This window comes from Vigna umbellata, chromosome 3 (assembly GCF_029865625.1).
Source record: "Vigna umbellata cultivar VRB3 chromosome 3, Vumbellata_1.0, whole genome shotgun sequence".
Classification (NCBI taxonomy): Eukaryota; Viridiplantae; Streptophyta; class Magnoliopsida; order Fabales; family Fabaceae; genus Vigna; species Vigna umbellata.
In genome coordinates this window covers 26,478,291-26,550,379 of record NC_142167.1, presented here as the reverse complement: position 1 = coordinate 26,550,379, position 72,089 = coordinate 26,478,291, and the positions used below count along the sequence as shown (strand labels likewise).

At 34.8% G+C, this 72,089-nt stretch overlaps 1 protein-coding gene and 1 pseudogene across 3 annotated transcripts; both read right to left on the bottom strand.

Annotated features, from left to right (window-relative positions):
- The window catches only part of LOC148202126 (uncharacterized), a 780-nt pseudogene extending 286 nt beyond the window's left edge, over window positions 1-494 (bottom strand).
- A 38,009-nt stretch (window positions 495-38,503) lies between these two features.
- On the bottom strand, window positions 38,504-44,820 carry LOC124819919 (auxin transporter-like protein 2). Of its 3 annotated transcripts, none has more exons than XM_047291525.2 (10): window positions 44,226-44,820; window positions 43,985-44,099; window positions 43,514-43,722; window positions 43,243-43,428; window positions 42,867-42,979; window positions 42,573-42,756; window positions 42,265-42,362; window positions 41,150-41,357; window positions 39,843-40,100; window positions 38,504-39,008 (listed from the first exon to the last, which is right to left on the bottom strand). In XM_047291525.2, the coding sequence occupies exons 3-10, from the start codon at window positions 43,703-43,705 to the stop codon at window positions 38,772-38,774; spliced, it is 1,476 nt and encodes a 491-aa protein (XP_047147481.1). In that variant the 5' UTR covers window positions 43,706-43,722; window positions 43,985-44,099; window positions 44,226-44,820; the 3' UTR covers window positions 38,504-38,771. The 3 variants fall into 3 exon arrangements, with proteins under 3 accessions (XP_047147481.1, XP_087965461.1, XP_087965462.1); XM_088109335.1 differs by having other exon boundaries at window positions 43,990-44,099; XM_088109336.1 differs by lacking the exons at window positions 43,985-44,099; window positions 44,226-44,820 and adding an exon at window positions 43,814-43,833.
- Between the last annotated feature and the right edge of the window lie 27,269 nt (window positions 44,821-72,089).

The following is a 72,089-nucleotide window of genomic DNA, read 5'->3' as shown; positions in this document are numbered from 1 at the left end:
TTCCTTATGATAGCGTTCTCAGGGAAAATTAGGAGAGACAGCAGGCAAAATCTGGATGGAAGGCCTAGCAGGTTGAAATCATCCGAAGTCCACCTCTTCTTCTCATGGGGATGCACCAACTGTTGTGATGAGTGAGATATTTTGTCACCCCTATGATCCACCTCCTTATATGAGTCACCAAAAACATCCTTTGAAAGCAAATTGTGAGCAGAATCTTTGATTCTCTTGCAAATGCCCTCCATGTCTTCATCTAGCATCCTGCGGTCTAACTTGCGAAGATGGCCATACACCTCTGCTAATGTGTCAAGCAGTTTTTCTTAATTCTTCTTCACTTCCACAAACACATCCTTTATATTGTTCAGAACCAACCACAACTTCTCCAACTCCCCATCTAATGATTCATCTCTTCCCCTTTCATGGAATTTCTCCCTTGATGTCGTTAACTGCTTCATCAACACAGCTACCGCTTTCATTTTGTTTGTTCGAATTGACATTTTACAACAAACACACAAACATACACAATGTCATCCAATTTTTCCTACTTCCAAAATTCTTTTTTGCCGACAGGACTACAATTTTGATTTATATGGAGTTATAACCCTCATTTGAAGCATTATATAAAAGTTTACTATTTCTAATTAATATCAATAACAAAATGGAGTTGAACCTTTGAAATAATCGGGACAAAAGAAGCTAGATTAAGAATGTATTCAGTCCAACAGCTAACCTCGTCCAACTCTTTCTGTTACACCTTGCTACCGACAAAAATATGATTCCACGAAATAGCACAATCGAAGTTAAACTAGACGTTAACAAATTATGATAATCAATTTCAGAAAAGAAACAGACGCACGTATACACATAAACATATATATTATGAAAAGCAACAAAAGGGAACTTAAGGTACATCTTACCAAACAAACACCAGAAGGAATTTCAAGAGAAAGAAAACGTTAACAAAATATTGTGGAAGATAATCCTCTTGTGGATAAAACAATCTCAAATAGTTAAGGTGCTTTAAACGAGTAGAAAACAATCTCATATAGTTAAGGATAGTTTTGAAGCAAAGTATACTTGATATGCAGGGAAGCCAAATCATGGCATCATACTTTCCTGTTTTAGTATGACTTGAACGAAGGAATTACACCACAAAAAGTTTCACGTAATTCTTTGATTACCTTCGACTTTAATGATCCCAAAAAGTTTGATTTTCCCTTCAAAGAGAATCTGTAAATTTGTTCTTATGCTCTAAAATACAAGGATTTTGTCAGTGACTCCTGGATACCTTATCCCAAGAATAATGTTAAAAGAATATGAAGAGTACAGTTAAAACCACATCACACACTCTGGATTTACATAATCACTTCCCATATTTGTTCATCAAGACAAACTACTACAGTCATCAATTGCAAATTTAATATAAACTTTCAAGATTTTAAATATAATTATCCCATGATTGTCTCATCATTATCGTTATGATTGTTATTTGCATAAAATTTTATTGCCTTAACAGCTCTTAAGAGGCATTACCTTCAAAATTTTTTAGTATAATTTATATATATATATATATATATATATATATATATATATATATATGGGTTTGCTAACGCGCGTACGCCTGTTTTTCAGTTGGTACATTTTAGCAATGTGTACCGGGTTTTAGTAGACAAAAATATCCTTATATATCATGGATTCTAAGTTTTAAGGTTAAGGGTATTTTAATAATTTTCATTCTCAAAACTAAAAAAAAAAAAAAGAAACCCCCCAAACCCTTACTCACCTCTCTCATTCCTCTCAACCCTTTCTCTTTCCTCTTTCTTACTCCAATCTTTTCTCTGTCATCCCTACTGTAGCCTCAATTGAAAAAATCAGAAACACGTTAAACAATCTTACAAAAAAATGATTTTATAATGAGTTTTCATCTTATAATTTTTGTCTAATTTTATCCAATTTTCACAAGATAAAGGAATTGGTAATTGACCTGGAAAAAATTCAGAAATACTAGCTGTTAAACAATTTCTTACAAAAAATGATTTTATAATGAGTTTTTATTTTATAATTTTTGTCTTATCTAATTTTATCTAATTTTCACAAGCATAATGACATCAAAGGAATTGGTAATTGGCCTGGAAAAAAAATCAGAAAGACTCAGTTGTTAAACAATTTCTTACAAAAAAATGACTTTATAATGAGTTTTCATTTTATAATTTTTGTCGTATATAATTTTATCTAATTTTCACAAGCATAATGACATCAGAAAGAATTGGTAATTGGCCTGGAGGGTTTTTTTAGAGATGATGATTCAACAAATACAAATGATGAAATTAGAGAGGTTAGTGAAGATGGTGAAATTGAAGAGATCTTGAATGAACCTTTGCCTTGAAGGTGAATATGTCAATGACTCAACTCTTTACAAAGGAAAATTTTTTAAAGGCATGTGTTTCTGATTTTTTTCAATTGGGACTACAGTAGGGATGACAGAGAAAAGCTTCGAGTGAGAGAGATGAAAGAGAAAGGATTGAGAGGAATGAGAGAGGTGAGTAAGGGTTTGGGGGGTTTCTTTTTTTTTTTTTAGTTTTGAGAATGAAAATTATTAAAATACCCTTAACCTTAAAACTTAGAATCCATGGTATATAAGGATATTTTTGTCTACTAAAACCCGGTACACATTGCTAAAATGTACCAACTGAAAAACAGACGTACGCGCGTTAGCAAACCCCTATATATATATATATATATATATATATATATATATATATATATATATATATATATATATATATATATATTAGATAATTATTTTAATTTAAACGTTTAATTATATTATATGACATTAGTACAAAAAATATCGTATCACGTCGTTGTTTTTTGGCCTTTCACGTCGAATTCGAAGTCGACGTCATATCGAGAGACGTTAAATTGACATCGAATTTAAAAAATTCGACGTTAATCAAATTGACATCGAATTTTGTTAATATTCAACGTTAAGCAAGTTTTTTGTTTTTTTTAATTAATTGTAATCCTTTTTTACAACTCTACAAGACCTGAAAATTAGAAAAACAACAAATTTCAGTTTTTGGTATTTTATAAAGCAGGAACGATGAACGTATAATATAGTATCAACAACAAACAACAATAACAAACAAGAAACAAGTTCAATCAAACAATAACAACAACAACAAACAAGTTCAACCAAATAACAACAACAAACAAGTTCAACAAATAAGTTCTTCGAAACGAAAATGAAAACGAAAACGAAAACTAACCTTCAAAAGGTGGGTTCGTCGGAATAAAGTGTTTCCATCAGTGAGATAGAAAGCAGAATGTGCCTATGAAGGCAAGAACACGAACATAATCGGTCAAAACAAACGAAAATTATACATAAAGTAGTTAATTAACATGCATTTGTATCAAATGAAAGAAAAATTACATGTGATGGTAGTCAAACTTCGTTTGAAAAAAGTTTGAGAAGAAAAGAGGGTCTCACGCGCTAAGATAAAGTGAATGAATTTTCAATCTCCCGCTCAAATTAAAAAGGAGAAACTTTTGGCCGACAAATAATACGTCGAAGCTCCTCTACAAAATTCGACGTATTATACGTGGTTTAAAAGAAAAAAGAAAAAAAGAATTAAAAAGGGGTCACTTTTTGGCTTTTGGCTGACAAATATTACATCGAAGAGCTTACAGAATTCGACGTATTATTTATTGTTTAAAAGGAAAAAGAAAAAAGAATTAAAAAGGGTGACTCTTTGGCTTCTGACTGACAAATATTACGTCAAACCCCTACAGGATTCGATGTACTATTGGTGGTTTAAAAGAAAGAAGAAAGAGAATGACACGCTGATTTAAATAATTATCATCATAGAACGTCGAATTGAATGGGGACTTCGACGTATTGGCTATTCAGTGGTTGGACGTTGAACGCGTGACGTTATACGCTATTTTTGCACTAGTGTGAATAATATTTTTTATTTTTAATAAAAACATTATTTGAGTTTTTAGTGTATAGATATTGTTATTTGCTTCAATATAATAAAAGATTAGCATAACATTCATTTATTTTATTTTTAATTTGTTGTTGGTATTATTGTCACTATTATTACTTTAAAATTTATAAATAATAGTAGTTTGTAATACCATGTTAAGAAGTGGAGTTTAAACCTAACTCAGTCTCACAAAACCGGCTTGTAAGATGAGGTTTACACCCACTTATATATTCTCAATTGGTCTTATCTCTAGTTGATGTGGAACTTCCAACAAAGGGAATGAAAATCTAAAATCTAAAGTAACAACAACACGACTAACAAACACATAAAGGAAACCCAAACTGGACCCATATTTGTGTTATATTTTAAGGCCCATAAAACAATTTCCATATACATGACCAATAATCAGTAATAGTAACTGCAAAATTGAATTGTATAGCAGTCGACAAATATGTATAAGTTAAAATAATTATACATGGAAACATCTTGCTTCAAGAGATAAAAGTTGCTTTGAAAGGTTAAACTTTGATTTAGTAATTATTGAAATTAAAATACATTCAAAAAAGAGAGTACATGTGTGTTGCAAACAAAATTTTCACATCAACTTTCATTAGTTGGAAAGAAAATTTATTTACAGATATTTCTTTTTTATCTGTATTAGACAAACCTTATTAATAAATTACGAGAATAGGTAAATTTTAAAAAAAAATTACAAGAATAGACAAACTTTTAAAAAATTATGAAAATAAGCAAATCGTGTATGACATGTGCAACTTCAAATGAAGAAATCGTCTATTTTTAGCTGATTTTTGTTTTGCAAAGCTAGAAAGTGAAAATATATTTATACATTGTCGAACTGTTATCGATTACACTTCCTTATAATCGAATACCATATTGTTTTGGTTGTTATCATAAAATACCTCTTGTACTTGACGAAAATCACAATTGATTAAATGATTCTTGACATATATTAATGAAAATGAATTAAGAATAGAAGGTACAAGAGTAAATTAATAATACAAAACAATGAACAATACAAATATCTAAAAGTTATTCACAAAATTGACAAGTCCCCCTATGATGACCTTCATTGCGGCAGTAAGAACATTTTTTGGGTTTATTTGAAATTGGATGATATGTTTCGTTATGAATTCAAGTAGTAGTTGATCCTCCTGATGCCTTATGTGCATTTGAGGATTTAGTATGAAATTTGAACCAATATACGTAGACCAATAATCTCCATTTCATATGGGATAGAATTGAACTTGATAACCCTTATTAATGGTGTCGAGGCTGTAAATAGGATTCGTAAACTTTGCTAGCGGTATATGAAAATATGCACAAACAACTATGACATGATGACTAGGGAGGTGATTTGCATGAAAGTTACCATGATCACACCATCATTCTTTTAATATGATGTTATATGAAATTGGCTTAGGGCAATATTGGTGGGGGGTTGATATCTCCTACACATTGATAACAGTTGAAAAACTGTTATTTTCATGCTTAAAATTGACACAAAAAGCAACCTTTACACTTAGAAACTAGCTTGAAATCATGCTTTTATCCATATTTTCATAAATAAGAGAGCTGGAAAGGTTTATGCTTGATTCCAGTGTTTTTGTGCAGGTTTTAAGGTGAATTTAGTGAAAGAAGTGAAGAAGGAGAGAGATGGAATCAGAAAAGTCAACCAGAAACCAGAAAAGTCAACCAGTCAACCAAAAAAGTCAACCAGTCAACCAAAAAGTCAACCAGTCAACCAGAATACGGAAAAAGTCAACCATACGAGTTTTGGGCCAGTTTTCTGCGATTTTTATGATCTGTTTGGGCTTGGACCCGTTTTCTATTATTTTTATGTCCTATTTAAAGACCTAGATGTCTTAGGGTTTGGTATCTTTGGCTGGGAGGAAGCAGAAACACACTTTTCACCCCTTGGGGGTAGATTGGGAGATGGTGACAGCTCTCCTCTTCTCTTTCTCGGGTTTTTCTATCTCTTCCATTCTTCCATTATTATTCATCTAGTTTCACCATGAATATGGTGAACTAAACCTTGTATTGTTGTTGGGGAATCAATGTAGTCTTGTGAAACTCTCATATATGGAATTTGTGTTTAAACATCTTATTTGAGATACATGCTTTCTTTGATCATTAGTTAGGATTTTTCCTCTTTGCTCAATGCTTGCTTTGTTTAACTCATTCAATGCATGATTATTGATTAGGAATGCTAGGAATCGTATGAACTCGTAATTGGGGATAGGCCTTCTTGAAAGGTAATTTAGAGAGTGACATTAACAATGATGAAAATAATGATGAATTCCTAAAGTATATGAGAGTGAACAAGATGAAATTGATAACCCCAACAACATACTCATCCATATATTCCATTGAAGTGTTTGTATTTTGTTTTAGCCATTGATCAAATTCATGCATACATGTTTATTTTTTGTTTTGCATATTAAAGTCCACTTATTTCGTTCTTAAGTCTTAAATAATCAACGAATCACATAACTAAACTAGGCCGTGAGTCCTTTGGGAGAACGATACTTGGTCTTACCGAGTTTATTACTTGAAACGATTCGGTCACACTTGCTGATTGTTCAACAAGTTTGTGGCGCCGTATTTCGGTGTTCATAAATTTGTCATCACACATCGAATTTTGAATTTTCATAATCATACCGATGGATATGATAAACTGCCGATTGTTGTTGATTTTTTCGAAGAACATGTCTTCTTGATACTAATGGCCTTCTTTTAACGTGGACGAAACATTCAACCCTCATTCAACAAATCATGATTATGTCTTTCGAAATGTTGTTTTAATTAAAGCATAGATGGCCAATTAACGCACTCCCTTTAGCATTGAGTTCATGCATTCAATAAGATTTGTCGTCATGTGGTCGTACCTTCTACCTCCATGAAGTTCCTATGACCATCTTTGTAATGAAATTTTACCTCATGCTACTACTTAGGAAAATTGGGCTCTGAGTGCTGATAACAGTTGAAAGACTGTTATTTTTATACTTAATTTTGACCATAAAGACAACCTTTATGACTAAGAAATTAGCTTGAAATCATGTTTTTGCTTATGTTGTGGAAATAAGAGAGTTTGATAGGTTTTATGCTTGGTTTTCCTTGTTTTGGCAGGTTTTAAGATGAATTGAATGAAAGAAGTGAAGTAGCCAAGAGTTGGACTCAGAAAAGGAAGGAAAGGTGCACAAAAGAAGAGTCGTAGTTACCGCTCAGCGCCACTTTTACCGCTGAGCGGTACTCTGAAGTCTCACGGTCACCGCTGAGCGTCAAAATAGAAGAACCAAACTTATCGTTGAGCGCTAATTACCGTTGAGCGCCATTTAGTTTGGGCTTGGGCCTATTTTCTGTAATTTTTAGGAATCTATATAAGGTTTTAGTCGAATTAGTTTTGGTATCTTTGGACAGAAAGAGGCGAAATCACACTTTCTTCACCCCTTGGAGGAGGATTTTGGGTGCGGAAGCTCCTTTCTTCAAATTCTAGGGTTCTATCTTTCATTGTTTTTCATCTAGTTTCACCATGTCTATGGTAAACTAAACTTTCATTGTTGTTGGGGAACCAATGTAATCCTTTGAAACTTATTGAATTGATTCTTGAATTTATATGCTTTACTTCATTAATTGTTAGGGTTTTTCTTCTATAGTCTATGCATGTTTTGTTTAACTCATTCAATTGCATGATCATTGATGTTATTTATATGGACACATATAGATACATCTAGACCTGAGGAAATTCTCCCAAGAGCAATATTACATAGACATAGGGATAGAACAATTGATTGCCTTTAAGCTTCTGTGTGAATGTAATGCATGAATAATTGCTAGGGAGACAAGACATTGTAAACTATTGATTAAGAGTTGGCTTTCTTCACCGAGACATCGGGTTTAACGTAAATTAGAAAGTGACATTAACATTAATGAAGAAAGATGAATTCTTGAATACATGAGAGTGGATAGGATGAATCGGAAACCCCAACAACAACATCATTCCATATTTTACATTAATCACTTTTTCTTCTTTCGATCCAATTGATCAATACATGCATTCATATTTATTTTTCAGTATTTGCATCTAAACCTACAAGATTTCGTTTACAAGTTCAATTTATTCAACAAATCACATAACTGTTTAGGCCATGAGTCCTTTTGTAAACGATACTTGGTCTTACCATTTTATTATTACTTGATACGATTCGGTACACTTGCCGAGTGTTAACAAGTTTTTGGCGCCGTTGTCGGGGACTCGTGGTTTAACTATTCTATTTGTGTGATTATTGATTAGCTTTGACTTGATTTTTATCTTTTTATCTTTTTGTTTTATCTTTTTATCTTTTTATCTTTTTATTTATCTTTTTATCTTTCTATCTTTTTGTTTTTATCATTTTATCTTTTTATCTTTTTAGTTTACTTTTTGTGCTAACAATTGTTTCTAGGGTTTTGTGTTCTTGTGTATCCAAGATACAATTCGGACTACGAGCAAGAAAACTTTGAAACCTCTTCTTGAAGGATTGGATGAAAGTAGAACGAGAGGGAGGATCCAAACTTCTAGAGAATTATTTCCTTCTCCGAAAACACTTCTACAACCCTCACCAAAAGATCTAACCAGAGCACTGAAGAGATGGCCGAAGAGAACAATGTTAGATGTACTCTGGCGGATTACACAAATGTTGTTGGCCCTCATCACTTTAATAGCATTTTTAGGTCGAGGGTCAATGTTGCAAACATGGAGGTGAAACCGGCGTTGATACAATTGCTAAAACGCAACCAATTTAATGGGCTATCTCATGAAAGTCCATATGAACATCTAACCACATTCAACGAGATTTGCAACACTGTGAAGATCAATGGTGCGCTGGATGATCCAATAAAGCTTAGTTTGTTTCCTTTCTCATTGGGAGGCAATGCTAAGTTATGGTTGAATTCTTTTCCAGAGGAAAGCTTTACTGAATGGGAAGCTATGGTTTCAAAGTTCCTAAACAAGTACTTCCCACAATCTAAAATCAACAAAGGGATGGAGGAGACGCTAGATCAAGCTTGGGATAGATACAAGAGCTTGTTGAGAAAGACGCCCACTCATGGCTTTGATGAAGCAATAGTAGTCATTCTTTTCCTTGGAGGCCTTGGTTCACAAACCAAGTTGATGCTAGATGCCTCAGTTGGAGGTAATATTAAATGCAAGACTCCAGAGGAAGCCACTGAATTTATTGACAACATGGCTACTAATGATAATGAGACGCATAATGAGAGAGGGGCTCCAATTCAACAGAAGGGAGTTCTACAATTGCAATCAAATGACGCCTTGCTTGCGCAAAACAAAATCATAACTCAACAGTTGGAGAATTTGACAAAGACAGTTGCCCAGTTGCCAAAGGAGCTGAAGAATGTTTCACAAGATCAACAACAACACTGTGAATTATGTGGTGGTGACCATACAAATGGTCAATGTGCTTTTCCAGTGGAGGCCTTAGAAGATGTCAATTTCATGGCAAATCAATTTCCATACCGCCAAGGGAACAACAACCAAGGGTTGAAACCACACCCAAGTATGGGTCAAGGTCAGAATGGACAAGTTGGACAAGCAGGACAAGGAGGACAATTCAATAGACCACAACAGCAACCATCAATATGGCAACAAGTATCTACATTAAATGAGAAATCATCAAAGCTTGAAGAAACTCTTCAACAATTTATTCAGGTGACCATCTCCAACCATAAAAGCACTGAAGCTGCAATTAAAAATTTGAAGATACAGGTTGGCCAAATACCGAAGGATTTGAAGGATAAGCCTGACAAGAGTTTTGGAGCTAATACTGAGGTTAACCATAAGGAAGAGTGCAAAGTTATTGTGAGTGAGATGATGAGAGGGTGGATGAAGAAAAAAAGAGAGTTGAGTTAGAAATAAGAGAAGAAAAAGAAGAGAGAATAGGTGAGGTTGAGCAAAAAGAGAATGAAAAGAAGAGCGGAGAGAAAAAAATTGAGAATAATGATAAAATTCTTCCTTATCCTAAGGGGAGTGAAAAGACTGAAAAAGAGAGACAATATGAGCGCTTTAAAGATATCTGCAAGCAATTGGAGATTACAATACCTTTGAATGAAGCATTGCAACAAATTCCATCTTATGCAAAGCACACGAAGCAAGTCTCCATAAAGAAGAAATATCTAGACGAAAAGGGAGATTGTAGTGTTATTGAGAAGAAGCCACTTCCTCCAAAAGTGAAGGATCCAAGAAGTTTTATTATTCCTTGCGTCATAGGGAAGGAGAAAATAAGGAAAGCCCTAATTGATTTAGGGTCAAGCATTAATTTGATGCCTTTATCTCTACTTGAAAGGATTGGTTATCTTGAAGTCAAACCAACAAAGGTAACTTTGCTAATGACGGATGGATCTTCAAAGAAACCCTATGGTGTGGCGGAAGATGTGGTGGTTTGCATAGACAAACTAAAATTCCTTGTAGACTTTATGGTGATGGAGATGAAGGAGGATGAGAAGGTCCCAATCATTCTTGGAAGACCGTTTATGAAAACGACAAAGGTAATCATCAATGTGGATGATGGGATGATAGTGCTTCAAGACCGAGGAGAAAAGGTGATCTTTAATGTCTTCAAAGTGGAGCAGCAGATTCAAGGGAAGGAAGCTAGTCATAAAGCTGCATGTAAGGATGCACCCTTGACTAGTTCAAAAGTTGCAAAGCCGGTCTTCAAAGGTAAAAATTGTTTCTTGTTACAGGTTAGGGAAGAAGAAAAAGATGGCAAAAGAAAGAAGGTTCATGATGACTTGATGGAAGCACAACTCAAACTTGGCATACCGATAAGATTCAAGAACAAGTTGTGGGTTGTGAAAAACTATAAAGAGAATGGAGTGATAGAGATTGAAGCTCCATATTCAAGGAGAGTCAAAAAGGTGGACCGGAAACAACTGATGAGTTGGTGTGATGAAAGAAAGAGGAACACCAACGTTGAAGATGGAACTTGAGCTTTATTGGGTCAAGCTAATGACGTTAAAAGAGTGCTTACTAGGAGGCACCCCAATGATTTGAGAACATTAATTTCCTGAATTTTGTTATTTTGGTGATGTAATTTTATAAACTTTTGGACATTGATTTATGTTGTTTTGAGATTTTATGGTATAACATCTACTGATGGATGCTAGGTGTTTGAGTATCTACTGAAGGATACTAGGTTAGCAGGTGATGACAAATTTATGAACACCGAAAAACGGCGCCACAAACGTGTTTAACAATCGGCAAGTGTGACCGAATCGTATCAAGTAATAAAACAAGGTAAGACCAAGTATCGTTTTCCCAAAGGACTCACGGCCTAGTTTAGCTATGTGATTTGTTGATTATTTAAGACTTAAGAACAATTTAATTATAGGTTTCAATGCAAGAGACAGTAATTAAATATGTATGCATGAATTTGATCAATGGAGAAAAGCATAATACAAACACTTCAATGAATTAGATGGATGAGTATGTTGTTGGGGTTATCAATTTCATCTTATCCACTGATGGACAAATTTATGATCACCAAAATATGATGTCACAAACTTGTTTAACAATCGGCAAGTATGACCGAATCGTTTCAAGTAATAAACTCGGTAAGACCAAGTATCGTTCTCCCAAAGGACTCACGACCTAGTTTAGTTATGTGATTTGTTGATTAGCTAAGACTTAAGAACAAAATAATTGGAGTTTAATATGCAAAAGACGAAAATAAACATGTATGCATGAGGTTGATCAATGGCTAAAACAAAAGACAAGCACTTTCAATGAAATATATTGATGAATATGTTGTTGGGGGTCAATTTCATCTTATCCACTCTCATATATTTTAGGAATTCAACATTCAAGTCATCATTGTTAATGCCACTCTCTAAATTACCTTTCAAGAAGGCTTCTCCCTAATTACGAGTTCATACAATTCCTAGCATTCCTAATAATTAGTTTTTTTAGCACAGGAGCTTAAGGCAACCAATATACTATTGGGAGAAATTCCCCGGATCTAGACTTCCCCGTACGTTCCCGTATGGACAAAATCAATAATCATGCATTGAATGAGTTAAACAAAGCAAGCATTAAGCAAAGAGGAAAAACCCTAACTAATGATGAAAGAAAGCATAAATCTTAGATTAAGATGCAAGCACAAATTCCATATATGAGAGCTTCAAAAGATTACATTGATTCCCCAACAAACATACAAGGTTTAGTTCACCATATTCATGGTGAACCTAGATGAACAATAATGAAAGAATGAAAGATAAAACCCTAGAAAGGTGAAGAGGTAGCCTGAGCATCCAAGATCCTCCTTCAAAGGGGTGGAAGAGAGAGTGTTTGCTTCGTTTCTGCCAAAGATACCAACCCTAAGACATCTAGGTCTTTAAATAGGACATAAAAATAATAGAAAACGGGTCCAGGCCCAAACAGATCATAAAATCGCATAAAACTGGCCCAAAACTCGTCTGGTTGACTTTTTTCGTATTCTGGTTGACTGGTTGACTTTTCTGGTTGAGTGGTTGACTTTTCTGGTTTCTGGTTGAATTTTCTGATTCCATCTCTCTACTTCTTCACTTCTTTCACTAAATTCACCTTAAAACCTGCAAAAAAACACTGAAATCAAGCATAAACCTGTCCAGCTCTCTTATTTCTGAAAATATGGATAAAAGCATGATTTCAAGCTAGTTTCTAAGTGTAAAGGTTGCTTTTTGTGTCAATTTTAAGCATGAAAATAACAGTTTTTCAACTGTTATCATCCACTCTCATATACTTTTAGGAATTCATCATTCTTATCATCAATGCTATGCCACTCTCTAAATCACCTTGCAAGAAGGCCTATCATTAATTACGAATTCATACAATTCCTAGCATTCCTAGTAATTAGTTCTTAAAGTGCAGGAGCTTAAAGGCAACCAATATGTTATTGGGAGAAATTCCCCGGATCTAGACTTCCCCGTACGTTCCCGTATCAACAAAATCAATAATCATGGCAATGAATGAGTTAAACAAAGCAAGCAATAAGCAAAGAGGAAAAACCCTAGATAAAGATGAAAGAAAGCATATATCTTAATATAAGACATTAAATCAAATTCCATATATGAGAGTTTCACAAGACTACATTGATTCCCCAACAACAATACAAGGTTTAGTTCACCATATTCATGGTGAAACTAGATGAACAATAATGAAAGAATGAAAGATAAAACCCTAGAAAGAGGAGGAGGTAGCCTGAGCATCCAAGATCTTCCTTCAAGGGGTGGAAAAGAGAGTGTTTGTTTCGTCTCTGCCAAAGATACAAACCCTAGGACGTCCTAAAGCTTATATAATATTCTAAAAATACAGAAAATTAGGCCCAAGCCCAAAATAGTGCCGCTCAGCGGTAAACTACCGCTCAGCGGTAAGTGCGTGAGTTGTTTTTCTCCCCTCAGCGGCCTTTTCACCCCTCAGCGGAGCCAACGTGACTGCCTGAGTGCCGCTCAGCGGTAAACTGCCGCTGAGCGGTAACTTCGACTTCTCCTTTTGCACTTTTTGATGTCTTTTCTGATTCCATTTCTATCCTTCTTCACTTCTTTCACTAAATTCACCTTAAAACCTGCATAAAAACACTGAAATCAAGCATAAACCTGTCCAACTCTCTTATTTCTAAAAATATGACCAAAAGCATGATTTCAAGCTAGTTTCTAAGTGTTAAAGGTTGCTTTTAGTATCAATTTTAAGCATGAAAATAACAGTTTTTCAACTGTTATCACAACCCCAAACTTAGAACTTTGCTTGTTCTCAAGCAAACAAGATGTAACTCAATCTTCTACCAATCCTTATAATGGTTCACTCATTCAAAAATCTTCTTTTCAAGATAAGTAAAAACTTGAATCAAACTCATGACAAAGATTTCAATCAAGACGTGCACATGCTTTGGTGTTCACAAAGTCACTTATTATCCAACAAATGCTATTTTTCATGAATGATTAATCAACTAAACATGGATGTTCATGTGCTCAATGAATATTTCCTCACTAGGTAAAGTGTTTCACTCAAACACAAGTGTATAAGAGGTAATCACTCATTCACTCTACTATCACAATGTCACATGAATCATCTTTGCCTTTCATTTAACCACAATCAAATAAATTCACAAGCATGCATCATCACAAGGACTTTTTCAATGGCTTATAATGTGGCTGGGCTAACAAGAAAATTGGTTTTTCTGGATCACAAAACCCTTGAGTTAAGAGAATCATACCAACACAATCATTCTTATTTTTCCCAACTTTCCTTTGCATTGAGCTTTGCTTTTTCTTTTCTTTTCTTTCTCTTTTTTCTTTTCTTTTCATATTCTTATTTCTTATCTCTTAGCTCAATGCTTTCAATTTCCCTTTCTATTTTACAACAACCCCAAACTTGAACATTTATCAATACCACAAAATATTTTCTACTTAACTCAAGGTAAAGCTTTTCAACAAAGGTTTCCAAATCATGTTCAAGGCTAAGGGTTCAAAGGATAGAACACATAGTGTTCTCTTTTAGTGGCTAATCATGAAATTGGCTAATAAAAGGGTTATCAACAAATGGCCTTGATCATATGATGCAAACAAGCAAGTAATTCAATCATAGAAAACTTGGGCAAAGTCATTCATGCTTCCAAAGGAATAGCATTCAATCACAAAAACTCTAAAGCTCAAAACCTCACATATAAGTTCATTCATATTTGACATAAACATCCTGCTTAATATCACAATCACAATCATAATATCATGCATTTGTCCACAAAGCTTGTGAATCACCTGTATAAGCATATACTGTACATCTCAACATCAATCCATATCAAAGTATCATCAAGCATCACTTTTCAAACAATCACAATCATAAGCAAACCATCATACTAGACAAAGTTTCCAATTGAGTACATCAAACCCTATTCTAAAACAACAGTAATTAAGTTCAGAACACTGGGTTGCCTCCCAGTAAGCGCTTGTTTAACGTCACGAGCCTGACCCGAACTTTCAAGGATCAACCAACTACATCATTGTGGACAAATATTGCACTTCTCCTCCTAAGTAAGGCTTGAGGCGTTGACCATTCACCACCCAGCTTTATTGTGGATCATCAGCAGCTGGATTAAATATTTCAATTGCTCCATGTGGATGCACTCCTTTTACTACAAATGGTCCTGACCATTTTGTCTTCAATTTCCCAGGGAATATCTTCAATCTTGAATTGAATAATAGTACCTGTTGTCCTGGATTAAAAACTTTATTTACCAACTTCCTGTCATGATAGAATTTGATCTTATCTTTATAAGCCTTGGATGAATCATATGCATGTAATCGCATTTCTTCAAGCTCCAGGATCTGCCTTCTGCGTGTACCTTGAGTTTCATAAGGATCAAAATTCAAGAATTTCAAAGCCCACAACGCTTTATGCTCCAACTCTACTGGCAAATGACATGCTTTCCCATAGACTAATTGAAACGGTGATAGTCCCATAGAAGTCTTCATTGTCGTCCTATAAGCCCAAAGAGCATCATCCAGCTTTAGTGACTAATCCTTTCTTGATGAAGTCACTGTTTTTTCCAGGATCCTTTTTATTTCTCTGTTAGATACCTCAGCTTGTCCATTGGTTTGTGGATGATAAGGTGCAGCTACCTTATGTTTCACTCCATAATGTTTGAGTACTTTATCTAGCTGATAATTGCAAAAATGAGATCCTTCATCACTAATCAACACTCTTGGAGTGCCAAAACGTGAAAATATCTGCTTCTTCAAAAATTTAATTACTGTGATAGAATCATTTTTAGGACAAGCTAATGCTTCCACCCATTTACTCACATAATCCACTGCTACCAAAATATATTCATTGTTGAAAGATGGAGGAAAAGGTCCCACAAAGTCAATACCCCAACAATCAAAAACCTCAACCTCTAAAATGCCTTGTAATGGCATCTCATGACGTTTAGTGATTGTCCCAGCTCTTTGACACTTATCACAATTTCTAGCATGATTATGAGCATCTTTAAATAAAGTTGGCCAATAAAACCCTGATTGAAGAACTTTTGTTGTTGTTCTTTCTCCATTAAAATGTCCTCCATAAGGTGAATCATGACAATGCCAGAGAATTCCTTCTGCTTCTTCATTTGTCACACATCTCCTCAGAAGATTATCTGCTCCAATCTTGAACAAATAAGGATCATCCCAGACAAACTGCTTGGCATCATGCAAAAATTTCTTTCTTTGTTGCTAAGTTAAATCTTCTGGCATAACCCTTGCAGCTTTGAAATTAGCCATATCAGCAAACCATGGCCTCTGCTGAATATACATGAGTGCTTCATCTGAAAAAGATTCCCAGATCTCTGATTCCTTGCTAGTGACCTCCTTGTTGACTAACCGTGACAAATGATCAGCAATCAAGTTCTCACTTCCTTTCTTATCACGGATTTCCACATCAAATTCTTGCAAGAGTAGTACCCATCTAATCAATCGTGGCTTAGAATCTGGCTTTGTCAACAAATATTTGATAGCTGCATGATCTGTAAAGATAATCACCTTAGACCCAATAAGATAAGGTCTAAATTTTTCTAGAGCATACACTATAGCTAGAAATTCTTTCTCTGTGGTTGCATAATTCAACTGAGCATCATTCAGAACTTTGCTGGCATAATAAATTGGATGAAAAATTTGTTCTTTTTGCTAGCCAAGAACAACTCCTATTGCATAATCACTTGCGTCACACATTAATTCAAAATTTCTATTCCAATTTGGGGCTACAATTACTGGAGCTAACACTAATTTGCTCTTCAATATGTCAAAAGCTTTCAAACATTCTTCATTCATCACAAAAGGAGCATCCTTCATCAAAAGATTACTCAATGGTTTAGCAATTTTTGAGAAGTCTTTAATGAATCTTCTATAGAACCCAGCATGACCGAGAAAACTCCTAATCCCCCTTACATTTGTTGGTGGAGGCAGTTTCTCAATGACTTCTACTTTAGCTTTATCTACCTCAATTCCTTTAGCAGAAATTTTATGTCCCAGCACAATTCCTTCAGTTACCATGAAATGACATTTCTCCCAATTAAGAACAAGATTTGTCTGAACACATCTTTTAAGAACAGTGTTCAAATTAGCCAAACACCAATGAATACTTCATTGCATTTTTCTAAGAGATCTACAAAAATTACCTACATACACCTTTGAAATGTAGCTGGAGCATTACATAATCCAAACGGCATCTTTCTATAAGAAAAGATACCAAAAGGACAGGTAAAGACCGTCTTCTCTTGGTCTTTTGGATCTACCACAATTTGATTGTATCCAGAATATCCATCTAGAAAACAATAGAAAGCTTGACCTGATAATCTTTCTAACATCTGGTCCATGAAAGGAAGAGGAAAATGATCCTTCCTAGTGGCTTTATTTAGCTTCATGTAATCAATGCACATACGCCATCCAATAACTGTCCGAGTAGGAATAAGTTCATTCTTATCATTATGAATCACTGTCATCCCACCTTTCTTTGGAACCACCTGTACTGGACTCACCCATTCACTATCAGAGATTGGATAGATGATACCGGCTTCTAACAGTTTCAATACTTCTTTTCTAACTACCTCCTTCATTACAGGATTTAACCTTCTCTGAGGTTGAGCACTCGGTTTATAATCCTCTTCCATAAAGATCTTATGCATACAATAAGTTGGGCTAATACCTTTAAGATCTGAGATTGACCACCCAATTGCTTCTTTGTTAGCTTTCAGAATTTCTATCAGCTGTTCTTCTTCTTGTAGAGATAAAGAGTTACTGATGATGACTGGTTTTGTTCCGTCTTCTTCTAGAAAAACATACTTCAGATGTGCTGGTAATCTTTTTAATTCTAGCGTTTTTGTTTTGACTTCTTCTTCCTTATCAATTATTTCAAACATTGGATCTCCCACTGGACTCTTTTTCAATGTTTCCAAGTCCATCAGACATTCATCAATTAATTTCTCTTCTTCATCATCTAAATCTTCACAATCATCAATAAGAGTTTTCTCTAGTGGAGAAACATATCGCACCATCCTTTCTTGCACCATACAAACTTCATCAAGTTCATCAAATTGAAAACATGCTTTATCATCATTTGGATATGTCATGGCCTTAGATACGTCAAAAGTGACTTCTTCATCATCAACTCTCAATTTAAGCTTACCATTCTCTACATCAATTAAAACTCTAGCAGTCTTCATAAAAGGTCTCCCAAGAATGAGAGGTACATCACTATTCCCTTCCATCTCCATTACAATAAAATCTACTGGGAATACAAATTTGTCAACCTTCACTAAAACGTCTTCAACCACTCCATATGGATATTTAAGAGACCTGTCCGCCAGTTGAAGAGCCATTCTGGTTGGTTTGATTTCCGAACCCTTAATTGTTCTACACATGGATAACGACATTAAATTAATGCTAGCTCCCAAATCAATCAATGCTCTTCCAACTTCCAAGTCTCCTATGGTGCATGGAATAGTGAAACTTCCTGGATCTTTAAGCTTAGGAGGTAATTTCTGTATGATTGCACTGCAGTTACCCTGTACCTTGATAGTTTCCTTCTCAATGTATTTGTTTTTCCTTGTAAGCAATTCCTTCAAAGATTTTGCATATGATGGCATCTGTTGCAATGCTTCAGAGAATGGTATAGTGATCTCCAGCTTCTTAAACAGCTCCATGAATCTTTCCAATTGTTTTTCTTTCTCCTTCCTTGAATAACTCTTTGGATAAGGAAGTGGTTTTTCAAACTCTCTTTCTTTTTGTCTCTCATCTCTCTCTTCTCTCTCTTTTTTTTCTTTCTTCTCATCTTCTTCTTCTTTCTTTTTTTCTCTCTCAACTCTTTCTTTCCACTCACATGTTTCTTTTTCACTCTCATTTTCTTTCTCCTCTCCTTCTTTTTTTTCTCTCCTCTAACACCTTACCACTTTTGGTCACAACAGTTTTACACTCCTTTCTGATATTACCATTTTTCATCTTGTCAACTATTCGCTCAATATGGATCTTCATATTTTCAAATGCAACATCCACATTCTTACAATAAGATGCATTCGTCTTCAAGAATTTTTGGAAAGTCTCGTCAAGTTTGGTTGTCTTCTCAGATGGAGTAGATTGCATTTGCCATTTTTGCTGTTGCCATTGAACCATTGAAACCTTTTGTATTTCTCGTGGTAATTGAGAAAGTTTCATAATTACTTCTTCCAACTGTTGAGAAATAATTTTATTTTGAGTAAGCAGAGTATCATTTGATTGTAGCAACTCCTTCTGACTAAGATATATGCTTTCACTGTTGAGCTCATTGTCACTAGTAGCCATATTGTCAATGATTTCTGTAGCTTCCTCTGGAGTTTTCCATTTGATATTTCCTCCTGCTGAGGCGTCAAGCATCATCTTGGTTTGTGAACCAAGACCTCCAAGGAAGATTAGGACTACTTGCACATCATCAAAGCCATGCGTGGGTGTCTTTCTTAATAAGCTTTTATACATGTCCCATGCATGCCCCAGTGATTCCTCCATGCATTGCCTGAATGATGAAATCTCTTGCTTTCCTTTATTTACTTTTGATTGTGGAAAGTATTTGTTTAGGAACTTGGTCACCACTGCTTCCCACTCTGTAAAGCTTTCTTCTAGAAAAGAATTTAACCAAAGCTTAGCATTGCCTCCTAATGAGAATGGAAACAAGCTAAGTTTGATTGCTTCATCCGGCACCCCATTTATTTTCACCGTGTTGCAGATCTCATTAAAAGTTGTGAGGTGCTCATATGGGCTTTCATGAGACAACCCATTAAATTGATTACTCTTCACCAGTTGGATTAATGCTGGCTTAACCTCCATGTTGACTGCATTGACCCTCGGTCTAGCTATGTTGTTAAAGTGTTGAGGTCCAGCTATATTTGTGTAATCTGCAAGAGTTCTTCTGGCATTATTATTCTCCATATTCTTAGTGCTATGGTCAGAACCTTGTGGTGATGGTTGTAATAGAGTTTCCAGAGGAGGAAAAAGTTCTCTAGATGTACGGATTCTTCTCCTCCGTCTACTCTCGTCTAAACCTTCAAAAAGAGGTTCTGCAGTTTTCTTGCTCCTAGTTCGGATTGCTTCCTGCATACACAAGAAAACAAAACCCTAGAAAAATTGGTTAGCACAAAAAGATATAAAAGAAGATATAAGATAAGAGATAAAAAGATAAAATAAAAACAGAAAATAAAATAAAATAAAATAAAAATAAAAACAGAAAAAATAAAAACAGAAATTCAAAATTCAAAATTCAAAATTCAAGTCAAAGATAATCAATAATCACACAAATGAACTAGTTAAACCACGAGTCCCCGGCAACGACGCCAAAACCTTGATGACAAATTTATGAACACCGAAAAACGGCGCCACAAACTTGTTTAACAATCGGCAAGTGTGACCGAATCGTATCAAGTAATAAAACAAGGTAAGACCAAGTATCGTTTTCCCAAAGGACTCACGGCCTAGTTTAGCTATGTGATTTGTTGATTATTTAAGACTTAAGAACAATTTAATTGTAGGTTTCAATGCAAGAGACAGTAATTAAATATGTATGCATGAATTTGATCAATGGAGAAAAACAGAATACAAACACTTCAATGAATTAGATGGATGAGTATGTTGTAGGGGTTATTAATTTCATCTTATCCACTCTCATATACTTTTAGGAATTCATCATTCTTATCATCAATGCTAATGCCACTCTCTAAATCACCATGCAAGAAGGCCTATCCTTAATTACGAGTTCATACAATTCCTAGCATTCCTAGTAATTAGTTCTTAAAGTGCAGGAGCTTAAAGGCAACCAATATGCTATTGGGAGAAATTCCCCTGATCTAGACTTCCCCGTACGTTCCCGTATCGACAAAATCAATAATCATGGCAATGAATGAGTTAAACAAAGTAAGCAATAAGCAAAGAGGAAAAACCCTAGCTAAAGATGAAAGAAAGCATATATCTTAATATAAGACATTAAATCAAATTCCATATGAGAAATTCACAAGACTACATTGATTCCCCAACAACAATACAAGGTTTAGTTCACCATACTCATGGTGAAACTAGATGAACAATAATGAAAGAATGAAAGATAAAACCCTAGAGAGAGGAGGAGGTAGCCTGAGCATCCAAGATCTTCCTTCAAGGGGTAGAAAAGAGAGTGTTTGTTTCGTCCCTACCAAAGATACAAACCCTAGGACGTCCTAAAGCTTATATAATATTCTAAAAATACAGAAAATTAGGCCCAAGCCCAAAAAAGTGTCGCTCAGCGGTAAACTACCGCTCAGCGGTAAGTGCGTGAGTTGTTTTTCTCCCCTCAGCGGCCTTTTCACCCCTCAGCGGAGCCAACGTGACTGCCTGAGTGCCGCTCAGCGGTAAACTGCCGCTGAGCAGTAACTTCGACTTCTCCTTTTGCACTTTTTGATGTCTTTTCTGATTCCATTTCTATCCTTCTTCACTTCTTTCACTAAATTCACCTTAAAACCTGCATAAAAACACTGAAATCAAGCATAAACCTGTCCAGCTCTCTTATTTCTAAAAATATGACCAAAAGCATGATTTCAAGCTAGTTTCTAAGTGTTAAAGGTTGCTTTTAGTATCAATTTTAAGCATGAAAATAACAGTTTTTCAACTATTATCAGCAGGCTCCTACTGATAGGTGTTGGTAAGAAAGATTTGCACTTACTGAAGGGTGCTGGAGGATTTTGGGTCAAGCTCGTGACGTTAAACAAGTGCTACCTGGGAGGCAACCCAGTTGATGGACTTTATCTCTGTTTGTTTTGATTTTGCTCTAGTTGCATTTTAAGGATTGAATGTATGAGTGATGTGAGAACCTAAATGCATGGGGTGAGTGAGAGGCATTGATATAGGACACCTAGGGCAAGCTAAGAAGAAGGAGAGTTGGTGCGAATGTAATGCATGAATAATTGCTAGGGAGACAAGACATTGTAAACTAGTGATTAGGAGTAGGCTTTCTTCACCAAGACATCGGGTTTAAGGTAAATTAGAAAGTGGCATTACCCCAACAACATCATCATTCCATATTAATGAAGAAAGATGAGTTCTTGAATACATGAGAGTGGATAGGATGAATCGGAAACCCCAACAACATCATCATTCCATATTTTACAATAATCACTTTTGCTTCTTTCGATCTAATTTATCAATACATGCATTCATATTTATTTTTCAGTATTTGCATATAAACCTACAAGATTTCCTTTACAAGTCCAATTTAATCAAAGAATCACATAATTGTTTAGGCCGTGAGTCCTTTGGGAAACGATACTTGGTCTTACCATTTCATTATTACTTGATACGATTCGGTACACTTGCCGAGTGTTAACAAGTGCGGAAAGTTTTGTGATCCAAATCGGTTACTTGACCTTGTAAACTGTGACCATATAATAAATGAAATACTATAAGAGCGAGTGCAAAAATATTTAAAAGTGTTTTGGTAGCAAAGTTGAGTAAATTAGAACTCATGTTCATGAATTGTTTTTTGAATTTCCTGATTTTTGAACTTGTTATTGAAGTTGACGGCTACATGATGTATGCAATAAATACAAGATCATCTACTAGCCCAACCAACTTCTTCTTATCGTAAGGCTGACAATATTCTCTTTCCTATATCAATTATGATGCAAAGATTTTACTATGGAATAACATGCTCTCGTAGTAATTCAAAGAACCAAATCAAAGCCTCTTTTATCACAACAACAAAAATTGATATTACCGATGGTAAAAATTCGCTGGTAATGCATAAAATCCATTGTTAATGAAAATTATCAACGGTTTACCGACGGTTAAGAACTCGTCGATAAAATTGTCATTAGTAATTATCAAATGATTTTTTTGCTAGTAAATCTGTTGGTAATTACCGACGGAAAAATACATCGATAAATATCATGATCTAGTCCATCTTCTTCTCCTTTCCCCTCTTTTTTTCTTTTAGGTTTTTATTTTTTTGGCAGTAAAGCATACCATAATAGCGCCGGTGAACCTGCAAAAAAAAACACCAAAATCCCAATTGTGAACATCAAAATCCTATCTCGCACTTCCCTATTTTGCTCTACCACTGTTCGTTCTTACAGTTCCAAAAACCACCACAAAATTGCAAGCCACTACAACTATGGCCTCCTCTACACTGACCACCACGCAAACAACGAACCTGCATCACATATATTGCATCTCCAACCAAAACCATCAAAAATAGCGAATTCAACCTTATGCCATCACCACCATCTTCATCACCATCAAACCATGCCTACCCTCCATAGTTGTGATATATGTATTTATATGAGAATTTAAATATTATGTGATGTTTTTTTTCATACAAGCTTATCATTGCTTTTGTCTTTGTTTGTCTGTGTATCTTTCTCTTTTGCAATGATCACCTTAAATGGTGTGAGCTTAGGGAGGGGTTTTCTCTAGTCGTCTCAGTGTGAAGAGGAGGTTGAAGCAGCATCATAGATATAATTTATTCTCCAAGTATAGGATCTTTTTTCTCTTTAGTTTTGAAAAGTTTCGTTAAGACTCCGGCAAGTGTACCGAATCGTATCAAGTAATATAAAATGGTAAGACCAAGTATCGTATCCTAAAGGACTCACGGCCTAAACAATGATGTGATTTCTTGATTAAATAAGACTTGAAAACAAACTCTTTTAGGTTTAGAATGCCAATACTGAAAAATAGATATGCATGTAACTTGATCAATTGGACAAAAGTGCAAAGATGAACGAGTTTCATATTATGGAATGAATATGTTGTTGGGTTTAGATTTCACCTAGTTTACTCTCATGCATATATGAATTCTTCATTTTCATTAATGTTAATGTCATTATCTAAAACACTTAAAACCCAATTCCTCGGCGAAGAAAAACTATCCTTAAATATTAGATCATACGATTCATAGCATTCCTAATAATTAATTCTGAAGAATGGAAGCTTAAGACAACCAGAACTCATATCCCCATTCTTGAGCAATACTACTTCTGGAAATAATTCTCCAGATCATGAATTGTAAGATACCTTCTTGTACTCATGCAAATCATACATCATGTTAAATAATGAGTTAAACAAAGCAAGCATTACGCAAAGAAGAATTACCCTAACAATTAGTGAAAGAAGCATATATAATCAACAATCAATTCAATACATGAGACTTTACAAAGGTTACATCATCCCGCACAACATATAGAGTTTAGTTCACCATTGACATGGCGAAACTAGATGAACAATGGAAAAAGAATGAAAGATAAAACCCTAGAAATTGAAGATAGGAGCTTTCGCATCCAAATCCGTCTTCAAGGGAGCAACGAGTGTGTTTCTGAGCCTATTTCGTCCAAAGATGTGAACCCTAGGACGTCCAAATCCTTAAATAGAACATGAAAATAACAGAAAATGTGTCCAAGCCCACTAGACTAGCGCTCAACGGTGTGCGGGTCAAAAGTTGCGCTCAGGGTCAACTCAAAGGACAAGCAAGCATGGTGCATCTCGACGAAGTTGCACTCAGTGCCCCTAAAATGGGCGCCCAAGCACGAGCCAGAAGCATCATGCGCTGAGGGCTCCAGAAAAGGGCAGCCAAGTGTGAGACAGTGTACTTTGGCGTTGAGGGCCCCTAAAGTGGCGCTCAGTGGTACTGCAATTTCCTTTCTTGATACTTTTCCATCCCTTCTTGAGTTCTAACTCCTTACTACTTTGAACTCATCTTAATTCCTGTTGAAAAACACTGAAATCTAGCATCAAGCCATTAAATTCACCTTCAACTCTCTTAATCATCAAAACTATGATTCCAAGCTAGTTTCTAAATCAAAAAGGGTGTTTTTAGTATCAAAATTAAGTATCAAATAACGGTAAATTCAATCGTTATCACAACCCCAAACTTAGAACTTTGCTTGTCCTAAAGCAAACAAAATGTAACTTGGCTTTCAAACAATCAGTACAATGGTTTCAACACCTTTCAAAACATTTTCTTTCAAGACAAGTAATTGCTCATATCAGCTTATTATAAAGAATATCAATCAAGATGAATAGATGCCTTAATTCAATTAAGCTCATTTTGGTTCTCATACTGAAAGAATATTCAACAGATGTTATACTCATGAATGATCAACCAAGCAAAGATGTAATCATGCATACATGGAACTATTCCTCAACAAGAAAAGGTGTTTCTCTCAAACACACATGTGTATATAGAGGTGACTCATTCACTCTACTATCACAATGTCACATGAATCAACTTTGCCTTTCAATTAACCACAATCAAACACACTCACAAGCAAGTATCATCACAAGGGCTTTTCTATGGCTTGTAATGTGGCTGGGCTAAGAAGAAAATTTGTTTTTCCGGATCACAAAATCCTTGAGTTAAGAGAATCATTCATAAATTCATCATTTAATCACAATCTCCTTTTTCAAGAAACCATTCTCACTTCTTCCCAACTTTCCCCTGCATTGAGCTTTTCTTTTTCTTTTCTTTTCTTTTTCTTTTGCTTTTCATTTGCTCAATCACTTAGCTCAATGCTCATTCCCTTTATTTTCCCTTTTCAAATTTCCCAACAACCCCAAACTTGAACCTTTATCAATACCACATAAATATTCTCAACTTAACTCAAGGTAAAGATTTTCAAAAAGGGTTTTCATATCCTATTTAAGGCTAAAGGTTCAAAGGATAGAACACATTGTGCTCTCTTTTATTGGATAAAAAGGGATAATGATAACAGTTGAAAAACTGTTATTTTCATGCTTAAAATTGATACTAAAAGCAACCTTTATACTTAGAAACTAGCTTGAAATCATGCTTTTCTTCATATTTTCATAAATAAGAGAGTTGGACAGGTTTATGCTTGATTTCAGTGTTTTTGTGCAGGTTTTAAGGTGAATTTGGTGAAAGAAGTGAAGAAGGAGAGATATGGAATCAGAAAAGACATCAAAAAGTGCAAAAGGAGAAGCCGAAGTCACCGCTCAGCGGCTGTTTACCGCTGAGCGGCACTCAGGAGCTCACGGGAGGACCGCTGAGGGGCAAAATGGCCGCTGAGGGGAAGAAACGTGACACGCACTTACCGCTGAGCGGCACTTTAATGGGCTTGGACCTAATTTTCTGTAATTTACGAATAATATATAAGCTTTAGGGTTTCCTAGGGTTTGTATCTTTGGCTGGAACGAAGAAAACACTCTCTCTTCCACCCCTTTGAAGGAGGATCTTGGATGCTGAGGCTTCCTCTTCACCTTTTTAGGGTTTTATCTTTCATTCTTTCATTGTTATTCATCTAGGTTCACCATGAATATGGTGAACTAAACTCTGTATGTTTGTTGGGGAATCAATGTAATCTTTTGAAGCTCTCATATATGGAATCTGTTTTTACATCTTTTAATTAAGATCTATGCTTTCTTTCATCATTAGTTAGGGTTTTTCCTCTTTGCGTAATGCTTGCATTGTTTAACTCATTCGATGCATGATTATTGATTTTGTCGATACGGGCGCGTACGGGGAAGTCTAGATCCGGGGAATTTCTCCCAATATTATATTGGTTGTCGTTAAGCTCCTGCACTTATGAACTGATCATTAGGAATGCTAGGAATTGTATGAACTCGTGATTAGGGAGAAGCCTTCTTGAAAGGTACTTTAGAGAGTGGCATTAACAATGATTATTTGAATGTTGAATTCCTAAAATATATGAGAGTGGATAAGATGAAATTGACCCCCAACAACATATTCATACATATATTTCATTGAAAGTGTTTATCTTTTGTTTTTTTTGCCATTGATCAAAACTTCATGCATACATATTTAATTTTCGTCTTTTGCATATAAAATCCAAATATTTCGTCTTTAAGTCTTACCTAATCAAGAAACCACACAACTAAACTAGGCCGTGAGTCCTTTGGGAAGAACGATACTTGGTCTTACCAAGTTTATTACTTGAACGATTCGGTCACACTTGCCGATTGAAAAACAAGTTTGTGACATCATATTTTGGTGTTCATAAATTTGTCCATCAAGTTTTTGGCGCCGTTGCTGGGGACTCGTGGTTTAACTGGTTAATTTGTGTGATTGTTGATTATCTTTGACTTTAATTTTGAATTTCTGTTTTTATTTTCTGTTTTTATTTTTTCGGTTTTTATTTTATTTTATTTTATTTTATTTTACTTTCTGTTTTCTATTTTTATCTTCTCCTATATCTTTTTGTGCTAACCAAATATTCTAGGGTTTTGTGTTCTCTTGTATGCAGGAGGCAATTCGAACTAGGAGCAAGAAAACAACAGAACCTCTTCTTGAAGGTCTAGACGAGAGTAGACGGAGGAGAAGAATCCGAACATCTAGAGAACTTTTCCCTCCTCCGGAAACTCTGTTGCAACCATCACCACAAGGTTCTGTTCATAGCACAGAAAATATGGAGAACAATAATATCAAAAGAACTCTTGCTGACTACACCAATATAGCTGGACCTCAGCACTTTAACAGTATAGCTAGACCTAGAGTCAATGCAGCTAACATGGAGGTCAAACCAGCACTGATCCAACTGGTAAAAAGCAACCAATTCAATGGGTTATCTCATGAAAGCCCATATGAGCACCTCACAACCTTCAATGAGATTTGCAACACAGTCAAAATTAATGGGGTGCCAGATGAAGCGATCAAACTTAGTTTGTTTCCTTTCTCATTGGGAGGCAATGCTAAACTTTGGTTAAATTCTTTCCCAGAAGGAAGTTTCACAGATTGGGAAGCAGTGGTAACAAAGTTTTTAAACAAGTACTTTCCACAATCAAAGGTGACAAAAGGCAAGCAAGAGATATCTTCATTTAAGCAGGGCATGGAAGAATCACTGGGGCATGCATGGGATAGATACAAAAGTCTACTAAGAAAAACACCCACGCATGGCTTTGAAGAACAGGAAGTAGTCTTAATTTTCCTTGGAGGGCTTGGTTCACAAACCAAGATGATGCTGGACGCCTCAGCAGGAGGCAATATTAAATGGAAAACTCCAGAGGAAGCCACAGAAATTATAGAAAACATGGCTACTAGTGATAATGAGCTGCACAGTGAGAGAGGAGCTCCTATGCAACAAAAAGGGGTTCTCCAATTACAGACACATGATGCCTTGCTAGCTCAAAATAAAATTCTAACTCAACAGCTGGAAACTCTGACGAAAACTCTTGCACAATTACCTAAAGAGTTGAAAATTGCTGCACAGGTACAAACCCAGTTGTGCGAATTATGTGGAGGTGACCATATCAATGGTCAATGTGTCTTTCCAGTTGAAGCTGTAGAGGACGTTAATTTCATGGCCAATCAATTTCCATACCGTCAAGGGAATTACAATCAAGGGTGGAAACCACACCCAAGCATTGGTCAAGGACAAACTGGGCAAGCTAGTCAATATAATAAGCAGCAGCAACCAACCTTTTGGCAACAGTTATCTATGCTTAATGAAAGATCAACAAGGTTGGAAGAAACTCTTCAGCAATTCATACAGAAAACTGAATCTTCTCAAAAGAGCACTGAAGCTGCTATAAAGAATTTGGAGATTCAAATGGGTCAGATTACCAAGCAATTGGAAGAAAGTCCAAATAGAAATTTTGGGGCTAATACTGAGGTTAACCCCAGAGAAGAGTGCAAGGTGATAAAGAGTGTTGATGATGATAAAGTTGAGTTAGATACAGAAGAGAGAAGAGACATAGAGAGCAACAGTACTTTTCCTTTTCCAATCCATCAAGGGAAACAAATGGACTTCACAGAATTATTCAGAATGGTGGATAATGAAGCACCTTGGGAACAGATTCTACAGCAAATCGCAGTTTACACAAAATCTGATGAAGAAACTTCTACAAAGAAGAGACGTAGAGATGATGAGGCAAAAGAGTGTATAACTGTTAAGAAAGAGTCATTCCCTCCTAAAGCATCAGATCCAGGCAGTTTTTCTATCCCTTGTACCATAGGGAAGAAAAAGGTAAAGAAAGCTCTCCTTGATTTAGGTTCAAGTGTTAACTTGATACCTTATTCTTTACTAGAGCAAATCGGCAATGTTAAAGTGAAACCTGCAAAGGTTAAAATAGTAATGGCCGATGGATCTTCAAAGGAGCCATGTGGGATTGTAGAGGATATTATAGTTTGTGTTGGCAAACTTCAGTTCTTGGCAGACTTTGTGGTGATGAAGATGGAGACAGAGAAGATACCTATCATACTTGGAAGACCATTTATGAAAACGGCCAGAGCTATCATTGATGTAAATGAAGGTATAGTAGTGCTTCAGGACAGAGAGGAGAGAGTGGTGGTAGACGTCTTCAAAGATGAGACGCAAGCACAGGAGGAAGAAGCTAGTTATAAAGCTGCATTTCAAGATGCACCCATGACTAGCCGTAAAGATGAAAATCTCAAGGTTGCAGGTAACCATTGTTTGTTGTTTCAGGTACCCAAGGAAGAAGAGACTGGAAGAGGAGAAAAAATTCCTAGTGACTGGGAGAAAAGAAAACTCCAACTTGGCACACCTGTAAGAATCAAGAACAAGTTGTGGGTTGTGAAGGGCTTTAAAGAGAAGGAGATGATAGAGATAGAGTCTCCATATTCTAGAAGGACCAAAACAGTTTAAAGGAAACAGCTGAGGAGTTGGTGGAATGACAACATCAACTATAAAGAAGATGGAACTTGAACTTTATTGGGTCAAGCTAATGACGTTAAAAGAGCGCTTGCTGGGAGGCAACCCAGTGGATTTAAAGACTTTTGATTTGGTTTTGTAATTTTTAATTTGTGAACATTATTTTTGTAATTATTTTGTTGGAGATAGCATCTACTGAAGGATGCTAGGTGGTTAAGTATCTACTGAAGGATACTATGTTTGTAACACCTACTGATGGGTGTTGGTAAGAAAATTTTGCACCTACTGATGGGTGTTGGTGGATTTTGGGTCAGGCTCGTGACGTTAAACAAGCGCTACCTGGGAGGCAACCCAGTTGATTGAATATTTCTGTTTGTTTGTTTTAGTTAGGGTTTGCATAAGCATTTTAAACATTGAATTGCAGGGAACCAGTGAGGGGCATGTATGGGAGGCACGTAGGTTAAGAAAAGAAGGAGAAGAGCACATCACGAAAGTGCCGCTGAGTGGCAACTTACCGCTGAGCGGTACTCTCGCAGATGGGCTTTAGTTTCCCCTTAGCGGGACCCGAGCCCATTAGGGTATTTTTATACCCCAAGCTGCGTTTTAGGTTTTCTATCCAGGCTCTTCTTTGCACAAACACCCTTACATACCTTCTCCAAGGTTTTCCACATATTTTCACTCTTTCCTCTTAAGAAAATTTCTCTTCCACTCACTTGTTCACTAGTGTGTCATCAAAGTTTGGGGTTGGAAGAGAGCATTCTAGCTTGGAAGCATTCTTATTGCATCTAGTATCTCCACCCAAGTAAGTAAAATGCATTTTGTTCATTCTAGGGTTCTTGAATTTGAATGTGATTGTCAAAGCATGAATATTTAGGGGTTTTGATTTCTATGCATGATTTGATGATATATTTGATGTTTGAACCGATTAAACTGCATGATTATGAACTGGAAAACTGAAAATTGCATTTGGGTGGAGTTAGGACAGCTTTAAAACAAGATTTTCAAAAATCTGCAGAGTTACCGCTGAGGGGTAAACTGCCGCTGAGCGGCACTCTGCCAGATTTGGTTTTTCTGAATTTTTGCGTGTTGGAATGTGGCACTGGTAGCGCTGAGGGGGAATTCTGGCCCTCAGCGGTGGTTTAGCTTCAAAAGGAGTTGTGTTCTGTGTTTTACTAATGATTAACATCATGTTCTGTGGTTTTGTATTTATGTTTTGAATGTAGGAATGGCATCCTCTTCAGGAAAAAGATTGAAAACCATGGCAACCAAGAGAAAGGAAAAGGAACCAGAGCAACCCCACTCTAGCAGGTTCCTCTCTAGGAAACATGAGAAGCACTTTAGGGTGGTTCAGGACAGGAGACTTCTGATGGAGAGAAAGGTTGGAATGATACCTAACTTTGCTCCTCAATTTGGAGAGCAAGTGTTAGGGAATGATTGGGGAAAGCTAGCCACTTATCCTGCACCTGCCAACATAGCTGTGGTAAAGGAATTTTACACCAATGCAAAGAAGATTGGTGATTATCCAGCTGAGAATTATTTGGGCTATGTCAGAGGCCATGCTATCAGGTATGATCCTGATTCTATTAATAACTTCCTGGACACTGTATGGGCTGGTGAGCAGTGCCAGTTTGCTCTTTGCATGGAGGAAGGTGCTGATTATGAGGATGTGGAGAGAGTACTGTGTATACCTGGAGGACACTTCCAAAGGAATCGATCTGGCTCAGTGGTTAACATTAGGAGGATGGATTTGACTCCTCTTGCAAAGTATTGGATGGCGTTTTCTCATGCCAACATTCAACCATGTTCACATGTGCAGATATTACTCTCAGCAGGGCATTCTTCATCTACTGTGCTATCAAAAACTTGAATGTTAATATTGGGCAGGTGATAGCTGATGAGACTAGTGTGTGTGCCAATACCTCAAACAACAAAGCACCACTAGAACATCCCTCTTTGATCACGCACCTTTACAAGATAGCTGGGGTGGACACTTCTGCTCCACCATTTGAGAGGCCAAGAAAAGCTATTGATGAGGCTTATTACAGGCAGTACTGTGGAGGTGAGGAAGCAGCTCAGCCAGTTCCACCACGCCGTGCTCGTAGAGAGAGAGGGCCAGCACAGAGCCAGACATCTGCTGAGACACATGAAGCAGAACCATTCCAGATGAGGGACATGTATATGTCTCTTATAGGTGCTCAGTTGCAGTCCATTCACAGAGGGCAGGTGGCCACTGCTGAGATGATTGTGGGGATGTATGATACACCTCCAGCCCACAGGTGGACTATGGATGAATTCCATAATGTGGTACCTTGGCCAGAAGAACCAGTGCATGGAGGAGGAGCTGGAGCAGTTGAAGCTTCAGCTAGAGAGATAGAAGAAGATGAAGCTGATGATGATGATGCATTTGAAGATGATGAAGATGAGGAAGAAGAAGAAGATACAGAGGACAGCTCAGACTGATGAGGAGCTGAGATAGCATTTACTGATAAATGCTATCATATGATTATGCTTTTGTGGTTTAAGTTTTCTGAACTTATTTGTTTTTGTTTTTAGATTAGGGTTTGATGTACTCTATTGAACACCTGGTTTGTTATGATGGTTTGCTATTAACTGTGATTGTGTGATAAGTAATGCTGAATGATGCTTATTGATTGATTGATGTTGAGATGATGTGCACATTAAAATGCTTATACAGGTGATTCACAAACTTTGTGAACAAATGCAGGATATCATGATTGTGATTGTGAAATTAAGCAGGATGTGTATGTCAAATGTGAATGAGCTTATATGTGAGGTTTTGAGCTCCAGAGTTGTTATTGTTAAATGCTATTACTCTGAAAGCATGAATGACTTTGCCCAGGTTTTCTATGATTGAATCAATTGCTTGTTTTGCATCATATGATCAAGGTCGTTTGATTGGAAACCTTTTTATTGGCCAAATTCGTAAAATTAGCCCACTAAAAGAGAACACTTTGTGTTCTATCCTTTTGAACCCTTAGCCTTGAATATACACTGAAACCCTTGATTGAAAATCTTTACCTTGAGTTAAGTAGAAGATCTTGTGTGATATTGTTAAATGTTCAAGTTTGGGGTTGTTGGGAAAACATGAAAAAGGAAAAGCATTGAGCTAAGAGCTAAAAAGTAAGAATATGCAAAGAAAAAGAAAAGAAAAGAAAAAGAAGCAAAGCTCAATGCAAAGGCAAAAGAAAGTTGGGAATGAATAAGATGATTGTGTTGTTATGATTCTCTTAACTCAAGGATTTTGTGATCCAGAAAAACCAATTTTCTTGTTAGCCCAGCCACATTATAAGCCATTGAAAAGTCCTTGTGATGATGCATGCTTGTCAATGTTTTTGATTGTGGTAAAATGAAAGGCAAAGTTGATTCAGGTGACATTGTGATAGTAGAGTGAATGAGTGATTACCTTTTATACACTTGTGTGTTGAGTGAAATACTTTACCTAGTGAGGAAATATTCCATTAGCACATGAACATCCATGCTTAATTGATTGGTCATTCATGAAAAAAAGCATTTGTTGGGTATTAACTGATTTTGTGAAACACTAAAGCATGTGCACATCCTGATTGAAATCTTGATCATAAGTTTGATTGATGTTTTTACTTATCTTGAAAAGAAGATTTTTGAATGAAGTGAACCATCATATGAATTGGTTGAAGATGGAGTTACATCTTGTTTGCTTGAGGACAAGCAAAGTTCTAAGTTTGGGGTTGTGATAACAGTTGAAAAACTGTTATTTTCATGCTTAAAATTGATACTAAAAGCAACCTTTATACTTAGAAACTAGCTTGAAATCATGCTTTTCTTCATATTTTCAGAAATAAGAGAGCTGGACAGGTCTATGCTTGATTTCAGTGTTTTTGTGCAGGTTTTAAGGTGAATTTGGTGAAAGAAGTGAAGAAGAAGAGATATGGAATCAGAAAAGACATCAAAAAGTGCAAAAGGAGAAGCCGAAGTCACCGCTCAGCGGCTGTTTACCGCTGAGCGGCACTCAGGAGCTCACGGGAGGACCGCTGAGGGGCAAAATGGCCGCTGAGGGGAAGAAACGTGACACGCACTTACCGCTGAGCGGTATTTTACCGCTGAGCGGCACTTTAATGGGCTTGGACCTAATTTTCTGTAATTTACGAATAATATATAAGCTTTAGGGTTTCCTAGGGTTTGTATCTTTGGCTGGAACGAAGAAAACACTCTCTCTTCCACCCCTTTGAAGGAGGATCTTGGATCTTGAGGCTTTCTCTTCACCTTTTTAGGGTTTTATCTTTCATTCTTTCATTGTTATTCATCTAGGTTCACCATGAATATGGTGAACTAAACTCTGTATGTTTGTTGGGGAATCAATGTAATCTTTTGAAGCTCTCATATATGGAATCTGTTTTTACATCTTTTAATTAAGATCTATGCTTTCTTTCATCATTAGTTAGGGTTTTTCCTCTTTGCGTAATGCTTGCATTGTTTAACTCATTCGATGCATGATTATTGATTTTGTCGATACGGGCGCGTACGGGGAAGTCTAGATCCGGGGAATTTCTCCCAATATTATATTGGTTGTCGTTAAGCTCCTGCACTTATGAACTGATCATTAGGAATGCTAGGAATTGTATGAACTCGTGATTAGGGAGAAGCCTTCTTGAAAGGTACTTTAGAGAATGGCATTAACAATGATGATTTGAATGTTGAATTCCTAAAATATATGAGAGTGGATAAGATGAAATTGACCCCCAACAACATATTCATACATATATTTCATTAAAAGTGTTTATCTTTTGTTTTTTTTGCCATTGATCAAAACTTCATGCATACATATTTAATTTTCGTCTTTTGCATATAAAATCCAAATATTTTCTCTTTAAGTCTTAGCTAATCAAGAAACCACACAACTAAACTAGGCCGTGAGTCCTTTGGGAAGAACGATACTTGGTCTTACCAAGTTTATTACTTGAACGATTCGGTCACACTTGCCGATTGAAAAACAAGTTTGTGACATCATATTTTGGTGTTCATAAATTTGTCCATCAGATAACAACAGATGGCCTTGATCATATGACACATACAAGCAAGTGATTCAATCATAGAAACCTGGGCAAAGTCATTCATGCTTTCAAAGTAATAGCAATCATTCACAAACACTATGGAGTCCAATCCTCACACAGGCTAATTCAAGTTCCAAACATTCAGATAAACATTCTGCTTAGTAACACAATCACAAATCATCATGCATTTCTTTCACAATATTGTGAGCAACCACATGTATCTCAGCATCATACATCATCTCAACATCAATCAATATAATCAACATCAAGAAGCAATACTTATCCGAAACATCATCATAAAACCATTGATCACAAATAAAGTTCAAAGCCAAGTACATCACACAACAGAAGCAAATATAGTTCAACAAACAATACAACTAGTAAAAGAAATCTTGTTTTAGAAACAAAATAACATCACTCAGTATATGCTATACACAATCCTCAATCATAATCATCAGAATCCTCTTCATCTTCAGCTTCCTCCTCCATAGCTTAAGCTTCAGTTGCTCTAGATCCATCATCTGTTAGTGGCGCCACAGGCCATGCCAGCCTAGCTACAAAGTCCTCCTGAGATATGAACTGTCGCTTAGGGAATGCGGACGTCAGTGTCCTCAACAGCTCCTGCTTACCCCTATACAAAGCATTCATCCTCTCCTCCATCACGTACATGTACATGTCCCTCATCTGGAATGGGGCAGCCTCATGAGCTGGCTCTTGGGCTGGCTCTTGGGCTGGCTGTGGTGCTCGCCTATGAGCCCTAGGCCTCTCCAATGGTGGTGTGGACACATTCACTCCTGCAATCTCGCATAGATGAGTGATGAAGGATGGATGTCCAAGGGGGTGACTTATTATTTGCAGAGCAAGCAGAGTTATGAATTTCATCAGCTATTACTTGCCCAATGTTGATGTTCAGTCCCCTTAGAACACAGAAGAGAAAAATGGCCCTATGGGTAGTAATGTCAGAAACATGGGAGTAGGGCTGGATGTTAGCATGTGTAAAAGTCATCCAGTATTTGGCCAGGGCTGTTACATAACTACGTCTGAGGTTAATAGGTGCCCTCTGCCTGTTCCTCTAGAAGTGTCCACTAGGAACACATAAAACCCGCTCCACTTCATCAAAATCAATTCCTTCCTCCATAGAAAGTGCAAATTGGCACTGCTCTCCATCCCAGTATGTGCCTAGAAAGCTTTACACTGTGTCAGCATCAAAGAATATTTTCTTACCGATTACGTAGGTCATGTACATCTCTTTCTCTCCACCCATTGCCCTTGCATTTGTATAAAATTCTTTAACCACAGCAATGTTGGCAGGAGTAGGGTAAGAGGCCACACTCTTCCAGTTCCTTCTATCTAGCTCACTTCCAAATTGTGGAGCCAAAAATGGTATGATTGCCACCTTACGCTCCATCAGCAGTCTTCTCCCATCCACTATTGGGAAATATTTTTCATGTGCAGCAATGAGGAATTTGTTGGATCATATGGGTTCTTTCTCCTTCCTCTTATGCCCCATGGTTTTCACTTTTTTCCCTAATGAAGAAGTCATTCCTACACCACACAAAATTCACAAAACACAAATATCATCAAGCATCAGTACTTGAAATTAAAACATTGCTTTATAACAGAGCTAAGGGCAAAACAATGGGCCCTCAGCGTCACCTGCACTGAATCAAACAACAAAAATCATGCAAACAGTTAGAAACCACATTTGTAGAATCACGTTGAGCGCCCCTTAGAGGGGCCCTCAGCGCCAATCAGTAAAACCTTTAAACGACCCTTGTTGGCTTTAAACACTATCCAATCACTCCCTACTCAGTCCCAACCATCAATACAGAAATTCAATCGGTTCAAACAGTAGCAAATTCAACAAATCATGCATAAGCATCAATATTCATCAAGAATCAATCTTTCAAATGCTTTAAATCACAAAAATGCATGAACTTACTTTGTTGGGGATGCAAAGATTAGTGAAGAATGCTCAAAGAGATTGGAGAAATCAAGACCCCAGCAGCACAACAAGCAAAAAGCCCAAACTTTGATGGAAGAATGATTCAAAGTAAGTGAAAATAGGATTTTTGGTGAGAAAATGAAGGAGAAAGTGAAGAAAGTGCTTAGGGTAAGTGTTTGGAGGGTTTAGAAAGGGTGAAATCTAAGAAAGGGGGCTTGGGCGAACCCTAGGGAGCAAAAAGAGTGAAGTGGGTCGCACCCTACACTGAGCCCAACTATTAAAAACCCTAACAGCAGAAAGTCGCGCTCAGCGCCCGCTGAGCGGCGTGCGTGACTTAAGTCCCCTCTCTTCTTGGATTGTCTTGGGTGTTCCTAGTTAAGGTTCGTCGACTTCCACTTCAAATTTTCTCATATAAGCCACCACCCAAGCCTCCAGACTTAAATTGGAGGACAGTAGCTAGTGGGTTCTCTTCATATGATAACACGATGATGAAAAGGAATCATGAGATCAAGTTCCACGGTTCCAACAGTGGAATTACAGGTGGAAGGTCCATTATATAGACCTTTAAATGTATTACAAAGGAGAGACAAAAATTAACAAGGAGAGGAGGTATCTCAAATTTTGATCCAGTGGCAAGAGGGAAGAGTGGAAGGAGCAACCTAGGAAGAAGAGATGTACATCAAGCAGCAGTTTCCGAATTTCAACCTTGAGGACAAGGTTGCTGAGATGGAGGGCGGTATTGATAGGGGAATAAAAGTATATGTGAGGAAAATAAAGGCGGGAAAGAGAGAATGTCTGTTAAAAATTAGGAGGGAGTTTCTGTTAGAAATTAGTTAGAGGGAAAGGGGAGTATAAATAAGAATTAGTGGTAAAGGACGGGGGGCATGAAATGAATATTTTGTTGTTAACTAGCATTGGAGGGAGATCGGGCTTCCTTGGGGGGTGATTACTATACCATTGTATTCTTGTTCATTGAATAAGTATATTCAGGTAAGTGCATTCGGTTGGTGTGATTTATTTGCTTTCTTGACTTCTTGATTTAAGAAGTCCAACAGGTGAACATAATAGAAACGATTTAGGTTCGCCATTTTGGGGTTTTTACGGTGCTGGTTGGCAAAGAGAAGATGATCATGGCTGATGAGGTTAACTAATGATGAGATACTCTCAGGGTAAAGAGAAATGAAGTTAGAGTTTTTTTTTTAATGTTGCTTCTATTTTTTTTTAATTTATTAAATTCCATGTCATACTTTAATTATTTTCACATAATAAAATATTCACTCAAACATGTTCACTATTATCACATTTTATTTGAACCCAATTGAGACATTTTACAAAAAACCTAATTTTAACAATTGAAAAAACGAAGATCCACTTGAAACTCCCCAATAAATATGAGAAACATCGAGGGTTTAAACCAAAATTTTATTACTCCTGATTTTCTTATGGTTGATTAATTTTTTTTTTTTTTTGACAAATTTTCTGATGCGGCCACTCACAGTTCCTTTCAAAACTTCAAATACATAAGGGAACCAAAATATAGAGAAAAACAATAAGAAAGGTTCATGCATCACGAATTATGAACACAAAGTTCTCATAATAAATAATTTTCAACACTCTACTTCGGTGGCACATGAGAGACAGAGGTGCATAAGATGGCACATGCATCCCATGTGCATAAACAAAGGGTCCACCATCTATTCACTATCAATGAAGAACAAACACCAAGAATCTAAAAGATTAAACAAATTTCTAAGTTCCACACACATATGCAAGCAAAGTAATAATAATAATAAGATAGAGACTATGAATGAACAGAGAAATTGGAATCAAAGTCATGCTATCTCCAAATAACAAAAATGAGAAGAAACCAAAACATAGGTAAATTAATTAGCCGATGCATTCATAGCAAAGGAATCATCATAACCATTGGCCACACTATTTTAAAATTGTAATCAACTAATCTCAAAGGGAAAAGGAAAACCTATAGTGTAACAAGAGAAGAAAAAAAAAGTTGCAGCAAAACACAACCAGCACACACATCAAATTAAAGGGAGTGTCACTAAGATTCTCCCCATGTATGATACAATATCTTAATTTCAGCTGAAATCTCTATTTTGTTGTTGTGGTAGTGAGTGAGTTGAACTCAGTGATGATGGCCGTGAGGGGGTGGTGCTGCTGCCATGGCTGGTGGAGCTGGACCCTTGCATTGGTAGCACTTGGCAAAGAGCCCAAAATTGTCAATTTGTTTGATGAAGTTGGACATGCTGGCCCATCCTCCAAACCCAAACCCAACCACCAAAACCCACACCACAATAAATGCATTGAACACATACATTGCAGTCCAGCTTGGCATAAAGAAAGGAGGCTTCTCTGCAGCATTCTACAAAACAAAAAGCAAATTAAGTCACATAATTCAAGCCATTATTTCAAAAATTTCCAAAACAAGACCGGCAATCATGTCAAATGGAATTCAAATAAAATTTGTAGATCTACTTAATTATGTGTTACTCAGTCTCAGACTTTGTACTTATAACCCATGATCCAATTACATTTATATTATGAACTTTGAGATTTCAGCTATTATATCGAAAAGATTTTGTTCAAAAACTTTTGCACTAATATTGGCCTAATTTGAATTATTGGGGGAGAGAGATGAGTGAAATTGGCCAGCTCAAGAAAGGCATAGTACGATATTGTTGACTGTAGCAAATAACTGAAAGAAAATGACCTCCTACCAGTCCTTCAATCTTCTAATGTGTTCAAATCCAAGCCTTAAATGCTTCTGTACATTTTCTGCTCTCACCCTTTCATTGTGTTTTTCTCTCTCACACACTGTGCGTGCACATTTAATGGTGGGATACGTGAAGAAGTCCCCACCCAAATGCATAATGACACACACCCTCTGTCACATTCACATATTCACAACAATGCCACATCTCATCTTATTCGATCCAATTCAACAAGGCATAACATGATAAAAATGGTAAAGTCTGATTACATGTTTGTGAAAAAGTGTCTTGTAGTAAAAGTGTTTATAGCTTGATCTCTCTTTAATAACAAGTTGGCATAGACTTTCATGAAGAAACAGCCTAGCTAAGTGTCAATGTATAACATATGTAATTCAAAACATGAAAACTCTTGGAAGCAAGATTAAAAAAAACAGAATTTTATGTTACAATGTGAGGTGAGTAAAAATATAGTGAATGATTTTTACCTGTCTTGAAGAGGCTTTTCTGTAGGTGAGCATATGTGCTGCTGCGGGGATGATGTAGACAGTGAAACTAACCAGAAGAGCTCCTACTGCAGAGTTGATGGGTCCAAAGAAAGGGAAGATTATGGCAAAAAACCATATTGGTATCACCACTGGCAACCTTGCAAGTGCCCTTAGACAAATGCTTTTTGTGTCATGCATCCCAATTACCTTCTCCCAGACAAAGTACAGTGGAGTACAAGCAAAACCGAACGTGATAAACTGCATGCACCCCATTAAATATTTCAAATTAGCATTCTCCTTTCTTTTCTTTTCTTCAATTATTTAACAAAACTATCATAAGCCGAAGGAACAAAGGCATTTATTTGTTGTGTTCTAGTTGCTGGCTTGCAGCAATTGTGTTTTGCCACTTTTGACTAGTGGTTTTGGACAGCATAGTTAATGCAAAGTGATATTTGAATTTATGGGCATTATATAAAATCATTTCATAGACATATAAGAACGTTACATAACATCTACTTTGATTCTTAGGGGAAAAATATCTTTCCATTAAAAACACTGCAAAATGAAATATCAGAATTGTGCAAAAGTTAAATCCATAATATGAAACTGTTATAGTTTCTGAGAACATGCTGTTGTGATCATTATTCTTCTTTTTAGGTTTTAGGTTATGGAATTGCTTACCTACCCCCAAAAGTCTATATGATCCAGTTCTGACATGCTTACGTAACTAGATAAACCTTTTTTACTACTGCTTAAATGAATATTTATTGCGACAAGGCTTTAAGTGCGACAACTTTCCTGTTTTCTATAAGTTATTAGAATCCAAATTAGCATTGAATGCTACATTCTAACGTTCGTAACAACCAACAAAAACATTAAAAAAATAAAAAAGCATAACTGTTTATAGCATCATTTATTTGAGCATTACTTTTACCCTTTAAATAAAAACAGTAAAATTTCCATAGCCATGATTTACAGTTCTGAAATTGTTACATTTTGTACCAGAATACAAAAACATGATAAAACTTTATCTGGTGAAGGATTACTGCAACAGGGATTTACATGCCACTTTTTTGTTTTCTATTTACTGCATTAGGATGTACAAGTTATATAAGCACCTGTTAATCAGAGGACTTTTTTATGGTGTCGCTAAGCAGTGCATCAATGTGCATCAATGTGCATCAATTTATAGTTCTTAATAAAAAGAACAGAAACAGAAGTGACTTACACCAATTAAGCTTCTATTAATTTTGTTTTTAACATAATTAATGGTTACATTTTGTAGGAAAACACAAGAATTTGTTTACCTGGTGAATGAGCATGAGGATTACTGCAGTATCACGAAAACCATTTTTGGGGAGGAGGGAGAAGGCATTGGAATGATTGAGAAGTTCATCACCAAAAGCCCAGTATACGGCAGCAGCAGAAGGAATCGTTAGTGTGAAAACGTACAAAGTGGCCAGCAAGTATATGTACTTAAACTTCTGTGGCTTCCACATGGCATGCATAATCTCTCTGCAACATTTGTCACCCTTCATCACTTTACACTCAAGGATCAAAGAATAATCATAATAATAAGGACATTGGAATTTCTAAAAACGGGTGAATAAATAAAAATAGGTGTGACTCTCTTGGCTCCATGGCCTCTTTGTTTTTACTAGACTGTGTTGTGCAGAGCGAAGGACAATTGGAGCCACCCATTCAACACATTTTTTGAGAAATTATATATGTTCACAAAATTTACACCAAAAATGATAATAATATACAAGTTTTTTAACTAATCTTTTTTTGTGGGACCGTAAATTTATGTTCTGCAAAGTTTAAAAGGCTTTATATAATTTGTTTTGAAAAAGGACAAAAGCAGCAAAGCAAAAACCATTCAACTGTAGGATTTAGTGGAGACATTATTCAATTATATCTTAGTATGATAATGTTCTTACACTCTGTCTCATTATTTAAATAGAACATCATTGCCCTTTATAATCAGTTCAGCAGATGTGCTTAACTGATATATAAAAGAAAAATAAAGAAACAAATGTTATTATTGAAAGACAATGATGACAAGTAGCTTGGAACCCATATAGAGATCTTGGAACCTTATGACACATGAAGCTGACAACACAAATTTTTAAAATAAATATTATAATGTAATCTAATCATGTATATTTTTTTATCTAATAATATTTCTTCCAAGATACAGAGAGAGGAATGTACAAATCTTTCTCATAAAGAAGGGTGATTTGGCATAAATGATTAAAAGGTTTAGAGTGTTAATATTCAGGCACTTTCACATCATGTATAAGTATAAAATGTTTTTTATATTTTTACTCTATCTGTTAGATCACACCATCTATTACAGTTGGGCTTGTACTTGTATATCTAGGTGTTAACTAGACCATGTTTTTCCAAAAGGGTAACTTACACAGTAACTGCATGTCCACCAAACGTGTACAGTATGTTGGTGGCTCCGGTAAAGTACAGCACTAGCTTTTTTGGACCCGTGTGTGTCACATTTTCTGCCTGCCATGATATTTCCACGCATCAAATTCTTATCTTAGCATATAATGATGTTTCAAACACTAAAAATATCAGAATTTTTTTATACACATGGTATCAAGTATGCTCAAAAAGCCTAGTTAATGTTATTCATTGATGTGATGTGACACTAGCATTTGTTAAACAGTATTTTCCATAAACTTAAAAAACTACGGCTCAGAATTACTGATTTACCTGGCCATGAAGGAGAGCTGCTATAGCCAAGTACCAAGCAGTGTAAGTGGTCATTCCAAGTCCAAGAAAAGACCAAATTCGGTAATTGTGGAAGGAGGGTATGAACACAGAGGTGGCACAGCAAGCTCCAAAGATGTAAGTCCAAGTCCGTTTATCCAAGTGGTCGTTTATGTAGTAAATGTTACTGTTTTAGCAAACAGGAACCATAAAAGGTGTAAAAGATTTTTTGTAGTCAGAACAAAGCCATACCAGATTGCCCCAAATTTTTTTGCAGAAATTAAGAAAGAATCTTACCTTGCACATGCTATAAGCTGAATCACAGATCCAAAGAGAAGGAAAGTACAGTTGAAGGCTAACCCCACCGCTTTCCAATACGGACCCAGCAACCCATCAAGCACTTCAAACCACTGAAAAATTCAGAGCAAGGAGTTTCAATCTAGACTACTAAGTCAATGTGATATAGTCATATATATTTGTATACAATATTATTACTGGATGGCCTTATCCTAAGTTTTTAAGAAATTGTTCAAGAGTTTGAAGCCACAATTGTGACTATTATTGACTACTTTTGTCTATAATTTCCACATCACAGAAAATTGTGATTGATATTTAAAACCTGAACTCTTTTGAGAGAGAGGTGAGGAAGAAGCTTTGGGGAGAATCACAATACCTGAATGACATGGTTCTTGAAACTGACATTTTCTTTTTCCTTTCTGGCACGGTACTCCATGTAGAGGACACTTATTAGATAGGCTGTCCAACTTCCCATGATTCCATAGAAAATCTGAAGCAAGATCCCTGATAGCATGCCAAGTTGAGAGAAAGAACAGGGAAGTGTCAACAGCACTTGAGCCACCTAAGTAGAAATGGAAGATGAAATCTGTGAGTGATTATTGTAATGAAAGTTTTGGTTTTTAGTGATCGGGTGACTTTAATTTTACTTGATTTGAAGCACAGCTGAACCATGCGTCCCAAACAGAGCCTCCATGCCAGAGTAAGTTCTTGATACTGAACCCAGAGTGATCTTGCAACTCCTTCTCTTCTTCCCTCACACCCCCCACTTCACTCTCTGTCTCGTTAAGGCTTGCCACTATTGCTTCCTCTGCTTGCTTCTGAGGCAACATTGTTTCCATTTCTTCTGATGAAGGATCTGAAAACACACGAAAGTACGCTTAATAAGACAAAAAACAAAGATCAACCACTACCCCAGAAAACGAAAGCCAAAGAAAAAAGAGCACCACCCCAGATCCAGATAACTGAAAATTCTTTCAGCCTTTTCGCAAAAAAACAACAACATGAATCCCACCACACAAAAAGAGAGACTAAGAAAATTACAAAGAAAAAGTGTCCATGTAGTATTTAGAACTACAGTAGAAAATCCAATGCAGATACCTATCTCACTTTCCACTGACCTTACCGTGTGATGTCTCTTTCTCCAAAAGGCTGAAGAATATGCAACCGCTTTACCCTCTAAGTATCTTCCAAAACCAAAACGGCCTTTGTGTTATTGAATGCCTTCACAGAGAGCTGTTAAGTACAGTCAGTGGCAGAGATGTGTTAAATGTGTTAATGCCTAAGAATTCTCTATTCATGGAATTGAAAAAGGAAGCTTTAAATGCAGTGAAATATAGCATATGAAGTTAAGTTACGAACTTTGAACTTTGAACTTTGCTGTTGTTGTTGGCACTGAGTAGAGATTGAAAACTGAGCAAAGTTTTTATAATAAAAGCAGCACCGCTTTAATGCGCGCCACCAATTGGCGCAGAAAAAGGCAGAACCGAACGGCAAAGGCGGCGAGAAGCCGCAAAAGCAGGAAAGAAAAAAGAAATCACTCACTCACTCACTCAACAGTGAGGTTTTGGTTTTGGTTTTGGTTTTGGTTTTGGCTTTGGTTTTCCAAGTTAGCTTTGTTTTGTTTTTCTCTTGTTCAGACTTCAGAGACTGGTAAATGGCGATGCTATATATAAACAAAAATAAAGACCCTTTTGGTTACTGCTGAACCAGATATTGCACATATAAATGAAGGTGGACCATTTTTCAATGTTAGAATATGTGGACAAAAGTGAAGAAAATCAGAGATAGAGATTGAATTGAAGAAAGTTGTAACCAAGCTTAGCTTGCAACTTCTATTCTATCAGAGTGATTGAGAAGTAGAGAGAGATACGAAACCCAACTTTGATTTGATTATTGGGTCTCTGCAGAATATAAAAGTGAAGAGACTTTGTGTTTTGTTTTGCAAGAGTGAAGTGAGTGAAAGAAGGTCTGTTTTTATAGGCCGAAAAGGTGCTTCAACCTTAACGGTTTAAGATTATACTTTAGTATAAAATATAAAAGAACTGAACCTAGGATTTGGTTCTTCAAATTCACATTCAACATCATCGGCTTCGGGTTTAACTTTCTTTACTTTATTTCGCTTTTCTCATTTTTAAACTTTACAAAAATATTGATGGTTTTCTAATACTTTTTTCTCTGTTACAAATTAAAAGCTTTTAAAATAGGTAACATAAACCTACAATTTAGGGTGCCTTTAACTATGACATTATTAAAATTATTATACCATGGATAATATTTATTTGTGAGTTTTTATTTTAATAAAAAAAATAAAAAATAAGAATGAAACAACCACAATTGTAAAACCTTGTTTGTATTAACAGTATTATAACGGTAGTAGTATACTGATTGTTTATATTAATAAAACAATCTGTTAATGTGATAAATTAAGTTATCAATATAAATTTATGAATTTTATTATTCGATTTAATTCTTCTAAAATAAAGTCTGTGACATCTAGAAAAACTCAATGAACATGCATTGATAAGGCATTATAATTTTCCAAAATAAAAAATATAATTTAAAAATTGATTAATTAAAAACAGTTACTATCACCATGATATCTATCCTCACTAATATTTTGAAAAGACTCTTAGAACAGCATTAACTTTTGATTCAAGACAAAACTTGATGTCGTTTTCTTTACTTAAAAGGCTAAAATGAATTAGTTAATATAACTTTATTTTCAGATTATTCGTTTTATCTGAAATTGTACAAAATAATTTACATATATAAATAAATTTTAAATCGTTATGTAATTAAAAACAGGTGTACAAGTTATTGGGTTCGTGAATTTATATTAGAAATTACATTTGCTATTAAAAGATAAAAAAAAATTAACGTAAAACAAACTAGAACTAAATTAATGTCGTCGTGTTCTATAATTGAAATTCAATTCACGTTAACTTCTTTCTGTTTGTCTAGTTTAAAAAAAAATACATGCTTCTTTATTTTAAGGTTTTAAATTGTTAATCTCTTTTAATATGCTTTACTTTCATATTAAATTTATTTTGTAAAATGTACATTATTTTTGTGTGAAAAAACATATAAAAAGTTATTTTTATGAAAATAATAATTAGCACCCGTAGAACACTATATTTTATTTTTACAAAAGAGGTCATTTTCATTGATAAAAAAAAATAAAAACAAGAAGGGGATCCTACAATAATGAATGAGGCTACCCACAATGTGTACGGAGAAGAAAAGGCTTCCTACGCCTAAGGGCACTTTCATTGTACATAGGGCCTAAAAAACCTAATAAACAAGGACATATAAAACACTTTATGAGCAATCATATAAAAGAATCAACTGTTCTACTTTTCTAATTTCTTCCTGTAAAATTCAATTTTCTTGTTAAAAGTTATTTAAGGGAATGTTTCAATACCATTTAGGGTTATTCAAGAATAATTCCCATTCAAAACAATAAAAAAAATCAAGTTAGATGTACATATTTTACAATATCACATTTGTTTTCGTGGTTCGAAACCTTTCCTGTTATTATTAATTTTTGATTATTTAAAACTTTGGTTTTATGACTTTTTTTCATTTTTTTAATTACTTTGCTCAATTTTTAATTTAATCATTTTGTATTCTTTTCAAATTTGGATATAACAATGAGAGAAAATATTTGATAGTTGTACCATCGAAAATTAAGTACATACATTTGTTCACATATTTAAGCATGGAACATCATACTTAACAATACAATAAATAAGATTAAGTTAATCTAATTTAATTAATTCAATGAAATAAACATATTACTTATATCACATTACTTATTAAACACGTGACATTCATATCTTATTCCACACAAAGTCATGCAAATATTAATCTATTAATTGCATTCAAAACTTCTCAAAATCTAAACAATTGAATAAATCACAACTAAACTTATGACTCGACAAATTTGAAAAGAAACATATATCTCGATAGACTAATCAACTAAAAATAAAAATCCCTCATTTTTTCAAGATAGTGAGGATACTCATTTTCTTAATAGTTTTACTCTTTAATACACACTACATATTTCACATAACAAAGTTAGATGGTCATATTTAATGAAATAAAACACCACATTTCAAATATTTATTTAAACAATTACATTATTCCAAACATAAATAAAGAATTAGTTTAGTATCTCCCTTTGTAAAATGTCATACTAGTTGTTTGAATAATATAACATGTCATTTAAATGTTCACAATAATTGATAATAATATATTTAAAGGAAAGACAATTATGAATAAATTTTTCTTATTCAAATTGTTGTTTGAGAAACTAAACTCTTAAATGAAAAAATTGTTGTGGTTCTTCTCTCACTTGATCAATCATAAATTACATGAGCATCCAAAGATGCAAAAGAGAAAGAATTTGTCTCTCACTCAAATTATTATGTGACACTGGAGTTTTGAGAATCACCAAGTGACTAGTTCAATGTTTAAGTGCAATTCTTTGTTACATTATTAAATGTCAATCTTGCTTAAAGAACCACCATTCTACTTGCATTATATCTCTTTAAAACAACTCAAAACTTGTAAACTATTGAATAAAAAACTAACTCTTTTCAAAATAATTTTTTTTAATAAATTTTCAATCCAAAATAAACATATTTGTATCCAATTAGTTCAAATTCTATATACTCAAACTAAACCATTTGAATTCATAAATAATTAAACATATTAACAATCTCTACATAAAAAATATTATACCACAACCCACATCAATAACACATCTAAATTAGCTTCTCTTAGCTTGTAATATTGTGATCTTCATTAAAAAGACAAAAACAATAAGAATAAAAATAGAAAAGTCTTAACTTATTTTAAGGAAACTTACACGAAATCAACTACATTATTTTAGATATAAATAAATGTGAATTGGTCTTTTAAACTTAAATCTTTCATTCCAAACATTTAATCATCCATATATATAAAAAAAATTAGAATAAAGATAACGATGTAAAAGAAAAGAAAAACTTACTTCAACCAAAGAATTAAAGAATAGTCACTTGAAATTAAAAACAAAAAGGTTAGGAGTTTCCAAAGTTTAAGAAAGATAAAACATTTTGATAAAATAATATATATATAATATTTAAAATAATAAAATATACATAAAAATGCAAAATTGATATTAATGATGGTGTCCTCCTACTTTTGAGGAGAATATAGATTTTGTGTATGGAGATCTAAAATTACATTAAATGCATGGAGTAAATTTTCAAAAGTCAATTACTAAAGTTTTTTCAAATATGAATACTTGTAGCTATACTGTTGAAAAACAAATCAAACTGGCCTATTTAAGAACTAGCTTGCAAAATTGGTGATTATGGTTAGATCACTAGATTAGGTTTTGATTGTTTTAAGAAAGAAAAAATTTTCTAAATCTCAGACATAATCAACACCAGAATTTAGGTTTACCAAGGGACCAACAAGAAAAATGAAGGATCCCGAGATAATTTATTAGCCAAGAAATAGAAATGGGTGCCACCACCTCTTAAATAATTTAAAATTAACGTTAACCTAACTATTTAGGTATCTGCAGGGAGAAATCGTATGGGTATGATTGATTCTAATTTTTATGTTGCCTTTTCAAAACCTTGTCTAAACTTCCAATAATGGAAGTGTGGAAATGTCATTTTAATATATTGTTTCAATTTTAAGTCGTATTTGAGGTATTATTTATTTTAGAGTTCAAAATTTGTATTATAATTGTTTTTAATATATAGAAAAGCGTGTATTAATTATATTAAGATATTTTATTTCTTTAATATGATTAATAGCAATTAGAAAATATGAAAGTTAAATTGCATAGAAGTAGGTGAGTGAATGGAAAAGGCAAAAGTGGGAGTGGTGGTGGTGAGGGTGGAGCCACCCCACAAGGCACAGTGAGGAAAGGCAAAGGCATTGTGGTTTTTAGGGCAGAGAAGAATATATATGGATGAAAGGGAAATGTGTGTTACACGTAAATTAATGGACACCATGGCACCAACTCTACTCTGTCCCCTTCAAGCTGGGATTTGTCTGCTGGGTCATGCCACTGCCACACTCTTCAAATTCCACCATCTTCTATTGTCGAAGGGATTATTTATATATATACCTGTGTTTTCTTAAACCTCTTTAACAAAAAATATTAGAATAGAGATATAAGTTAATGTTCATACATATATAACCATTTGTTAATGTTATTAAAGTAGTTTTATGATGTAAAACGTTTGGTTAATATAATTTTTTTATTTTTTTAATCATATATGGATTTATACATGAATATTGATATCTAAATTTATAATATCTTTAGTTTAATGTTTTGTGTGTAATGTTTTATATTTAAAATTAGTTTTAAACTCGTGTTTAACTAGGTTGATGTTTGTTTTTGTAAGTTTTTTATATTACTATATTTATATTATATTAAAAATTATTTAGATGTTAAGACAAAAATTGATAATATTTTTAAGTTTATAATTAAATTTTGAATAGAATCGGAGAAAAAATTTATTAATAGGTTTAGAAAGTCAATATTAGGCAAAAATGTAAGGAGTAAATTTTGTAAAAATATAAAGGATATAATTAACATGTAAAAATATATAGAGTAAACTCTCTAAATATGCAAAGGATAGATTATGTAAAATTATGTAGAATATATTCATTATAAAGACAAATTGGTGTATGCACATATTGGTCTAATGTATATTGATAGACTCATTAATCAATGCATCAACATATTCGTTTAATATCTAATGTTAGACTCGTCTAATTAGTATATGGACACATTCATCTAATGTGTATTACTACACTCATCTAATCTGCATTGCAAGACACGTCTAATAAGAGAGTTGATAGAGTTGTATAGTAATAATAGACTTGTATAATGTGTATAAACATACTCGTCTAATGTATATTACGAAACTCGTCTGTATGGACAAACTCATTTAATGTGTATTGTAAGACTTATTTAATTAATGTGTGGACAAAATCACCTAATGGACATTCTTACACTTGTTTAATTAATGTATGGAATGACTAATTTAATGTTTTTTGCTATACTTGTCTAATCAATACATGGATAAAGTCATCTAATCTATGTATGAAAAAAATTGTTTAATGTATATTGTCAGACTCGTCTAATCAATATATGAATGACTTGTTTAATGTATATTTCTATATTGGTATGATCAAATCATCAACAAATCGTCCAATTAAAGTATTCTTAAACTCATCTAATCAATGTATGGAATGACACTTCTAATATCTTTTTGTTATATTTGTTTAATTAGTGTATCTATAGTTTTGTCTAATCTACATTGTTAGATTTGTGTAATATTTTTATGCTATAGAAGTGTATTAAAAGACTCATCTAATTTGTATTCCTAGACTCGTCTGATTTATATTCCTAGACTGATCTAATCAATACCTCGACAAACTCTTCTAATATGTATGTCTAGACTTGTTTCATCAGTATATGGACAGACTCGTATAATGTGTATTGGTAAACTTGTCTAATTAGTGTATGTTTAGACTCGTATAATGTGTATTGCAAGATTTATCTAATCAATGAGTGGACAAACTTAGCTAATGTACATTAATATACTTGGCTAATTTGTGTATGGAAAGATTTGTATAATGTATTTTGTTAAACTCATCTTATTAGTGTTTGGACAAACTGATCTAGTGTTTGTTGGTATACTCGTTTAATTAGTGTATGGACAAACTTGTCTAATGAGTATTCTTAAACTCATACAATCAATGTAGGAAATTACTCGTCTAATGATTCTTGCTAAACTCGTTTAATTAGGGTATGGACAAAGTTGTCTAATTAGTGTTTATTTAGACTTGTTTAAAAGTGTCTTGCAATTCATTCAATTAATGAATGAATAGACTTGTTTAATGTGTATTAATAGATATATCTAATTTGTGTATAAACATACTTGTCTATATTATCATCTTATCAGTGTATTTGCTAATAGACTCGTCTAATCAGTATTTGAACAAATTCTTCAAATAAGTATTCTTAGACTCGTGTAATCAATGTATGAAATGTCTCAATTAATGTTTTTTTTGTTATGCTTATCTAATGATTATATGAACAAACTCGTTTAATGTGTATTATTAGACTTATTTAATCAGTACATAGATAAACTCGTTTAATGTTTTTTGTTATATTTGTTTAATCAATGAATGGAAGGGCTGGTATAATATTTTTTTATATACTCATTTAATTAGTATATGAACACACTTGTTTAATATATATTGTTAAATTTGCTTAATTTTTTTTTACTTCCGTGTATGAACAACTTTGTTTAATTAATGAACGAAATAGTTTGCCTAATAATTTTGTTATACTCGACTAATTAGTATATGGATAGACATGTCAAATGTATATTGCTCGACTTGTCTAATTTTTTTTTAATAATGTATACTCATATAATAAGTTTATGAACAAAATTATTTAATGTGTATTGTTAAACTCATCTATTTATTTTTCTATATTTATCTAATATGTGTTTCTAGACTCATATAATCAATATATGTTTATTTTAAACTCATTTAATGACAATATTTATATAAATATATTAGCGGTATATTTTAAGACAATTGGTTTTATTTTTTTTTCAATCTTATTAAAATCATAAGATCTTACATGAAGCCAAAAATAGTAAAAAATGAATTAAAAGAACGTTAAACAAAAATTATATATATTTTAATTATTTGAAATGAAATATTAAATACAATCTTTATATAGAATTCTATCTACATTTGATTAGTGTAATTATTTATCAAGTAATATCAATTTAAAATTTACATCCTAAAATATGAAGATATTCAATAATAAAAATATCTACATTATAACTTAATATAAATATGTTTTATTGTTGATATTTTTTTAGGATAAAATTACTATTATTATTTTTAAATGATAGAATTTTACAAAATCAAATTAAAATATATATTTTTAAATTAGTTTATTAAATGACTAAGTAATGAATATCATAAGAGAAAAGAATGCAGTATAAAAAATAATTAATTTATATTTTAAATACGTTTTTGGCTGCTTAACTTTAAATAAAAATTAGAATTAGTTTTTGGAAATTTTGGACTAATTTAGTCATTCATCTTTATAACAATGTGAATTTAGTCATTTTAATCAAATAATTTGGCTTCTTAACTTCAAATGCATTTTTCAACTAATATTAAAGAAAAAATGTATTGAACAATATAAATAATTAAAATACAATTATGAAATACATTTGTCTCAAATAAAATTAACAAAATTTGATTAAAATGACTAAATCCAGACATTTATAAAAATAGGGACCATTGAAATAATGTTTTAAATTGTATTATTCCAATTTTCACAAGTCAAAGAACATAAAAAAGTATATTTAATGTTTAATTTATTTAAATAATATTATTTTCTTAAATAAAAGTAAAATATATTAAATAATCAAATTAGTATAAATTATATTAAAATTATTAAATAATTATAAAAAAATAATACTTTAAATATAAATAATAGATAAAAACATAAATTATTTCTCTAGAGACATGTGACAACAAAAAAGAGTAAAAGAGAAAATTACAAATATCATATTAAGAAAAACTTACTATTGGAACATTAGTCAACAAAATAAACATGCATACGAGGATAAGTTTCCTCATATCTTCTTTTCTTATATATATTATAATAGATTAAATAAAAAGAACATTTTATTTTACATCCTAAATATATAAAATTTTAAATTTGGCTTGTTAGGGGTGTCATTTGACGTTATAAATTAAATAACGACGTTTTACCTATCAATAAATTGTTTTAATGGTTTTTTAAGGCAGGGATTAAATTAAAATTTCTCCATAGATTCAATTGCATGTTTAACAGGAAAAATTGGCTTCTCTTTCTTTTTAAATTTGAATTTATATTTGGAATTCTTATAAATTTGCTTATACTGTTTATAGATTTTAATAGTTTTCTCCCTTTTGATTATTGATGAAAATTTTGCTTTTGTATTAATCTTTATTGTTAATAGGCATTGGTTAAGTAGTGATGGGTTATATATATTAACTCTCTTTCTTTGTTTTTAGTTTTTAATAAATTGTTATTTTTTGTACTCAATAATTGTCTTTCATTCTAATCCCTGTAAAGAACTATTTATATTTTGGTCTTTGTTATTTATTTATATCTTTCTATGAGTTATTTATTAAATTATGATGACAACAAATAGGCCACATCTATTTTTGAAAATTGTAATTTTTAAAAGAGAAAATTGAGTCAATGTGATAAAAAAAAATAAGGTTATTATTTTAGGTGTTTTTTCTATCAGCTTTTTAGGTGTATTGATCTTTACCTTCTTTGAGTTTCTCTTATGAAATATAAGATATTAGAAAAAATAGATGATGACCCTAATTGAAGGTAAACAATATTTATTCGTCACATTGATTAATAGTTTCCTTTAAATAAAATAATTCTTAGAAAAAAAAAATACACTTATCAATCATATTCAACCTTTGACATGGAAACTTGGCACAATTATCACTTAAAAGGATGAAATGAACCAAAACAAAAACAAATTTTTTATGGGAATGAAAATGAGAAAAAAAGTTATTGAGGACACTAAAGCTAAATGTACATATTTATTAGAGAAACGGTGAAGACCAAAATAAAAATAAAAGATTAATAAAAACAAATGAGAGAAAAATTATCGAGAAATATATGCAAAATTTGCAAGAAGAGAAAACTTATTTAAACCTAAAACCTTTCACATCCTTATCAATCAAAATCATATTTAAAATAGTTATTAACAAATAAGTTTGATATACAAAAAAAAGGTTCATGGATAGGCGTTCGTTTGTTATAAATTAAAAGTTATAATTTTTATGCAAAATACGTGAATGATAAATTGTAAGAATAATTGACAAAAGAAAATTTATAGTTGCTTACAATTATAAAAACAGCCAGTATTATTGTAATCCAAATTTAGATTTTTAGCTTTTGATTATTTTTAAAAAAATGAGACAAAATAATGGAAAACTTTATTAAAAGGGTTAAATTTAAAAACAAAGTGTTTTTCACTTGACACAGGGACCTAAATGGCAACATAAATTTTGTATACATTAGCTCTTAAATTTAATGTTGAAGTTTCCAAATCATGTAAAGATAAGAGAAAGTTGAAATTAGGTTATCTTTGTTTTTACCTGAATTTGGTTAAGCATTTTCTTTCTATAAAGTATTATTTGCTCAAGTGCAATAAAATCCCTATATATTACCTGATTTCGTTAAGCATTCACTTAAAAGAAAAGAGATATTTGGTGGTTTAGACTAATCACAATTTGCCCCAAGATTTGGTCAAACTTAAAAAAAAAATAGTATATGTTTTTCACTAATCCACATTTTAAGCATTTGAGCTTAATTAGTGGGGGGAGCAATGATTAGATAATGGTTATGAGGCGACTAAAGTCGTTTTCCATAAAGATCAAAACTCGGAGTATGTTCCACTTGTGACCTTCAAATGGGTCCTCTATCTTCTCAATTTTCACAACTCGACGTGGAAACATATGCTTTAATCATTTTCTTTTATTTCATTTCTTAACACGTGATTCTTTGCAAATTAACTTTTCATACTTATTTTCTTCTAAAAGGAATTTATACTATTTTTTTTTCAAGATTTGTTGAAGATAGAAATTCAAAGCGCATAAAATGATAAAGTTTTATTTTAATTAACTTTTCTTTTTTTTAAAGTTTACTGTATTGTTGATCTAGCCATAGTCAATACACGAAGAAAGTGTGTTTTTCTTTGATAGTCAAACTTACACCCTTAAACAAATTCATTTTGCATACAAAAAGTAATATAACTTCTCGTTAAACTTACTTGAGTGAGTAAGAGTTTTGCAGGTAATTTTCTACTTCATTTTTTTTATTGGGATGAATTTAGTTATTTAGAGATTCAATCGTATAGCTATATGTAATTATGATTTTGTTAGTTTGAAGTACGTTACAGATCATGTTTGTAATAATAAAGTTTAATTTATTATTATTTATTTCATATTAAAATTAAAAATTTGTTATTATAGTAGAGATTATAATAGTGAGAAATAAGTTTTATATGATTTTAATTTTAATTATTTTTTATGATAGAATTATTGAGGATAAAACATTATTAATTCATATAGATCAATATATGTAGTGGTTTTTTCTTCTTTTATGAGATAAAGATTAAAATATCACATTTTTAAATTAGATGTATAAATATAAATAATATATACATATATATGACTATCGAAAGAGAATTTCTAATGGTTAATATTATCTTTGAATTGTCGATGGAAAATTCTTTTGAAGAAATATATAATTTTCTTAGACTTCATGAAAATATCGCAATTTATTTATTATATTTTGATATCAAACCTCTAACTATTCACGATATTAATTTAATGATTATTGGGTATGATTAAATTCTTGTGGATTAATGATTAATAAAAAAGAATCTAACTCTTGCTAATGAGTTTGAGTGCTATATAAGTAAAGATATTGGCTAGAGTATTAGATTTTGACAACTATACCATAGTTCGAGTGTAGAAAGTTGTAAGAAAAGTAGTTATTGTAGGGAGGTTTAACACATATATACATACACATAAATTTTCATACTGATAAGATATTGTCCGCTTTGGGTCAAGCCTTCACGGATTTGCTTTTGGTATTACTCCAAAAGGTCTCTTACCAATGAAGGTATCTTATGTGTATATAAGCTCATGTCCATCTCTTATTTTATCCGATGTGTGACTTTGTTTGTACCCAACATCCTCCCCTCAAACAAATGACTATGGTTCTCCACCTCTCCTACAGCGGAAGTCTTTTCTTATCCTCGAGTACACCATGGTCAACACTGAGCATTTCCTTGCCCTTTCACGATCCATGGTCACAACTGAACATCTTTTGCTCTTCACCTCTCATGACTCATTTGGCTATCTACCGGCCACCTGTCAAGGATTCACCTGATCATGGAGGGACGTACTCGATTGAGCTCGGTCACCAGACCTAAACCATGGGCTCTGATACATATGTAGGGAGGTTTCACACACATACACACATAGATCTCCACACTGGTAAGATATTGTCCGCTTTGGGCCAAGCCCTCACGGATTTGCTTTTGGTACCACTCCAAAAGGCCTCTTACCAATGGAGGTATTTTATGTGTATATAAACTCATGTCCATCTCTTATTTTATCCGATGTGAGACTTTGTTTGTACCCAACAGTTATTACCATGAAATTGATTTTTGTTTGATTCTTGGTAATATAATCAAATAAATGGTTAAAAAGGATAAAGACAATTGTTTTGATCCATGTGTTTAAAGCTACTTGACTAAATAGTCAATCTTTATATGTTCTAATATGTTGTTAACCTTTTTTAATCTAAATGTTTCCTTCTTTTACCCTTATCCTTTTGAGAGAATATATTTTGTCTCACATCCTAACCAAATAAAATAGGTAGATGTTGAGAAAATAAATGTTTCAGATCAAATTAATAAGTTTGGGAATGGATATAATAAACATCCTACCAAAGTATGAGATTGGATAAGTCTCGGGTAGGATGAGAACATATAAGTTTGGAGAAAAGTATAAGAACCTACCAAGATATGAGATTGAATAAATTTAAGATATTAACACTCCATCCTAGAAAAAAAAAAAGAAAAAAAGATAAAATAAAAAGACATATCCTATATGATGAAAAAAGGGTTATGTTATGGGAATATTAAACAAGAAAATGATTGTGTTTTGAAATCTGTATTTTAACATATTAAATCTTGATCCAAAAAGATTAAAAGAAGCTAATAATAAAAAAAGCTCTCTTGACTATGAAACATATCTCATATATCTCACAAATAACATCTCCTAGTTATAAAAAATCTTCAATATAATTGACCTCATGCATGCTTACATCTTAGAAATTTCTATTGATTACAAGAGGAACCTAGACTTCCTACCTTAAGCTATAAGATCTCAAAGTGTTGAGAATAAAAGCTAAACTCTAACTGTTTTAACTGTCTGTTAACAGTCTATTCTCTGTTGTACATATATATATACATTGTTTTGTTAATGATAAATAAATCTCGTTTCTCTCTTTCTCTGCATTACACTCTCTGCTACACTTTCTCATCATTGTTGTATTCTCTCTAACACTTACCGGTGCTAACAGTGGTATCAAGAGCGACAGGTTCCGAAACCTGGTGAAGTTTTGTGACGTTCAAGAAGACGCTTCAAGAAGAAAGGAGTGTGGAAGTGATGGCCGAAATGATTCACAATAACCTACCGGTATTTGACGGTAAGGGTTACGATGATTGGTGCGTGAAAATGGAAGCGATTCTTGGGTTTCAAGAAGTTGATGAACTAGTGAAGAAAGATTTTCAAGAACCTTCGAAAGGCGATTCAGAAGAGGTGAAGAAGTTGTGCAAAGAAAACAGAAGGCTTGACTTCAAAGCAAGGATGCTACTGCATCAATGCATTTATGCATCAATCTTTCAAAAGGTATCAAAAGCTGCCACGACCAGAGAAGTCTGGGACGTTCTGCAGGATGGTTATGGTAATTCCAGCAAGGTGAAGAAGGTTTGTTTGCAGTCCCTACAAGGCAATATGAGCTCCTATGCATGAGGGAGCAGGAAACGGTGGTGGAGTACATTGGCATAATTCAGATCGTGGTGAATGCTATGAGAGCATGCGATAAGGTTGTGAAGGACAAAAAGATTGTCGAGAAGATACTTCGAACTTTAATACCACAGTACGATCACATCGTGGTTGCCATAGAGGAATGCAAGGATCTTGAAACGATGAAAGTGGAAGAACTGCAGAATTCTCTAGAGACGCATGAGCAGAGATTAATCGAAAGGAAGAATGCGAAAAAGACGATGGTTCAAGGCACAAATCAAGCCTTGCAAGCCATAAGTAATCAAAGCTTCAAGAGCCGAGGAGATGGAATAGGCAGAGGATGGACACGCGGTGGCCGAACGGGTGGTAGAAGCATAAACTCCTCTGATCAGCACGTGGAAGTTAATGGCGGTGAGCAAAGCGAGGGAAACAATAGAGGAGGAAGACAATTTAGAGGCAGAGGAAGGAGTGGGCATGACAAAAGAAACGTTCAATGCTATACCTGTAACAAATACAGGCACTACTTTGCAGAGTGTTAGGACAATGAAGCCGCGAAGAAAATCAAGAACGACGAGGTAGCTAATCTTGCTCAAGATGAATGTGATTCGGGGTCCGATCATGTTGTGCTGATGAGCACTCTAGAACGAATAGAAGAGGAACTATGTAGAGAGATAGTGTTGGACAGGTGTGAATGTGTATCTGAACATGTGTTGCAGCTCAGAGCAACAAGCCATGCAGATGTGTGTCATTGTGGCACAGACCACGTGTTGCACTCAGAGAAGATGGGCCATGTAGTGAAGAATGAAGAAGTTAAACACGTGTTGCTGTCAAGTGAAGATAGACATGCAACTAATGAAGAAACCGAACGAATGTCGTCTTCTAATGCAGCTGATGAAGAAATCGAACGGTATTCAAATGTAGCAGATGGTGAAGAAACCGGACGATTGTTGTTTTCAAACCGAACGATTGTTGAAGAGTTGTTGCCTTCAAACCGAACGATTGTTGAAGAAGAGGTGTTGCCTTCAAACCGAACGGTTGCTGAAGAAGGGATGTTGCCTTTTAATCGAACGGGTGTCGACGAAAAAATCAAATGACTGTCATCTTCAGACCGAACGGGAGTTGACAAACAGGTGTCATCTTCAGACCGAACGGGAGTTGACAAACAGGTGTCGTCTTCAGACCGAATGAAAGTTGACAAACAGGTGTCGTCTTCAGACCGAATGGGCGTTGACAAACAGGTGTCGTCTTCAGACCGAACGGGCGTTGACAAACAGGTGTCGTCTTCTGACCAAACATGCATTGACAAAAACCGAACGGGTTTTGACGAAGAATTGTCTTTAAACCGAACGAGTGGTATTGAAGAAACCAAACGAGCATTACTATCAAATAAAAGTGGGAACCATGCACTGGACAGGTGTGGAAAATCTGTAGACCACGTATTACTTTCCACTGAGATGAGCCATGCAGAAGATGAGTCATCTTGGTACTCGGACACGGGGTGTTCTAACCACATGACAGGAAGGAGAGAATGGTTGGTGAATCCTGATCAGAGAGTGAGAAGAAGTGTGAGATTCGTAGATGATAGCATGGTTACAGCGGAAGGAATTGGCAGAGTCCTAATCACGTACAAAAAAGGCGGAGTTGCATATATGGATGATGTGTTGTATGTCCCAACAATGAGGAACAACTTATTGAATCTCGGACATCTTCTGTAGAAAGGCTACACCATGTCGATGCATCAGAATCTCATAGATGTATTTGAGGAAAGGCAGCAATTGGTGCTCAAGGCTCCTCTTACTAGGAACATGACCTTTAAGGTAAGTCTGAATGCCACTGTTGTTCAGTGTCTACCTGCGACTGATACTAGTGATGATAGGCGGAAGAAGAAAAAGAGATCTAGGAAAGATGAGCATAAGCATGGTAAAAGGAGAGACAAACGTCGAAAGAAGAGACATAGAAGGTCAGTACGCAGAAGGTCAGTATTCCTTAGTTGTGGAGAAAGATTTACCTTCCATGCACCTTAACAAGGAGAAATTGGATATGCTAGAGGAAGAGCAGTATTGCAATGGTACTAGAGCCGACTATAGATTTGACAAAAGTAAAGGGAGGCAATCTGATGTGATGGACGATCAACCTTGCAAAGCTTGGAGTTAAATTCTTAGAGAGTTTAGTTTTAGAGGAGTGTTGTGATAACAGTTGAAAAACTGTTATTTTCATGCTTAAAATTGACACAAAAAGCAACCTTTCCAGTTAGAAACTAGCTTGAAATCATGCTTTTATCCATATTTTCAGAAATAAGAGAGCTGGACAGGTTTATGCTTGATTTCAGTGCTTTTGTGCAGGTTTTAAGGTGAATTTAGTGAAAGAAGTGAAGAAGGAGAGAGATGGAATCAGAAAAGTCAACCAGTCAACCAGAAAAGTCAACCAGTCAACCAAAAAGTCAACCAGTCAACCAAAATACGGAAAAAGTCAATCATACGAGTTTTGGGCCAGTTTTCTGCGATTTTATGATCTGTTTGGGCTTGGACCCGTTTTCTCTTATTTTTATGTCCTATTTAAAGACCTAGATGTCTTAGGGTTTGGTATCTTTGGCAGAAACGAAGCAAACACTCTCTCTTCCACCCCTTTGAAGGAGGATCTTGGATGCTCAGGCTACCTCTTCACCTTTCTAGGGTTTTATCTTTCATTCTTTCATTATTGTTCATCTAGGTTCACCATGAATATGGTGAACTAAACCTTGTATGTTTGTTGGGGAATCAACGTAATCTTTTGAAGCTCTCATATATGGAATTTGTGCTTGCATCTTAATCTAAGATTTATGCTTTCCTTCATCATTAGTTAGGGTTTTTCCTCTTTGCTTAATGCTTGCTTTGTTTAACTCATTCAATGCATGATTATTGATTTTGTCGATACGGGAACGTACGGGAAAGTCTAGATCCGGGGAATTTCTCCCAATAGTATATTGGTTGCCTTAAGCTCCTGTGCTAAAAAAACTAATTATTAGGAATGCTAGGAATTGTATGAACTCGTAATCAGGGAGAAGCCTTCTTGAAAGGTAATTTAGAGAGTGGCATTAACAATGATGACTTGAATGTTGAATTCCTAAAATATATGAGAGTGGATAAGATGAAATTGACCCCCAACAACATATTCATCAATATATTTCATTGAAAGTGCTTGTCTTTTGTTTTAGCCATTGATCAACCTCATGCATACATGTTTATTTTCGTCTTTTGCATATTAAACTCAAATTATTTTGTTCTTAAGTCTTAGCTAATCAACAAATCACATAACTAAACTAGGCCGTGAGTCCTTTGGGAGAACGATACTTGGTCTTACCGAGTTTATTACTTGAAACGATTCGGTCATACTTGCCGATTGTTAAACAAGTTTGTGACATCATATTTTGGTGATCATAAATTTGTCCATCAAGTTTTTGGCGCCCTTGCCGGGGACTCGTGGTTTAACTAGTTAATTTGTGTGATTATTGATTATCTTTGACTTTAATTTTGAATTTCTGTTTTTATTTTCTGTTTTTATTTTTTCGGTTTTTATTTGATTTGGTTTTATTTTATTTGATTTTATTTTATTTGATTTTATTTGATTTGATTTGATTTGATTTTATTTTATTTTATCTTATTTGATTTGATTTTATTTTATTTTATTTTATTTGATTAGATTAGATTTTATTTGATTTGATTAGATTAGATTTTATTTGATTTGATTTGATTTGATTAGATTAGATTTTATTTTATTTTATTTTATTTTATATTATTTTATCTTATCCTCTGAATCTTTTATCTTCTGAATCTATATCTTCTCCTATATCTTTTTGTGCTAACAAATCTTTTCTAGGGTTTTGTTTTCTTGTGCATGCAGGAAGCAATTAGAACAAGGAGCAAGAGAACAACAGAACCTCTGCTTGAAGGTCTAGACGAGAGTAGACGGAGTAGAAGAATCCGAACATCTAGAGAACTTTTCCCTTCTCCAGAAACTCTCTTACAATCATCACCACAAGGTTCTGTTCATAGCACAGAAAATATGGAGAACAACAATGTTAGAAGAACTCTTGCTGACTACACTAATATAGCTGGACCTCAGCACTTTAACAGTATAGCTAGACCTAGAGTCAATGCAGCTAATATGGAGGTCAAACCAGCACTGATTCAACTGGTGAAAAGCAACCAATTTAATGGGTTATCTCATGAAAGCCCATATGAGCACCTCACTACCTTCAATGAGATTTGCAACACAGTCAAAATTAATGGGGTGCCAGACGAAGCTATCAAACTTAGCTTGTTTCCTTTCTCATTGGGAGGCAATGCTAAGCTTTGGTTGAATTCTTTCCCAAAAGAAAGTTTCACAGAGTGGGAAGCAGTGGTCACAAAATTTTTAAACAAGTACTTTCCACAATCTAAGGTGACAAAAGGCAAGCAAGAGATTTCTTCATTTAAGCAGGGCATGGAAGAATCACTGGGGCATGCATGGGACAGATACAAAAGCTTGTTACGTAAAACTCCCACGCATGGTTTTGAAGATCAGGAAGTAGTCTTAACTTTCCTTGGAGGTCTTGATTCACAAACCAAGATGATGCTAGACGCCTCAGCAGGAGGCAATATTAAATGGAAAACTCCAGAGGAAGCAACAGAGATTATAGAAAATATGGCTACTAGTGATAATGAGCTGCACAATGAGAGAGGAGCTCCTATGCAACTAAAAGGAGTTTTTCAAACAATCTTTTCTTCGTTGTGTACCTGAAACAACAAACAATGGTTACCTGCAACCTTGAGATTTTCATCTTTACGGCTAGTCATGGGTGCATCTTGAAATGCAGCTTTATAACTAGCTTCTTCCTCCTGTGTTTGCGTCTCATCTTTAAAGACGTCTGATAACAATTGAAAAACTGTTATTTTCCTGCTTAAAATTGATACTAAAAGCAACCTTTATACTTAGAAACTAGCTTGAAATCATGCTTTTCTTCATATTTTCAGAAATAAGAGAGCTGGACAGGTTTATGCTTGATTTCAGTGTTTTTGTGCAGGTTTTAAGGTGAATTTGGTGAAAGAAGTGAAGGAGAGATATGGAATCACAAAAGACATCAAAAAGTGCAAAAGGAGAAGCCGAAGTCACCGCTCAGCGGCAGTTTACCGTTGAGCGGCACTCAGGAGCTCACGGGAGGACCGCTGAGGGGCAAAATGGCCGCTGAGGGGAAGAAACGTGACACGCACTTACCGCTGAGCGGTATTTTACCGCTGAGCGGCACTTTAATGGGCTTGGACCTAATTTTCTGTAATTTACGAATAATATAGAAGCTTTAGGGTTTCCTAGGGTTTGTATCTTTGGCTGGAACGAAGCAAACACTCTCTCTTCCACCCCTTTGAAGGAGGATCTTGGATGCTGAGGCTTCCTCTTCACCTTTTTAGGGTTTTATCTTTCATTCTTTCATTGTTATTCATCTAGGTTCACCATGAATATGGTGAACTAAACTTTGTATGTTTGTTGGGGAATCAATGTAATCTTTTGAAGCTCTCATATATGGAATTTGTTTTTACATCTTTTATTTAAGATCTATGCTTTCTTTCATCATTAGTTAGGGTTTTTCCTCTTTGCTTAATGCTTGCATTGTTTAACTCATTCGATGCATGATTATTGATTTTGTCGATACGGGCGCGTACGGGGAAGTCTAGATCCGGGGAATTTCTCCCAATATTATATTGGTTGTCGTTAAGCTCCTGCACTTATGAACTGATCATTAGGAATGCTAGGAATTGTATGAACTCGTGATTAGGGAGAAGCCTTCTTGAAAGGTACTTTAGAGAGTGGCATTAACAATGATTATTTGAATGTTGAATTCTTAAAATATATGAGAGTGGATAAGATGAAATTGACCCCCAACAACATATTCATATATTTCATTGAAAGTGTTTATCTTTTGTTTTTTTTGCCATTGATCAAAACTTCATGCATACATATTTAATTTTCGTCTTTTGCATATAAAATCCAAATATTTCGTCTTTAAGTCTTACCTAATCAAGAAACCACACAACTAAACTAGGCCGTGAGTCCTTTGGGAAGAACGATACTTGGTCTTACCAAGTTTATTACTTGAACGATTCGGTCACACTTGCCGATTGAAAAACAAGTTTGTGACATCATATTTTGGTGTTCATAAATTTGTCCATCAAGTTTTTGGCGCCGTTGCGGGGGACTCGTGGTTTAACTGGTTAATTTGTGTGATTGTTGATTATCTTTGACTTTAATTTTGAATTTCTGTTTTTATTTTCTGTTTTTATTTTTTCGGTTTTTATTTTATTTTATTTTATTTTATTTTACTTTCTGTTTTCTATTTTTATCTTCTCCTATATCTTTTTGTGCTAACCAAATATTCTAGGGTTTTGTGTTCTTGTGTATGCAGGAGGCAATTCGAACTAGGAGCAAGAAAACAACAGAACCTCTTCTTGAAGGTCTAGACGAGAGTAGACGGAGGAGAAGAATCCGAACATCTAGAGAACTTTTCCCTCCTCCGGAAACTTTATTGCAACCATCACCACAAGGTTCTGTTCATAGCACAGAAAATATGGAGAACAATAATGTTAGAAGAACTCTTGCTGATTACACCAATATAGCTGGACCTCAGCACTTTAACAGCATAGCTAGACCTAGAGTCAATGCAGTCAATATGGAGGTCAAACCAGCACTGATCCAACTGGTGAAAAGCAATCAATTTAATGGGTTATCTCATGAAAGCCCATATGAGCACCTTACTACATTCAATGAAATTTGCAACACAGTCAAAATTAATGGGGTGCCAGATGAAGCGATCAAACTTAGTTTGTTTCCTTTCTCATTGGGAGGCAATGCTAAGCTTTGGTTGAATTCTTTCCCAGAAGGAAGTTTCACAGAGTGGGAAGCAGTAGTAACAAAGTTTTTAAACAAGTACTTTCCACAATCAAAGGTGACAAAAGGCAAGCAAGAGATTTCTTCATTTAAGCAGGGCATGGAAGAATCACTAGGGCATGCATGGGATAGATACAAAAGTCTGCTGAGAAAAACACCCACGCATGGCTTCAAAGAAGAAGAAGTAGTCCTAACTTTCCTTGGAGGTCTTGGTTCACAAACTAAGATGATGCTTCATGCCTCAGCATGAGGAAACATTAACTGGAAAACTCCAGAGGAAGCAACTGAAATTATTGAAAATATGGCTACTAGTGACAACGAACTCAACATTGAAAAAGGAGATCTTAGTCAGAAGGAGTTGTTACAATCAAATGAGGCTTTGCTTATTCAAAATAGAATTATCTCTCAACAGCTTGAAGAGGTAACTATGAAACTTTCTCAAATACCACAGGAAATACAACAGGTCTCAATGGTTCAAGTGCAACAACAAAAATGGCAGATGCAATTTACTCCAGTTGAGAAAACAACAAAGCTTGAAGAGACTTTCCAAAGATTCTTGAAGACGAATGCGTCTTATTGTCATAATGTGGATGCTGCATTTAAAAATATGGAGGTTTATGTTGAGAGAATAGTTGACGAGATGAAACATGATAATCTCAGAAAGGAGTGTAAAACTGTTGTGACCAGAAGTGGTAGAGTGTTAGAGGAGAGACAAAAAGAAAGAGAGGAGAAAGAAAATGAGAGTGAGAGTGAAAAAGAAACATGTGAGTGGAAAGAAAGAGTTGAGAGAGAGAAAAAGAAAAAAGAAGAAGAGGAGAAGAAAAAAAAGAGAGAGAAGAGAGAGAGGAGAGACAGAAAGAAAAAGAGTATGAAAAGCCACTTCCTTATCCAAAGAGTTATTCAAGGAAGGAGAAAGAAAAGCAGTTGGAAAGATTCATGGAATTGTTTAAGAAGTTGGAGATCACTATACCATTCTCTGAAGCATTGCAACAGATGCCAGCATATGCAAAATTTTTGAAGGAACTCCTCACAAAGAAACACAAGTACATTGAGAAGGAAACTATCAATATACAAGGTAACTGCAGTGCAATCATACAGAAACTACCTCCTAAACTTAAAGATCCAGGAAGCTTCACTATTCCATGCACCATAGGAGATGTGAAAGTTGGAAGAGCATTGATTGATTTGGGAGCTAGCATTAATCTAATGTCGCTATCCATATGCAAAACAATTCAGGGGTTGGAAATTAAACCAACCAGAATGGCTCTTCAATTGGCGGACATGTCTCTTAAATATCCATATGGAGTGGTTGAAGATGTTTTAGTGAAGGTTGACAAATTTGTATTCCCAGTGGATTTTATTGTGATGGAGATGGAAGGAAATAGTGATGTTCCTCTTATTCTTGGGAGACCTTTTATGAAGACTGCTAGAGTTTTGATTGATGTAGAGAATGGTAAGCTTAAATTGAGAGTTGATGATGAAGAAGTCATTTTTGACGTAGCCAAGGCCATGACATATCCAAATGATGACAAAGCATGTTTTCAATTTGATGAACTTGATGAAGTTTGTATGGTGCAAGAAAGGATGGTGCGAAATATTTCTCCATTGGAAAAAACTCTCATTGATGCATGTGAAGATTTAGATGAAGAAGAAGAGAAATTGATTGATGAATGTCTGATGGACTTGGAAACATTGAAAAAGAGTCCAGAGGAAGATCCAATATTTGAAACAATTGATAAGGAAGAAGTAGTCAAAGCACAGACACCAGAATTAAAAAGATTACCGTCACATCTGAAATATGTTTTTCTAGAAGAAGATGGAACAAAGCCAGTCATCATCAATAACTCTTTATCTCTACAAGAAGAAGAGCAATTGATAGCAATTCTGAAAGCAAACAAAGAAGCAATTGGGTGGTCAATATCAGATCTTAAAGGTATTAGCCCAACTTACTGCATGCACAAAATTTTTATGGAAGAAGATTATAAACCAAGTGCTCAACCACAGAGAAGATTAAATCCTGTTATGAAGGAGGTGGTCAGAAAAGAAGTGTTGAAACTGTTAGAAGCTGGTATCATCTATCCAATCTCTGACAGTGAATGGGTGAGTCCAGTACAGGTGGTTCCAAAGAAAGGTGGGATGACAGTAATTTATAATGATAAGAATGAACTTATTCCTACTCGGACAGTCACTGGTTGGCGTATGTGCATTGATTACAGGAAGTTGAATAAAGCTACTAGGAAAGATCATTTTCCTCTTCCTTTCATGGATCAGATGTTAGAAAGGTTATCAGGGCAGGCTTTCTATTGTTTTCTAGATGGATATTCTGGATACAATCAAATTGTGATAGATCCAAAAGACCAGGAGAAGACGGCTTTTACTTGTCCTTTTGGTATCTTTGCATATAGAAAGATGCCTTTTGGATTATGTAATGCTCCAACTACGTTTCAGAGGTGTATGCAGGCAATTTTTGCAGATCTCTTAGAAAAATGCATTGAAGTATTCATGGATGATTTCTCAGTTTTTGGAAATTCTTTCCAAAGATGTTTGGCTAATTTGAACACTGTCCTCAAAAGATGTGTTCAGACAAATCTTGTTCTTAATTGGGAGAAATGTCATTTCATGGTAACTGAAGGAATTGTATTTCATGGTAACTGAAGAAATCTCATTTTTGCAATTATCAGCTAGAGAAAGTACTCAAACACTATGGAGTAAAACATAAGGTAGCTGCACCTTATCATCCGCAAACCAATGGACAAGCTGAGGTATCTAACAGGGAGATAAAACGGATCCTGGAAAAAATAGTGACTTCATCAAGAAAGGATTGGTCTCTCAAATTGGATGATGCTCTTTGGGCTTATAGGACAGCAATGAAGACGTCTATGGGATTATCACCATTCCAATTAGTCTATGGGAAAGCATGCCATCTGCCTGTAGAATTGGAGCATAAAGCATTATGGGCTTTGAAATTCTTGAATTTTGATCCTTATGAAACTCAATGCACACGCAGACGGCAGATTTTGGAGCTTGAAGAAATGCGATTACATGCATATGATTCATCCAAGGCTTACAAAGACAAAATTAAATTTTATCATGACAGAAAGTTGGTGAATAGAGTTTTCAATCCAGGACAACAGGTACTATTGTTCAATTCAAGATTGAAGATATTTCCTGGGAAGTTGAAGTCAAAATGGTCAGGACCATATGTGATAAAAGAAGTGCATCCGCATGGAGCAATTGAAATATTTAATCCAGCTGCTGATGATCCACAGAGAAGTTGGGTGGTGAATGGTCAACGTCTCAAACCCTATCTAGGGGGAGAGGTGCAACAATTTTCCACAATGATGTTGTTGGTTGATCCTTGAAAGTTTGGGTCAGGCTCGTGACGTTAAACAAGCGCTTACTGGGAGGCAACCCAATATTTTATAAGTATTTTATGTTTTTAGATTAGGGTTTGATGTACTCTATTGAACACCTATTTTGTTATGATGGTTTGCTCTTCGCTGTGATTGTGTGATAAGTAATGCTGAAGGATGTTTATGATTGATTGATGTTGAGATGATGTGCACATTAAAAGGCTTATACAGGTGATTCACAAGCTTTGTGAACAAATGCAGGATATCATGATTGTGATTGTGAAATTAAGCAGGATGTGTATGTCAAATGTGAATGAGCTTATATGTGAGGTTTTGAGCTCCAGAGTTGTTATTGTTGAATGCTATTACTTTGAAAGCATGAATGATTTTGCCCAGGTTTTCTATGATTGAATCAATTGCTTGTTTTGCATCATATGATCAAGGCCGTTTGTTGGAAACCTTTTTATTGGCCAAATTCGTAAAATTAGCCCACTAAAAGAGAACACTTTGTGTTCTATCCTTTTGAACCCTTAGCCTTGAACATACACTGAAACCCTTGATTGAAAATCTTTACCTTGAGTTAAGTAGAAGATCTTGTGTGATATTGTTCAATGTTCAAGTTTGGGGTTGTTGGGAAAACATGAAAAAGGAAAAGCATTGAGCTAAGAGCTAAAAAGTAAGAATATGCAAAGAAAAAGAAAAGAAAAGAAAAAGAAGCAAAGCTCAATGCAAAGGCAAAAGAAAGTTGGGAATGAATAAGATAATTGTGTTGTTATGATTCTCTTAACTCAAGGATTTTGTGATCCAGAAAAACCAATTTTCTTGTTAGCCCAGCCACATTATAAGCCATTAAAAAGTCCTTGTGATGATGCATGCTTGTGAATGTTTTTGATTGTGGTAAAATGAAAGGCAAAGTTGATTCATGTAACATTGTGATAGTAGAGTGAATGAGTGATTACCTCTTATACACTTGTGTCTGAGTGAAACACTTTACCTAGTGAGGAAATATTCCATTAGCACATGAATATCCATGCTTAATTGATTGATCATTCATGAAAAAATAGCATTTGTTGAAATTTAAATGACTTTGTGAACATTAAAGCATGTGCACATCCTGATTGAAATCTTGATCATAAGTTTGATTGATGTTTTTACTTATCTTGAAAAGAAGATTTTTGAATGAAGTGAACCATCATATGAATTGGTTGAAGATGGAGTTAATCTTGTTTGCTTGAGGACAAGCAAAGTTCTAAGTTTGGGGTTGTGATAACAGTTGAAAAACTATTATTTTCATGCTTAAAATTGATACTAAAAGCAACCTTTATACTTAGAAACTAGCTTGAAATCATGCTTTTCTTCATATTTTCAGAAATAAGAGAGCTGGACAGGTTTATGCTTGATTTCAGTGTTTTTGTGCAGGTTTTAAGGTGAATTTGGTGAAAGAAGTGAAGAAGGAGAGATATGGAATCAGAAAAGACATCAAAAAGTGCAAAAGGAGAAGCCGAAGTCACCGCTCAGCGGCAGTTTACCGCTGAGCGGCACTCAGGAGCTCACGGGAGGACCGCTGAGGGGCAAAATGGCCGCTGAGGGGAAGAAACGTGACACGCACTTACCGCTGAGCGGCACTTTAATGGGCTTGGACCTAATTTTCTGTAATTTACGAATAATATATAAGCTTTAGGGTTTCCTAGGGTTTGTATCTTTGGCTGGAACGAAGCAAACACCCTCTCTTCCACCCCTTTGAAGGAGGATCTTGGATGCTGAGGCTTCCTCTTCACCTTTTTAGGGTTTTATCTTTCATTCTTTCATTGTTATTCATCTAGGTTCACCATGAATATGGTGAACTAAACTTTGTATGTTTGTTGGGGAATCAATGTAATCTTTTGAAGCTCTCATATATGGAATTTGTTTTTACATCTTTTATTTAAGATCTATGCTTTCTTTCATCATTAGTTAGGGTTTTTCCTCTTTGCTTAATGCTTGCATTGTTTAACTCATTCGATGCATGATTATTGATTTTGTCGATACGGGCGCGTACGGGGAAGTCTAGATCCGGGGAATTTCTCCCAATATTATATTGGTTGTCGTTAAGCTTCTGCACTTATGAACTGATCATTAGGAATGCTAGGAATTGTATGAACTCATGATTAGGGAGAAGCCTTCTTGAAAGGTACTTTAGAGAGTGGCATTAACAATGATGATTTGAATGTTGAATTCCTAAAATATATGAGAGTGGATAAGATGAAATTGACCCCCAACAACATATTCATACATATATTTCATTGAAAGTGTTTATCTTTTGTTTTTTTTGCCATTGATCAAAACTTCATGCATACATATTTAATTTTCGTCTTTTGCATATAAAATCCAAATATTTCGTCTTTAAGTCTTAGCTAATCAAGAAACCACACAACTAAACTAGGCCGTGAGTCCTTTGGGAAGAACGATACTTGGTCTTACCAAGTTTATTACTTGAACGATTCGGTCACACTTGCCGATTGAAAAACAAGTTTGTGACATCATATTTTGGTGTTCATAAATTTGTCCATCAACGTCTATAACCACTCTCTCCTCCCTGTCCTGGAGCACCACTATACCTTCATTTACATCAATGATAGCTCTGGCCGTTTTCATAAACGGTCTTCCAAGTATGATAGGTATCTTCTCTGTGTCCATCTTCATCACCACAAAGTCTACCAAGAACTGAAGTTTGCCAACACAAACTATAATGTCCTCTGCAATCCCACATGGCTCCTTTGAAGATCCATCGGCCATTACTAGATTAACCTTTACAGGTTTCACATTAACATTGCCGATTTGCTCCAGTAAAGAGTAAGGTATCAAGTTAACACTTGAACCTAAATCAAGAAGAGATTTCTTCACCCTTTTCTTCCCTATGGTACAAGGGATAGAAAAACTGCCTGGGTCTGTTGCTTTAGGAGAGAATGACTCTTTTTTAACAGTTATACACTCCTTTGCTTCATCATCTCTACGTCTTTTCTTTGTAGAGATGTTTTCATCAGATTTTGTGTAAACTGTGATTTGCTGTAGAATCTGCTCCCAAGGTGCATCATTATCCACCATTCTGAATAATTCTGTGAAGTCCAGTTGTTTCCCTTGATGGATTGGAAAAGGAAAAGTACTTTTGCTCTCTATTTCTCTTCTCTCTTCTGTATCTAACTCAACTTTCTCATCATCAACACTCTCTACCACCTTGCACTCTTCTCTGGGGTTAACCTCAGTATTAGCCCCAAAATTTCTATTTGGCCTTTCTTCCACCTGTTTGGTGATCTGCCCCATCTGAATCTCCAAATTTTTTATAGCAGCTTCAGTGCTCTTTTGGGTAGACTCAGTTTTCTGTATGAAATTGTTGAGAGTTTCCTCCATCCTCATGGACCTTTCATTAAGCATAGATAACTGTTGCCATAAGGTGGGTTGCTGCTGCTTATTATATTGACCAGCTTGCCCAGTTTGCCCTTGACCAATACTTGGGGTGTGGTTTCCACCCCTGATTGTAGCTCCCTTGACGGTACTGATTGGTCATGTAGTTTACATCCTCTACGGCTTCAACTAGAAAGGCACATTGACCATTGATATGGTCGCCTCCACACAATTCGCACAACTGGGTTTGTACTTGTGCAACAGTTTTCAACTCTTTGGGTAATTGTGCAAGACTTTTGGTCAGAGTCTCCAACTGTTGAGTTAGAATTTTGTTTTGAGCTAGCAGGGCATCATGTGTCTGTAATTGGAGGACTCCTTTTTGCATAGGAGCTCCTCTCTCATTGTGTAGCTCATTATCACTAGTAGCCATGTTTTCTATAATCTCTGTTGCTTCCTCTGGAGTTTTCCATTTAATATTGCCTCCTGCTGAGGCGTCCAGCATCATCTTGGTTTGTGAACCAAGCCCTCCAAGGAAAGTTAAGACTACTTCCTGATCTTCAAAGCCATGCGTGGGAGTTTTACGTAACAATCTTTTGTATCTGTCCCATGTATGCCCCAGTGATTCTTCCATGCCCTGCTTAAATGAAGAAATCTCTTGCTTGCCTTTTGTCACCTTAGATTGTGGGAAGTACTTGTTTAAAAATTTTGTGACCACTGCGTCCCACTCTGTGAAACTTTCTTCTGGGAAAGAATTCAACCAAAGCTTAGCATTGCCTCCCAATGAGAAAGGAAACAAGCTAAGTTTGATAGCTTCGTCTGGCACCCCATTAATCTTGACTGTGTTGCAAATCTCATTGAAGGTAGTGAGGTGCTCATATGGGCTTTCAGGAGATAACCCATTAAATTGGTTGCTTTTCACCAGTTGAAT

Excerpts from the sequence above, each read along its gene's own strand:
- LOC124819919 (XM_047291525.2), bottom strand. The coding sequence starts at position 43,705 with ATGGAAACAATGTTGCCTCAGAAGCAAGCAGAGGAAGCAATAGTGGCA. Across the intron at positions 43,429-43,513 it reads TCAGCTGTGCTTCAAATCAA|GTGGCTCAAGTGCTGTTGAC; the intron begins GTAAAATTAAAG and ends ATTTCTACTTAG. Across the intron at positions 42,363-42,572 it reads CAGCTCTCCTTCATGGCCAG|GCAGAAAATGTGACACACAC; the intron begins GTAAATCAGTAA and ends ATATCATGGCAG.